Raw genomic sequence first — 72089 nt, 5'->3', positions numbered from 1 at the left:
CCCACTTTTCCTTCATTTAGTGTGATCCCCTTTCCATGAAATTGTCACTCTACCACTGTGGAGAGTGCCCATTCATTGTCTCATTAAAAATACCCAACCTTGTGAGAGATCCTTTGTCTGGAGAATTCTTCATAATCTTGCTACCCTCCCTTCAAGCTATGCATAAGAGAGAGTGTCCCTCTTATATGAGTAGAGGGAAAGGAACTGAATTACATACACATTGTCAAGGAGAAGTGTAAGATTCCTCCCCCAGCCCCTCATGATGTCCAAATTCTCCCCTGTAGTCAAATCCCTCTTCAAAAATATAAAAGATCTTGTTTCTACCAATTTTGGCCTAGAGAGAGAAAATCTTCTAGAGAGTGATAATTTAGTTTTTAAATATTTTTGGATGAAAAAATATTTCTTCTTATTAAAATAAGTTCCCCCCAAACAGAAGTTCAAAAAGATTTTCAGAAGGTGCATTAGAAATCAAGTATAATCTGTTCAAGAGGCCTTATCCTGAGGGTCAAGATTTTTTTGAAATTTTAAACTAAGGTTCCTATGGGCCAATACGATCCATGTGTGGGGAGGAGATAAATCCAATTTGTAAAAGAAAAATGCCCAAAAATGAGTAAATGCTCACATAAGATGAAGAGTTGACTATGTACAAGGGTTATTAGTAAAAAACTATGAGTATTACTAAAAAAATGAGATATTTTGGGTATAATGATTCCATTTTGACACATGTGTAAGGAAGGGGAGTCCCTTCAAGGAGGCACCTACTTCACATGCTTGAATGAGTTTTAAATGTGATATTTTTATCTCTCCTCTCTCTTGGATCAAACCGAATCAAAAAAGAACCAAACTAGGTCCAAATCTAGTCCAAATTCAACCAAACTGAATCTGGAAAATTCTAGAACCTCCCTCTCCTATAAATAGAACCTGAGTCCTTTGTAAAAAAATAGGAGAATTATACTATGCCAGAATTATGCTGAAATAGTGATAATTTTTACTATTCTCTAAAATTCTCTCCAAATTGAAAAAATTGGAGCTTCCCTCCTTCTTCAATCTCCATTGGCGGCTCCATCAACATACCAAACCAATTGATTGGTTGGGGGCCTCTACCGTGATCAAAGAATCAAGCAATTTGTAAGGTAAAGTGTGAATTTTGATTTTTTTTCATAATTTCTCAACGTTTCTCTCTTCTCAATCCCTCTCAAGCTTGAGAAGCTTAATTGGAATGGCTTTTTAATGCTATTGAAGTTAATTGATGAATGGTAGTAAGGAAATACATAAATTCCCATTTAAACTTAATTTTAATGGCTTTTATAAAGCACCGGCGATTCCACCAGGATAACTTTTTCCTAACGTAGTCAAAAGCCTTAACTAACTGAGCTCATCTGACCAAACCCGTAAGTCCCATAGTCAGATCAGGGAAAAGACTGTACTTCGATCATAGAGACCAACGCTTTTTTCCTCATTGAGAGGCACAGCCGTTGATTCTTTTCCATAGAACAATTTTTTGTCCGGGATTTACTTCATCTATCGAACTAAACAGAAATTGAGTCTCGTTTTACATATCCATCAGTCCAACCTAACCCCATCTAGTCCCATGGGTTAGCCAACCACCCAACCACTGTAGTGATGGGATCCAATTAGGAATTTGGTTAGGTTTTGTCTCGGGTACCAGGGAAAAGAGTTCCCAGGCCCCCTAGCTAGATTTTCAAGCAAATTTAACTCCAGTCACACCACTTACACACCCAATATGAAATTGCCTTTTTCCTAGATTCAAATGTATTTAATTTAGTCATTTAATGAAATCATAGTGTTACTGATCATAAATTTCCAAGTATCCGGTTGAATCTTAATTTCCAATCATTCCTTCATCGGAGTATCTATGGCATCATTGGCAACCAGAACGCTCACCACCTGTTCACTCAGGGGCCTTTTCTATAGTTCCTAGCTCATAGTACCTAGCAGATAATCATTTATAAAAATCAAGATGGAATCCTCGTTGAAGATCAACAAAATCAACCAACAGATCCATATAGGAGAGCTATGGACTCATCAGTTGAGGACCAGCAAGGTCAATCAACCAGATCCATACTCGGTTTCAGAAAACAACTCTTACTCCTTGTTCCAATATCTTCCACGACGCAAGTGTAGGTATCTTCGGTGACCCAAAGCCCGAGCACCGTATGGTAGCACCCTCTAGGATCCTTCGTCGCAGGTCACCTAGCGCTTCACTCATAGGCCGCTTCCTTGGTCCCTCATCCACCGTACCGGAAGCTCATCATTTAAATCGAACCGAGGCTGGTCAAGACCTCCGACCTTGCTACGCGAGACATCCTCCATTGACTCTCCATCAGCAGTTGCAACTTTATCAGTTAGGTCTCCACGACCTTAATCACAAGACGGTCAAAATGCTTCCCCAGCATTCTTGACATAAAACAGTCATTTACAAACAGGTCACAAATACAGTTTCTATATTGAACTCTCGTCTTTCAACATTATCCCTCATCAGTCCACATTACTTATTCCACATTCCATTCATATGTGTACTCATTCTCATCCAATCACATCATTTTCCATCTCATCACCTCAGATTCATTCACATCACATATCATATATTCACATCTCAATTCACATGTCATCACATCTCATCCATTCACTCATATCGACGACACATCATTTCACATACACATTCGCATTCATTATTCTACATACACATCCACATTCGTACATCCACACCATACATCCAATTCCACATCCGCATTCATATACACACATCCATACATCCACATCCATATCCACATCCATACATCCATTTCCACATCCACATCCACATGCATATTTCCATTTCCACATCCATATCCACATGCAGACATCCATTTTCACATCCACATCCACATCCACATTCCATATCTACATCTATACATCCACATCCATACATCCACATCCATACACACACATCCATACATCCACATCCACATCCATACATCCATTTCCACATCCACATCCACATGCATATTTCCATATCCACATGCAGACATCCATTTTCACATCCACATTCATACATCCACATCCACATCCACATTCCATATCTACATCTATACATCCACATCCATACCCACATCCATACATCCACATTCACATTCACATCCACACATCCATATCCACATTCCACATTCATACATCCACATCCACATTCACATTCATACATCCATTTTTACATCCTCATTCATACATCCACATCCACATACATACTTCCATACATCCACATCCACATCCACATCCACATCCACATCCACATCCACATCCATACATCCATTTTCACATCCACATTCATACATTCATTTTCACATCCTCATTCATACATCCATATCCACATACATACATCCATACATCCACATCCACATCCACATCCACATCCATACATCCACATCCACATCCACATCCACATCCACATCCATACATCCACATCTACGTCCATACATCCATTTTCACATCACATCCACATACATACATCCACATCCGCATCTACATCCATACATCCACATCCACATCCACATCCACATCCACATCCACATCCACATCCATCGTATATCCATATCCACATTCCACATTCATACATCCATACCCACATCCATTTACATCTATCTGATTCCTATCACATCTATTTATAGAATGTAGGAGAATTCTATTTTTTTTATATAAAGATTCTTTATGCATCTAATTAGGCATAAATTCAATTTTAAGAAAAATAACACTTTCGAATTAAAAATAAACCTTTTATGCATTTTACTATGCATAAATTCTATTTTAATGAGAATAACACTTTCAAAATAAAAATAAATCTTTTATGCATCTAACTATGCATAAATTCCATTTTAATGAGAATAACACTTTCAAAATAAAAATAAATCTTTTATACATCTAACTATGCATAAATTTAATTTCAATGAAAATAATACTTTCGAAATAAAAATAAATCTTTTATGCATCTTTCTATGCATAAAATCAATATTGATAAGAATAACTCTTTTGAATTAAAAATAAAATTATTTATGCATCTATTTATGCATAAAATCAAAATTGATGAGAATAACACTTTTGGATTAAAATAAATTCTTTATTCATCTTTCTATGCATAAATCCAATTTAGTAGGAATTACACTTTTAGAATAAAAGAATTTCTCTTATGCATCTAATTTATGCATAAATCCATTTATGATGAAAATCACACTTTTAATATATAAAAATATCTTTTATGCATATGTTTATGCATACAAATCATTTATGATGAAAATCACTCTTTTAATATAAAAGAATTTCTTTTATGCATCTATTTATGCATAAAAATCATTTATGATAAAAATCATACTTTTAATATAAAAAAATATCTTTTATGCATATGTTTATGCATACAAATCATTTATGATGAAAATCACTCTTTTAATATAAAATAATTTCTTTTATGCATCTATTTATGCATAAAAATCATTTATGATGAAAATCACACTTTTAATATAAAAAAATATCTTTTATGCATATGTTTATGCATACAAATCATTTATGATAAAAATCACTCTTTTAATCTAAAAGAATTTTTTTTATTCTATTTATGCATAAAAATAATTTATGATGAAAATCACACTTTTATAATCAAAATAACAATTTCAATATACTTCCTTCTATGCATGGAATTTAATTCTAAAGAAAGTAACACTTTTTTAATAAAATATTTTTAGTATGCATTTTCTTATACCTAGGATGAAAATTAACACTTTAAGAATACATATACGATGGGAATTACTCTTTTTGATTAAAAAAAACTTATTTTACACAATTTTAGAAAATTTTGCCATAACCTCCTTTGTATGGCTAACCATTTTTCAATTTTTAACTCTCTAAAATGAACTAGAATTTCACCAAGAGTATTTAAATCATTCTAATGTAAACAATTTCTACTTATTTAAGAAATACATTATGAAAAACTTGATTCTATCCACTAATCATTCATCTAGGATAAAGAATGGTTGGATTTAGTAAAGAAGAGAGGGGAATGCCTTTTTTCAATGAGGCATAACATCATAATCATTTTAGAGAAGATAAAAATCATAAAAGCCATTAAAATTAAGCATAAATGAAAATTTATGTATTTCCTTTACTACCATTCATCAATTAACTTCAATAGCAATAAAAAGCCATTTCTCAAGCTTGAGAGGGGTTGAGAAGAGAGAAACATTGAGAAATTATGGAAAAAGATCAGAATTCACACTTTACCTTACAAATTTATTGTTTCTTTGATCATGGTAGAGGCCCCCAACAAATCAATTGGTTTGGTATGTTGATGGAGCCACCAATGGAGATTGAAGAAGGAGGGTAGCTCCAATTTCTTCAATTTGGAGAGAATTTTAGAGAATAGTAAAAATTATCCTTCAACATAATTCTGGCATAGTATACTTCTCCTATTTTTTTACAAAGGACTCAGGTTCTATTTATATGAGAGGGAGGCTCTAACCAAGACCAACTAATTTCAAGAATTTTCCAAATTCAGTTTGGTTGAATTTGGACTAGATTTTGACCTAGTTTGGTTCCTTTTTTATTCGATTTGATCCAAGAGAGAGGAGAGATAAAAATATCACATTATTTTTTAGTTTAAAACTCATTCAAGCATGTGAAGTAGGTGCCTCCTTGAAGGGACTCCCCTTCCTTACACATGTGTTAAAATGGAATCATTATACCCAAAATATCTCTTTTTTTTAGTAATACTCATAGTATATAGTCAACTCTTCATCTTATGTGAGCATTTACTCGTTTTTGGGTATTTTTCTTTTACAAATTGGATTTATCTCCTCCCCACACATGGATTGATCTTATTGGCCCATAGGAACCTTAATTTAAAATTTTAAAAAAATCTTGACCCTCAGGATAAGGCCTCTTGAACAGATTATACTTGATTTCTAATGCATCTTCTGCTGAAAATCTTTTTGAACTTCTGTTTCGGGGGAACTTATTTTAATAAGAAGAAATATTGTTCCATCCAAAAATATTTAAAACATGAATTGCCACTCTCTAGAAAATTTTCTCTCTCTAGGCCAAAACTAGTAGAAACAAGATCTTTTATATTTCTGAAGAGGGATTTGACTACAGGGGAGAATTTGGACATCATGAGGGACTGGGGGAGGAATCTTACATTCTATCCCACTTTAAAAACGTGAGATGTCATCTCGCAGGTGGAGTATGATCTCTTTCGTCTTCTTCTTCTTCTTCTTCTTCAATCATTTCCAGCATTACTGCCTTGGAAGTGGACGGCCGATTTGGGAACAACTCTCTTTGACTTCCTCTATTCTGAGGTGGAGGTCTTGCATTACTTTGGATTGAAACTGCAGATTGGATAGAGGGTCTACCTCTGGGATTTCCCTGATTTTGGCGACGGCGGATAGAACCCTAATTGCCTTGGAAGGAAGGGGCTGGAGTCTGGAATCTTGATCCCTGATTTCCCTGCCCTGAAAACCTTGATCCAAAAGGAGTTGGGCAATCCATACTGCGATGTCCAAATCCTGATTGCTTTGGAAGGAAGGGGCTGGAGTCTGGAATCTTGATCCCTGATTTCCCTGCCCTGAAAACCTTGATCCAAAAGGAGTTGGGCAATCCATACTGCGATGTCCAAATCCTTGACAGTTATAGCATTTCACTCTCTTGTTCAAGGGTGGAACTTCTGAAGTTTAATTCCAGGGGATTGAGTTTCCGGAAAAGGACATTTCTTCCATTCTGGAACTTCCCATATCCTGGGTTTGACCCTGATATCTCTTAGGCGGAGGAAGGTTGGAATCACCTTCTGGGAATAAAAACCTTTTGAAAGGTGATGGTGCTGGTTTTGATGGGACTTTGACATCAAAGGTTTTGGCGAAATCCTTCGCCATTCTTACTGCTTCGGCCATTGAGATAGGTTTGGCATTCTTGACTAAAGTGTTCATTCCCCGAATGAACCTGGCCATCAGCTGCTCTTCATCCAATTGAGGGGAATATTTAAGGAGAAGGGCAAAAGCCTGATGGTACTCTTCAATTATCTGGTTTTCTTGCTTTAGTTCCAAGAACTCATTCATCTTAGTTTCAAGAAAGCCTGGGAGACAAAACCTCTTTCTGAGGTAAGCTTTGAGATCGGTCCAGGTTTGGGTATTTCGGTCAAGACGGTTTGTCTCGCAGTGGTTTCTCCATGCCACTCTAGCTGTCTCCACTATCTTTAGCCTTGCAAGAGCCATTTTGCTCCTCTCATTGTACCCGGTGACATCGAAGTATTCTTCCATTGATTCGATCCACTTCTCCACAGCCTCGCCCAAGTTTTCCCCTTCACCCTTGAAAGGTCCAGGCTGCGAACTATGAAGAGTTTTACGAACATCCAGGTCGAGCTCTTTTCATCGAGTTGGGGGTCAACATTTCTACCATGACGACCTCGATCCATGTTCTTATCAATACGAAAATTCTTGTTAAGTCTCTTTATTTATGATGCAATCCGATTTTTGATTCAACTGAATCCAGGGTTCTCTAAATAGGTTGGCTCCCCACAGAGTCAAGGGATAAAGATACTCATATAGAACGCATTATCAATTAACAATTCATTTAGAATTATCTCATTCATATCTTTAACACAATAATGGTCCATCAGACTGAATTTTTCTATCTAAACAATCCTCCATGGGAATTTCAAATTTTCAGATTTTTAATTTATCAACCCTTAACTTGATCCACTGATCAAAAGTTAACATTAGTAATCTGCCAGCACAATCCACTAATCTCATAGTGATTTGCTGAAGTCATTAACGTCATTCTAGCTACGAACATTCTCACAGGAACTCGTCCCATTCATCCTCATTGTGGTTTTGCTTGGCTTATTACATTTCAATCAAATTTAAGGAATCATCATTTTTGAATTAGAATCCAAATCAATTCATCAGTTCACAACCAGAATTTAAAAATCATATCAACCACATTCGAATTCATCATCTAGATAGCATTAATGCTTATAATTTTAAGTCTTAGATTTACTCGTATATATTGCCAGTAAAGAGCTGCAGATATATCCTCGGTATATACGGGTAGTCATGGATCTTGGAACTATAAGGTAAAGACCATCATGTCTAGGCCTCAAGCAAGTCAGGGATTCTATACAATTGCGGTACTTCCATCTGAAGACCCAATTACCAATTTACGAATTTCAGTTTGAATATAAAATTGTATAAATTTTATCACACAATTACAACCTTTTAGTGCTTCTTGATAAATTTTTGACATATTTGGTTTCTCGGTTGATCCTCATTAACCAAAGAGCTCTGATACCAACTGTAAGATCCCCGTCCCCACTGCGCAACAATTTCAGGGGTGCTAGCAATGGAAGTAGAACTTCTTGCTTGCGGGGCACGGTCCCACACTCGGGCCTCGCCACGACGGATATCCAGACAAGAGACTAATCCATCGGTTTTTCCAAAACCAAACCCGAAAAAACTTCCTTCGCCCAGGATAGCTTTTCCCTAACGTAGTCAAAAGCCTTAACTAACTGAGCTCATCTGACCAAACCCGTAAGTCCCATAGTCAGATCAGGGAAAAAGACTATACTTGGATCATAGAGACCAACGCTTTTTTCCTCATTGAGAGGCACAGCCGCGCCGTTGATTCTTTTCCATATAATAATTTTTGTCCGGGATTTACTTCATCTATCAAACTAAACATAAATTGAGTAAATTGAGTCTCGATTTACGGCAGATCCATCAATCCAGCCTCTAACCCCATCCAGTCCCATGGGTTAGCCAACCGCCAAACCACTGTAGTGATGGGATCCAATTAAGAATTTGGTTAGGTTTTGTCACGGGTACCAGGGAAAAGAGTTCCCAGGCCCCCTAGCCGGATTTTCAAGCAAATTTAACTCCAGTCACACCACTTACACACCCAATATGAAATTGCCTTTTTCCTAGATTCAAATGTATTTATTCGGTTATTTAATGAAATCATAGTGTTACTGATCATAAACTTCCCAAGTATCCGGTTGAATCTTAATTTCCAATCATTCCTTCATCGGAGTATCTATGGCATCATTGGCAACCAGAACGCTCACCACCTGTTCACTCAGGGGCCTTTTCTATAGTTCTTAGCTCATAATACCCGGCAGATAATCATTTATACAAATCAAGATGGAATCCTCGTTGAAGATCAGCAAGATCAACCAACAAATCCATATAGGAGAGCTATGGACTCATCAGTTGAGGACCAGCAAAGTCAATCAACCAGATCCATACTCAGTTTCAGAAAACAACTCTTACTCCTTGTTCCAATATCTTCCACGACGCATGTGTGGGTATCTTCGACGACCCAGAGCCCGAGCACTGTATGGTCACACCCTCTAGGATCCTTCGCAGGTCACCTAGCGCTTCACTCATAGGCCGCTTCCTTGGTCCCTCATCCACCGTACCGGAAGCTCACCATTTAAATCGAACCGAGGCTGGTCAAGACCTCGGCCGACCTTGCTACGTGAGACGTCCTCCATTGACTCTCCGTCAGTAGCAACTTTATCAGTTAGGTCTCCACGACCTTAATCACAAGACGGTCAAAATGCTTCCCCAGCATTCTTGACATAAGATAGTCATTTACAAACAGGTCACAAATACAGTTTCTATATTGAACTCTCGTCTTTCCATAGTATCCCTCTCATCAGTCCACATTACTTATTCCACATTCCATTCATATGTGTACTCATTCTCATCCAATCACATCATTTTTCATCTCATCACCTCAGATTCATTCACATCACATATCATATATTCACATCTTCACATGTCATCACATCTCATCCATTCACTCATATCGACGACACATCATTTCACATACACATTCGCATTCATTATTCTACATACACATCCACATTCGTACATCCACATCATACATCCAATTCCGCATCCGCATTCATACACACACATCCATATCCACATCCATACATCCACATCCACATCCACATCCATACATCCATTTCCACATCCACATCCACATGCATATTTCCATTTCCACATCCACATCCACATGCATACATCCATTTCCACATCCACATCCACATGCATATTTCCATTTCCACATCCACATCCACATCCACATGCATACATCCATTTCCACATCCACATCCACATCCACATTCCATATCTACATCTATACATCCACATCCATACCCACATCCATACATCCACATTCACATCCATACATCCATATCCACATTTCACATTCATACATCCATATCCACATTCCACATTCATACATCCACATCCACATTCACATTCATACATCCATTTTCACATCCTCATTCATACATCCACATCCACATACATACTTCCATACATCCACATCCACATCCATACATCCACATCCACATCTACATCCATACATCCATTTTCACATCCACATTCATACATCCATTTTCAAATCCTCATTCATACATCCAACACATCCACATACATACATCCATACATCCACATCCACATCCATACATCCACATCCACATCCACTTCCACATCCATAAATCCACATCTACGTCCATACATCCATTTTCACATCCACATTCATACATCCACATCCACATACATACATCCACATCCGCGTCTATATCCATACATCCACATCCACATCCACATTCACATCCATACATCCATATCCACATTCCACATTTATATATCCATTCATCCACATCCATACCCACATCCATTTACATCTATCTGATTCCTATCACATCTTCTCACAGCTATTTATAGAATGTAGGAGAATTCTAATTTTTTTGATATAAAGATTCTTTACGCATCTGATTAGGCATAAATTCAATTTTAAGGAAAATAACACTTTCGAATTAAAAATAAACCTTTTATGCATTTTACTATGCATAAATTCCATTTTAATGAGAATAACACTTTCAAAATAAAAATAAATCTTTTATGCATCTAACTATGCATAAATTCCATTTTAATGAGAATAACACTTTCAAAATAAAAATAAATCTTTTATGCATCTAACTATGCATAAATTTAATTTCAATGAAAATAATACTTTCAAAATAAAAATAAATCTTTTATGCATCTTTCTATGCATAAAATCAATATTGATAAGAATAACTCTTTTGAATTAAAAATAAAATTCTTTATGCATCTATTTATGCATAAAATCAAAATTGATGAGAATAACACTTTTGGATTAAAATAAATTCTTTATGCATCTTTCCATGCATAAATCCAATTTAGTAGGAATTACACTTTTAGAATAAAAGAATTTCTCTTATGCATCTAATTTATGCATAAAATTCATTTATGATGAAAATCACACTTTTAATATAAAAAAATATCTTTTATGCATATGTTTATGCATACAAATCATTTATGATGAAAATCACTCTTTTAATATAAAAGAATTTCTTTTATGCATCTATTTATGCATAAAAATCATTTATGATAAAAATCACACTTTTAATATTAAAAAAATACCTTTTATGCATATGTTTATGCATACAAATCATTTATGATGAAAATCACTCTTTTAATATAAAAGAATTTCTTTTATTCATCTATTTATGCATAAACATCATTTATGATAAAAATCACACTTTTAATATAAAAAAATATCTTTTATGCATATGTTTATGCATACAAATCATTTATGATGAAAATCACTCTTTTAATATAAAAGAATTTCTTTTATGCATCTATTTATGCATAAAAATCATTTATGCTGAAAATCACACTTTTATAATCAAAATAACAATTTCAATATACTTCCTTCTATGCATGGAATTTAATTCTAAAAAAAGTAACACTTTTTTAATAAAATATTTTTAGTATGCATTTTCTTATACCTAGGATGAAAATTAACACTTTTATAGTACATATACGATGGGAATTACTCTTTTTGATTAAAAAAAATAAAACGTATTTTACACAATTTTAGAAAATTTTGCCATAACCTCCTTTGTATGGCTGATCATTTTTTAATTTTTAACTCTCTAAAATCAACTAGAATTTCACCAAGAGTATTTAAATCATTCTAATGTAAACAATTTCTACTTATTTAAGAAAAACATTATGAAAAACTTGATTCTATCCATTAATCATTCATCTAGGATAAAGAATGGTTGGATTTACTAAAGAAGAGAGGGGAATGCCTTTTTTCAATGAGGCATAACATCATAATCATTTTAGAGAAGACAAAAATTCGGACAAAGGATGTGTTTCCGGGTTCGGTTTTGGAAAAACCGATAGTTTAGTCTCTTGTCCGGATATCCGTGGGCGAGGCCCCGAGTGTGGGACCCTGCCCCGCGCAAGAAGTGCTACTTCTGCTGCTAGCACCCCTGAAATTGTTGCGCGGTGGGGACGGGGATCTTACAAGAAGAGGACCTTCATGGTGCAATCATCCCCCAAAAATAAAAGCACACACAAAGCAAGGGGAGGAGTGTGAAGACAGTAAACATGTGAAGCATCTCCCCCTCCCCCCCTCCATTGTCAATGATTCTAAAGAAAAAGGTTGGTGGGATTTATTTTTAGAAAAATTATTATGGTTCTAGAACCGACTCTTCCCCCCTCCCAAGTTTTAGGGATCCTCAGTCTTTCATAAGGACTTATAGTTGGTAGGGAGGGACACTTTTTGAGCTTGGAAGGGAAGCTGTCATATAGGAAACACAAGTATTTTAGTGCAAACTAGGTTCGAGTCAATTATCATTGTGGGAAATACCCTTTCCAAAATGTATGCCAATTTTGGCAATATTATGGATCCATGCAAGGTGCTGAAAGAATGTCAAAACATGATGTGGTGTCATGGAATTCATTGACTTTTGGACTTACAAGGCATGGTCATGCCCAAAAGGCTTTCAACCACTTCCAAAGGATGGGATTGCCTAGCATAACCCCAGAAGTGTTTACCTTTGTTGCACGAGAAGAACACCATTCCAAAGGATGGGATTGCCTAGCATAACCCCAGAAGTGTTTACCTTTGTTGCACGAGAAGAACACCAAATGCCATTCCAAATACAATTGCAATGGGATTGCCTAGAATAACCCCACAAGTGTTTTCCTTTGCGAGAAGAACCCCAAATTCTATTGACAATCGCTTCTACCCAGAATTTGGACCAGAGAAGGATTCTTCATGGTAACTTCATTGAAACTAGATTTAAATTCAATACCATCATAGAGAGTACCTAGAATTTGGACTAGAGAAGAATACTTCATGGTAACTTCATTGAAACTAGACTTGAATTCAATACCATCATAGACAATACCCTCGTTGTTATGTACTATAAATGCAAGAGCACATCGGATGCATGGTAAGCATTCAGGAACATGCCAAATAGAGATGTCGTCTCATGGAATGCCATTTTTCTACCTTTATATGTAGTCAAGCCTCTTGAGGAGCTCATCAAACCTTTTTGGAAAATGCAGAATGAAGGCATGAAGATGGAAGGGGTAACCTATGTGTGTGCTCTGAATGTATGTGCTAGTAAATCTAGGTAATTTGACCCATGCACATGTTATTGAGGGGGGAATCGACTATGACATATTGTTGGGAATGGTCTTATTGATATGTATACCAGAGTTGGGAGTATAGAGTGTGCACAACAGGTTAGTGGTGTTAGTGGTGTTAGTCTCACGTCTGAAGAAGAGAAGCCCCAGGAAAATAGGAAGGTGAATGAGGTGCTGCTTAACTGATGTGAAATATGATGATATAGGGAGTTTTCGGGCTTCTGACTTGTTGCACTCGGTTTCTTTTCGTGGTATAAAGCTTTTCTACATGTTTGTCCCGGTTACCTTTTCTATCTATGGTATATCACTTCTGCTACATGCCAGTGCAAAGGGCACTGCGTTGTGTGTGTGTGTGTGTAAGGACAAAGAGAGCAAAGCCCCATGCTACATTTATTTTGGTCGTTCTTAACATAGAGTTTTGACTCTCACTCTTGTAAAGCTTGGTTCTTAAGATAGAGTTTTGACTCTCACCCTTGTGTAAAGCTTGGTTTAAGAGAGAGAGAGAGAGAGAGAGAGAGAGAGAGAGAGAGAGTGTTGTTTCAAGTTGGGCTTGTGCTTATGATGCCATCACAATCGAGAGAATTTATGCCTTTCTTGCTTGCAAAGCCCCCTTGCAGTGCCAAAAGCACAAAATACATGAGCACAAGCCCCTAGCATGTATTTTGTGTAGAAAGCACAAAATACCTGAGCACAAGCCTCTAGCATGTAGAAAAGCTAATTAAGTGCTCTAGAAGCTTCAAGTGCACTAATTCCTATGGTTTACGACATAATATATTATCTATAACTTAATCAATTAAAAGATTTTACCAATTGATATGCACATAATTACTATATTTTTGTAGGTCTAGTTTATAAAGGTCCTTTCTCCACATTCAACTGGCACAAACAGCAAGAAGCAATATATATATATATATATTTATATATATATATATATATATATATAGGAGGCATGACCAATCAAAAGATAAAATACACATTTTTAGATCACTTAACTAATACAAACAATGGACAATACTTGCAACATAAAAACTAAAAATGACATAGAACACTATCACTGGGGAGGGTGGTCTTCCTCTTTATTGTTGGTGAGGTCTTGGATCTCCATAATGGTTTGAGGGGATGGTCGACATGATGAGGCGATAGGAGTGTTGAGTGTTAGGGGTTACCTGAGATGATGGCTTATAAGTGGGGGATGAGGCTTGGGATGTTGATAAGTGTGGGGTCATGCACTAAGGGTACGGTAACCACTCTCTGGGAAAGCTTGAGTGTGTTACAATTATTTTCCACCAATTGACTACGCAATCAGTGAATTGCAATCCATCTCCTCCAAAGGATGATGCTCTCTTTCATCTCATAAAGCATTTGTGCATTGGCAGCTCATAATGGTTGGAATGTACATCAGTTGGACATAAAGACTGCGTTCTTGAATGGAGATTTGCATGAGGAGGTGTATGTATCGCAGCCTCATGGTTTTGTTCAAAGAGGGCAAGAAAACAAAGTGTGCAGGTTGAAAAAGGCTTTATATGGTTTAAAGCAAGCTCCACGAGCTTGGTATGAAAAGATACATGCATATTTGACTGCACATGGTTTTCAAAATAGTCCGACAGAAAGCACTTTGTATGTTTAAGCATCTTCTTGGTCTCATTTCTAGAGTAACCATTACTAGAATCCAAGGGCCCTACTAAACATCTTGTATGGTGATGAGCATCTTCTTGGTTTCATTTCTAAAGTTATTTTGTAAAGCACAATTGAGACGCAAGGGTCAACCCCATGGAAACCAAGGTATCAGGCCCAGGGTGCCGTCACTCATTAACCATTACTAGAATCCAAGGGTCCTACCAAACATCTTGTATGGTGATGAGCATCTTCTTGGTCTCATTTCTAAAGTTATTTTGTAAAGCACAATTGAGACGCAAGGGTCCACCTCATGGAAACCAAGGTATCAGGCCCAAGGTGCCGTCACTCACACGGGTATCCAAAGGTCCTACCAAAAATTACACATGGCAAGTCTAGTTTTGTTATATATTAAGTTTTTGATTGTATGATGAGATCTTTTTGCTGTTCTATCCTCTCACTTACCCCATACCTAAAAAGCTAGAATACAACGAGATGGCCTTTTACAATTATGTTTTAAGCACTTGGTATACTCCTTTGGCAAGTCTAAGTTGAGATGTGGTATAGATAGGCCTAATACTAGTCACTCAGAAAGAGCGTAGTGTTAAAGTTCATCTAAATAGCAAGTAAACAAAAATCAGCTTTTTGTGGTGTGATCATGTAATCAAAGTGAACATTCAAAATAAGCCACTAATGAAAAAAGCGTAGGAAGAATCGATTTTGGATACACCTGCTTAATGCTCGTGCTGTAGGTACACATTTGTGGTACTTTAAGTGGGATTCCGACCTCCTTTTTGGAAGATGCAGCTTTGTTGTTGTAAAACCACTCCATCGAGACTTCAAGTCTGAAAAATTGATGACTACTTGTGTGTGGAAGACTGTAAAACTGCGTGGTGAACTTACAAAATATTCTAGTAAAAGTGCCCACAATGGTTCCTAAGGTACATGTTGGGTACATGTTGGGGGATTTTTTATTGTTTTTTTTTAGATTTTTGTTTATATATGTGCTATTAAATGGTACATGTTGGGTTTTCCCAATCTTGCTCCCACTAAAAATGAACAAAAGATAATGTCAGGGAGCGAAATGCAACTCATGGGGGATAAAAATGTAGAGATGTCATGCACTCCCCCCTTATTTCTTCACATCATTTCATTGACTTCGTGAAGTGATCTATAAGCATGTTTTATCCACCCTTTTGACGTTGAAGATGGAGCACACTTAGCCATTTTGTGATGATTTGAATCTAATGGCAAAGGCAACAAATTGCAATCATGGGAGTGGCTAGTAAATAGTTCTTGGCAAGGACCCAATGATGAAGAGATAACTTTGGGAGCTTGATTGTTTGTTGATGATATGGCATAAGAAGTAGAGGCTTCCCATAATCTCTTTAGCTAGATAGGTGTACCAACTTTTAAATTTCCTTAGGAATCCAAACTTGACTAGAGATTCCACTTGGATTTGCTTTCCTTTATCAACTTTAGAGAATTAGAAGTGAGAACTTGATTGAAATGAATAAACTCTAACATATTTGGGCAAAGCACTTACCACACTCGCTTTTTTTCGGGACCCAAATGCACAAGTTACCCTCAACAAGAAGCCTTGTGCTTCTAGGAGCGTCTTTGGAATCCAATGTGGAGTAACTTGTGGATTGGCCTTGCCATGCTTGTTTGGCCTCTTTCTCATTGATTCTATTGGTCCTAGTTGCACAATAGAGGAAGCCATTTCCTCTTGATAGGAAGTACTTAATGGCCGCTTTTTTAATCTTGTAGTGGCGATTCTTCTTTTTTGAGGAGTTAGAGTTTTGTGAATCGCTAGATAAGGTTGGTGTAGAACGATTGGGGGTGTTACTAAGTGGATTTGAGCTTGAGATTTCCTCCTTTGGAATGAGCATCTATAATGACAGATGCATTGAGTGTGGGGCCTTCAAATCAATAGATTTTGTGGTACTATTGATGACCAATTGTGATCGAGGATGAATGGACCCATAGGCACAACAAGAAAATTACCAATGAAGTTCTCATTCCCACAAGTGATGTTACTTTTCAGAAAACCAAGCACCTTAGTGTTTTTCTTATTCTTTACCTTTACCCTCACGTCACTTGGTTCAAGTTTGGGTTTCCCTAGCTACTCCAAGCCACAAAAGAAACTAGATTATGTTGTACCTTGATGTCAATCTCTACATCGAAAAGCACTTTTCCAAATTTGCTAGACAATTCACGCCATGTCCTCTTGGAAATTGAAGTTATCTAGTTGAGAACATAGCTTGTTTAGCACAAGATGTAGCAACTTGTGTAGTGGCAGTTTGGTCCATGTAATTGAACTGATTTGATGCCGTTTCTGGGCTAGCCAAATCCTTTGTCTTGTAGACTCCAGTATTTTGTTGTGGAACTTTCTTCATTTTAGGACTTTAAAGTTGGTTGAACTTTTCTTACTCCTTTGGAGGGCTGGATGGCTTGCAAGGACATCCTGGGGATGACCTACAAGGAGATTTTAGGGGGGTGTCTAATGGTTGCTCCACTTCAAGTGTGGATGTATCTACCGTGGAAGCTTATAGGGATTGCTTTTTGTAGATGCTTCTCTCATGTCTTTCATAGAACAATTTAGAATAGTACGCATTGTTTGAATGGTCAGCTTGTCACCATTGAGATACTCCAAGTAAATTTACAATTTCTCACCAATGAATACAGTTGGATTTCTCCATAACAAGGTCCTTAAGTAGGCCCGACTCAATGTCATATTCCTAGTCTTGCCCTTTGATAATTCCAATAGTCCATGTGCTTAAAGATCCTTGTGTCGGCTCAATTGAATGTGTATCGCTAGTTATCATGCTAGTTATTTGTGCATCTTGTGAGACTAAGTGGACTCCATTCTTTCACCAATGGTGGCCATAGATGCTTGGTCCTAAGGGGACATGATGTCATTTGTGCATCTTTTGAGACTAAGCAAGTGGACTCCATTCTTTCGTTTAGTGGTGGCCATAGATGCTTGGCTTGAAAGGTCCTAAGGGGACATGATGGATGGGGCACTTAAGTGGCTCATTGAGATGGCATGCCCATGTGGCTAGACTCATGATAATTCCTTCTTCAATGTCTGGTAGCAGCACAAGGTCAAAAGGAGACCTAAGACTGCCTTGCCGTTAAGCGTTCAGTTCTTATTATATTCTTAAGGCACCAACAACATTGCTTATGTGATCTTTGCCCTTGTTGGCCCCGAAGATTGCTTGCAAAATATTCACCCAAAAAATGTAGTAAGATTGGTTAAGGACCTGATCTAGGAGAATCTTGGTTGCAATGTTGTATTCCCAATCCCTAGCAGTAAGTTTTCCTCTTTTCCAAGTACCTAGGGCACTTTTAGACACAGTTATTACACTTATGGATGTGCGTGGGTCATGTGGAGGGGGCAAGTTTGTTAACAATGATTGTATCAATGTTTCTTGTTCATCTTGAACAGATGGGATGGATTAAGTGGCCTTTAAGATGCCGTTTGGAAGATCTGATGAGAATTTGTATGACTTTTTTGCTATTGGGGGTACCGGATCCACTGGTGGGGATGAGAAAAAGGTGGACGATGTGTTAAAACCCTAAGATCTCTCTAGATAATTGTTATGAATAAACATGCATAAATCAGGCATAAACTCAACCACCCAACCACCCCTGAGACCAAGGAATGCACACATGAAATATAATGAAATATAATGAAATACATCATACCTCTACCTTGATGTTCTATACCATCAAGAGGTATAACTGCAATCCAATAGCATGTAGCTATAGTGTGAAATGGTAAGTGAGTAGATATGATCCTCTACACAAGAGAGCATAACATAGCCTTGGCCTCACAAGCCCAAGCCTCCAAGCCTCCTTAAGTGTGCCCCATGCCCCTATTATATAGGAGGCCCCTCAAGTGACTCTTAACTCTCCATTTTCCATGTGTGACCCTTGGATGCCTGACCCTAACCTTAACCCTTAAGGTTAGTCCTAACCCATGCTCCACTAGAGCTTGTTCCCATGCTCCCATGCTCACAAGCCTTAGCCTCCTAGTATATCCACACATAATGTGCATATAATATACTTCCCCTCTCTCAAAACATTGCACTCTTGCAATGAAAAGAAGAAGAACTGCACTGAACAATATCAACCAACTCCCAAGTCGAATCCTCTATCTCCCTATCTTTCCACCTTATTTTAACCTCAGGGATTAGTCAACTACAAAGTTTCCTTTCCCTGAATTCAAGTACCTTATCAGGTTCATGTGTGGAACATAGGATAAATCTTTGACTTCATCGAGTTCTTGAGGAGTAACTGTGTAATCCTCACCTCCTAGTTTCTCTTTCAATCTATCGATATGAAAGATTGGATGAACTCTGACAATTGGAGGTAGTTTAAGTTCATACACAACCGTGCCAATCCAATGTATAAATCGAAATGGACCACAATATCTAGGAGATAAATTCGAGCATTTTCTATTTGACAAAGTCTGAAAATCTTTAGGAACTTTTAAATAAACCAACGCTCCTGGTTTAAAAGACCAAATTGGGCGTCCTCTATCAACATAGAACTGTGCCATATTCTGAGCACTCCTGATAGAATCTCGAGCTTCGGTCAACATTTCTTGCATATCACGCAAGAAATCCCTCGATGCATCAAGCTCGATGTCCTTAACACCGACATCAATAGGTGCCCTGGGTTGATACCCATACATAAGCATGAATAGACTAAAACCAATAGTCGTATATTTAAAACTGTTATAGGCAAATTCCATCATTGGAATATTTTCCAATATGATGATTTTCTAGACATATGCACGAAGCATATACTCTACAATCTGATTCATACGCTCTGTTTGTCCATCAGACTGCGGATGATCAGAGCAATTCACATTCAAAGTAACTTCCTCATTGTAAACCATTCGGAATAAAGTAGGAAAACATGGCCACAAAAATATGTGGTATTTTTGTAAAAATTTCCATTAATGCTTATTTTATACCATAAAAAATAACGAAAAACAGCATTAAACTCACGGAATTCCCCCGCAACGTCGATTCATCCATTGAATAGTAGTAACACGCGTTCCAATCACCATATCAATGATACGCGTGCAAATCATCAACACAAATCAACAAAATAAAAATTTTATTAGTAAATATTAAAATTTACTTCAAAAAAGTTAACAACAATTAACTAGAGATTACTCTGATACCACTGTTAAAACCTTAACATCTCTCTAGATAATTGTTATGCATAAACATGCATAAATCAGGCATAAACTCAACCACCCAACCATCCCCAAGCCCAAGGGATGCACACATGAAATATAATGTTATATAGGAGGGCCCTCAAGTGACTCTTGACTCTTGACTCTCCATTTCCCATGTGTGACCCTTGGATGCCTGACCCTAACCTTAACCCTTAAGGTTAGTCCTAACCCATGCTCCACTAGAGCTTGTTTCCATGCTCCCATGCTCACAAGCCTAATGTGGGTTAGCCTCCTAGTATATGCACACATAATGTGCATATAACAACCTTACCCTTGACCGTACACATACCAGGTCTCCCTCACACGGACCAAAAATCGGTCGCCCTAGCGTATGGTCTCCACTGGCCTGCCACATAGATATTAAATTTTAACATTTACTAAGCAAAAAATGTGGCATATCTAGTTAACTAGGGATGCCTTCATATTATGTGTGCATATACTAGGAGGCTAACCCACATTAGGCTTGTGAGCATAACATAGCCTTGGCCTCACAAGCCCAAGCCTCCAAGCCTCCCTTGAGTATGCCCCATGCCCTTATTATATAGGAGGGCCCTCAAGTGACTCTTGACTCTCCATTTCCCATGTGTGACCCTTGGATGCCTGAGCCTAACCTTAACCCTTAAGGTTAGTCCTAACCCATGCTCCACTAGAGCTTGTTCCCATGCTCCCATGCTCACAAGCCTAATGTGGGTTAGCCTCCTAGTAAATGCACACATAATGTGCACATAATGTGAATATATGCACACATAATGTGCATATAACACGATGTCAGTTCCTGGGTAGGCACAAGGCTCGCTAGTGGTTTCCTTTCACCTTGTATTACATTTTGGAGGTAATCAGAAACCTTTGGTATGGATTCATCACCTTTTGTGGAGTCATCGAGAAACCATAAGATTTCCCACTTAATCAACACCATATGGTTGTTTAGTTACCCTATCCATGAGAACTTTTCTTGCAATATCATATTGCTACTCTGGAATGTTTATTGTGCCACCTTTCCATGTGCCTAAGGGCTCTCTAGATATTCCGACCACATTTGAGAGAGGTTTTTTGTGGTGTTGATTTGTGCTTGGCTAGCTTTAGAGATATGTGATCGGGGAGAGCTAGAAAATGATGTGGATGCCTGAGCTGTTAGCTGTTGCTGATCATTAAGATCATTTTGCACTATTATTACAGCAAAAGCTCCCATCATGGATGCTCCTTGCTCTACTTCTTCCTTGGTTTTGCCATCTAGCATTAATTATTGGTTTAGGATAGTATCGAGATGAGCACCATTGCTAACCAATAGACTAGTAGCAATGTACTATTGACCTAAGTTGGAGTCGACACCACGTGTTGTGGGGTCTTGCCATATCGCTCTTTGCGAGCACAGACAAGAATCACTATGGTGATAAACACACACACACACACACACACATGATCAAGGTCACGACTCACGTCACCAACCTTGTGAACTCCCAAACTTGTGGATGCTCCCTGTGGTCGCTTCGTTAAGTGAGCTCTCAAGAGCTCGAACCATCGTCGCTATTGCCACACACCAAAAGCTTGACCTCGCACTCAATCTCACACACATGCAATGAGCACAAAAATATCAAATCAAAATAGGCAAGCAAGACACAAGAGAGAAAGAGAGTAGAGAAGAAGAGCACTCTCTATTATGCATAAGGGAGAATAGCCTTTTTTGAGTTACACATGCCTTTATATAGGACTTTCTAGGTTTAGGGTTTAGGGTCACACCCTTTGGGCAACCAAATGCCAAAATAGGTCCTAGGGTTCCCAAACGCATCTAGAATGGTCTAAACACATAACCCAAGTGTACTAACTCAAAAGAGATGATCTCGTGTGGGTGCGACTTCAATAGACAATCGGTGCACCATGCAAAATATAACATTACATAGAAATAAACAGGTTTCTTGATGCCCATAGCCAAATATAATGGAAAATAACAAGGTGTCTGTCGTTGATGCCTAAGAGGCCTCCGATGAGGGTTAACAGCTCTTTACCTTCCTTGTATTCCTTATTTCTAGTCTGAAGAACGGTGGAGAAGAATTAGAACTTGGTTTTATGGTAAAGACGCTTCTATAATGAGCTCCTATGGAAAGTGGGACTCCTTCTTGCATTGTGTATTGTGTGTTTTTAAGGAAAACTCATCCCTAAATGGTACAACAAAAAGAGATGTATGCCGATTATTATAAACTATGATTGTGTTGGGTTGCTAGTTGATCATGGTCATCTTGGGATAAATCTAGCTCAAAATTGATACCAAATGTCTGAAACATTATGGTGGATGACATAGTTTGATCACTTCTTAAGGGAGCGAACCTTGAGGTTCTTGGTCCTATTATCGCTTCTTCAAAGGAGCTTTACCCAAAGATAGGGTAGTTTATTATCTTTTTCATAAATTTATCACCTGGGGTGGGTGGCTCTTATTCCCAAGTGTTACATTCTTCCTCTATTCACATTTATGTTTAGTTGGCTCATTTCATTCCAAAGCTCCTCACTGGAGGTGGACCTAAAGGAGTTTTACCTTCTTAACATGGACGTGCTCTATTGAGTCTTGGTCATTTGTTTGGGACCAAAGGTTGGGTGGGTTTGAGGAAGTGTGATTGGATACACTATTAGTCGATTGGATTATCATTTCCAACAAATAGCCCACATTGACGAGTTTGCATCAAGGGTTTCACTCTGGTGAAATGTTCTCTAGTGGTTCCTAAAGCAGGTCCAAATTTGATTTCAGACACACCTACTCAAGCTACCATTTAAAAAAAAATAGTTTGAAGATCTTTTGATTTTTTTTTTCTAGTTTCATGTATCTAGAGGTTCACACCGTGTCTAGGCTCATGCTGTGGATTTACATGTTCAGGCTCATGTTCATAGGCTTGCATCTCAAGGTTCATGTTTGTAGGCTCACATCTATTTTGTATAAACTAAGATCACATACTTTCTTTTTTTGAAATAGGCCTACTTGGAGTACAAAATTCTATACAATAGGCCTGTGACAAGGTTGGTATATAATTATTGGGTAATAATTATACTTTAATGATCCTTACAAGTCTTTAAGATAGTAATAATATTAGGTATACCTGATTAGTATAATATTAGGTATACCAACCTCTAGACTCGTGTCTAGTCAGGCTACTTGTATTGACTCATGTCTCTAGATGCATAGCTAACTTGTCTAGACTCAAGGCTCATGTCTAGTTAACTCATGTCTAACTTATGTCTCTAGACGCACAGCTCATGTGTCGAGACTCTAGGCTCACATGTGTTGACTCACGTCTTTAACTCACATCTTCTTTTACGAGAAGGTAAGCTCACCTGTGTTGATTCACGTGGTTAATTCATGTCTATTGACTCGTATCTCCAAACACATGGCTCACGTATCTAGACTCACGGCTCAGGGCTCCAAGCTCACGACTCACATCTTCAGGCTCATGTATATTGACTTATGTCTTTTTTACGAGACTATGGACTCACGTCTCCCACTCGAGAGCTTATTTAACTTGTTTTTTGAGATTTTTTAAAGTTGATGAGAGTGACAAAGAATTTTAATCTTAATTAATTATAGTTATACAAGTAATTAAATATTTTTTGTTAGTTTTGCATGCTACTAAGCTATTGATTGAAATAATGCATGAATAAAAATTAACTATCTCACTCTAATCCACACTTGGTGGAGCTTAGTGCTTATGTTTTTGGATCCTTATCACAATTGATAAGCTATTCCTTGCCTTAATGCAATAAGACCAAAGCCTTATGAGCTTAAAAATTATGTAAAACACTAAGAAACCAACGCTTTTCCCTTCCAAGATATGAAAATAGAATGCCATAAGACAAACTTTAAAATAAAATAAAAAACAATAAAACTAATATATCCAAGGCTCCAAAACCATATCATTTCTGAAGTGTGACCTCCTAATCAACATCGGATAATATTAGGTGATCTTAATAGCTTAGAATGGATAGATGAATAGAGTTAAGCCCTAGGCTAGTCCTGAACAGTGGTGTCAAATATGTTCAAGTCAAGAGCTTACCTTAGCTGTACCAAGGTATGTGTCGTTGAGCCTTACTTTCGAGCTGTAAATGTAACTTCTCGATGTGGGTGCACTAGCTTGTCCTTTGTGTCCTCGATGTGGGTGCACTAGCTTGTCCTTTGTGTCCTTACTTCATTGAGTCACACAGAAATGCTCCTTATCAATGGAAAGAAGGAAGAGCTATCTTCACCTAGATGGAGGTAAATAGAGATGGTCCTGAAGTCACGATGGTTCTCTGTCACAAAAGGTAGGGAAAGAAGAAGCTAATGAAAGAGAAAAAACTATAAGCAAACTGTATTCATCTAGCATACATGAATCCAATAGCATTCAAGAAAGCAAGAAAAGAGAAGATAAGAACTCATAAGTATATTCTATTACAAAGGAATGATTATATATTACGAATGACTTATATACAAGTGACTAATTTTCACACTAAGGTGGTGAAACTTAAAAATGGTCCAACCTCTATTATTAGTATTAAGCAAGTACGTAGACGAAGTTTGTAAGACTTTTCCTATTTAATATTAAGCACGATTTGCATGTTTCAACACCTTATATTTCTTTAAAGTATGTAAATCTATCTTGAGCCTTTTTTGTTTTACTGAAGCTAGTGCAATGGCTTAGAACTAGTGTTGAAAATAATTCTGATCCTCCTTGTTCTTATCTTCACGTTCCATTTCTGAAAATGATGCTCTCCTTCCTCTTTTGCAAGCCCTTTAGCTACCTCTAGTTTTGCATCCATGTACTTCCAATTGCCAAATGCCGATGTTAAAAAAAACTTTAGTACAAACATGATTTTTGTTGATCATATGACTTGAGGTAATTTAAATTGATCCGTTTCAAGTTGTTTGGAACAAATACTTAACTTTCTTAGCTCAAATTAAATCTCATTGTTACTCTTTTTTTTTCACCTTACATGTGTTTTTTAACTTTTTTTTTCTTTGGCCCCCTTTAAAGGGAGAGAAGAGACAAAGAGATTTTCATGGTTGGCCCCATGCTAGTAGCTACACTGAAACATGAAAAGAGCATTTGAATAGTTAGATGATAACCAACTTGATTCACTTGCATTCTTCATACAGTGTCATGTACATAGTGAGAATCTTCACATATGTTTCTTTTACAAGGGGAGAGGACGAGAGTGTGTACATGTGGAGTATCCTCCAACAAAAGGAGAGTGACCTTTTCACACTGTTTCATGGAAGATGTCCGGGCAATGTACATGATGAGGAGGAGGAGGCTCTTATAGCACACAGAAAAGGTGCTACTATACATTTAAGGACCGGGGAGGGGACAAAGAAGGAATGAAGATGAATATGTAATTTCTTCAACATAATAATAAGGTAGTAGTAGCCTTATCACTATATTTCCAAAGGTGGCGTGCTTCCTCTTCACTGTTAGCTAATGAGGAGCACTCGGCTTCGTTGCAATCCACGAAATACTTTCCAGATACTCCTTTCACATTAGGATGAGCAGCAACATAGCACACAGTGGCGGCACCCTACACAACAGCAATGCACACTATTAAAATTAAGTGATATTTCTAAGATTCTCTACCAATTCCAATTCCAAAAATCAATAATAATAATAATAATAATAATAATAATAATAATAATAGCAGCACCGCCACCTTTACGTGCTAACCTGAGGGATTGTCTTCATGAAGACGGATGCAACTCGCAGGATCACATCTGTACACACATGTTCAATATCCACCTGCTATTAGTGTGTGTGTGTGTGTGTGTGTGTGTGTGTGTCTCATTAACTTATAATAATGTATACTTGATCCATCCCTAATTACAAGACATATTTTTCCTCACTAATCTGCAACAAATGCTTGATTATTTGCATAATTCCATGCCATCATTATAATAATGTATAATTGATCCATCCCTAATTACAAGACATATTTTTCCTCACTAATCTGCATCAAATGCTTGATTATTTGCATAATTGCATGCCATCATTATAATAATGTATAATTGATCCATCCCTAATCACAAGACATATTTTTCCTCACTAATCTGCAACAAATGCTTGATTATTTGCATAATTGCATGCCATCATATAGAGATTATCTCTTGCCTGTCACTAATCCCCCACGATCACGAATAATGTTCGTCTTCACAATTCCTGGGTGGATCGAATTGGCCGTCACATACGCTCTAGCCTCCTGTGCAATTAATTATAATGTGGATTTTCATACACTTTTCTTTTTTATTCTTAAAAAAACTATTAATTTAGATCTTTCTAACATGTTTCTCTCCTAATAGAAATAATAAAAAACTTTTTCAGTCCACCTTTTAAAAAAGTAAAAAACTTCCTTCTTTTCTTTCTGTTTGTTTGCTAAATTCCCAATTACAAACCTTTAGCCTTCTTGCAAGCTCCTTGGAGTGAAGGATATTGGCAAGCTTTGATTGTGCATAATTGATGGACTCCACATAACTGCAATTAAAAAAAAAGCATATAACCACATCAACTTAGGGCATAGAATTTAACATTCCCTTTAACATACCAAAGATTTTTAAGTTGTTTGTGGGCACATAATCATGACGAGCATCACTTTGCTAGACAAGCCAACTTTTCCCTTGATGCACCTTCTTGGTGACCACCTTAACCCTACTTTTCATTGACAATTGATTTTCTAGGTGGGGGTTCCACTTTTGAAACATCTTTGATGGCCTTAAAGGGATGTTCTAACACACTCTTGAGACATTGTTTATAGAATTGACATTAAAGGAGACTATGATGAATGTAATGTACCCAACATTCTTGATTTCAATCTCATTATATATGAAGCTTCAATTGCATATATATTGAATAAAGTAAAACCATCATTTCAAGCAACATGATCATCATGCTCTTAATCACGAGGAGTTGCTAGTAAGGAGTTATCACGCTCTTAAAAGGTAAGATACACAAGTTGTACTTCAAGTCAAACATATGCATAAAAAGTTCCTTTAGATTCTAATAATGTGTATTAACTAATTCTCAAAGAAAATGAACGGTAAGGTCAAATTTTGAGGAGTTCCAAGGAGAAACGTGGTAATTTGTGTTACTAAACATTTGCTTTTAGCTTAGATAATTGTTGTAGACTTGATTGGACTAAATCTTGAAGTGACTACATAAAGACTATATGTGCATCATTAAGATCTAATCAAGAAGATATTTCTTAATAAAGATGACAAAGCTTGAATATTCTTTACTCAACACGTGGTACGCAGTTAATAGTGGGAGTGTTGACAAACCTAACAAGAGTCCAAGCTAATGATTGTTGAAGGCTCCTCATATGCATAGCTACAAGGCCCATTCTATCATGCCAACTTGATGAATGATAAGCTAGATTTGAATTTGAAATGTCTATAGGAGGTCAACATGTACATCATTAATCTCTAGCAAGAAGATATTTTTTTTAATAGAGATAAAAAGGAGTTTGATTCTTTACTTGATACATTCTACCAAATATACTGATTAGTGGAGATAACTTCAATAAGTGCCCAATCTAATAATTCAAGCTCCTCATAGGCTTAGCTATAGCTCATGCTAATGTGGCAACTAGATGGATGGCAAGCTAGGTTTGCAAGCAATGTCTATAAAGGCTCATGCTAGCCATTAATACATGTGGCAATGGTGGACTACGATATGAATATGCACATTAAAGCATAAAGTGTGCCTTTTCCCATGAAATCAAGCAAACTAAGTTCTTAGAGGCATGTCTCAATGTCAAAAGAGTGTGGATGCACTTTTAAAGCATAGAGGAGGGCATTCCCTTAGAGTGGCTATCTTTGGCACCATGTGAATTCCCCTTGGTCAAAAAGGGGTTGGAGCTATGTGAAGTGCCTATAAGAGCTTTTTGCTTAGAAGGGGACATATTACAAGCAAGTAGGATGCACCATTCCCAACTTAAACTCTTTTGTTGTTGTTTGAATAATCTAGTGTTATTACACACTATCAAATAAAAGGCTTTGTCTTTTTCCATGTCTACGGTCTATCAATATATTCAAATGCCTTTCTTATCAATCAATATTAATAACTAGTCTAGAAATGGTCTAAAGTTCATTAAAAATTATTGTGAGGTGGTCAAAACCATGTGTGACTACAGGGTGACTCCTATAGTACTATTGAATTGTCCCATCAAAACACATGCATGTGTGGCTAGCTACTAGAAACTGTTGTAGTACTATTGATTTGTCCCATCGGACACATGCATTCTTATAAAGAGAGATGCATTATGCACACGCGTGTGCCCGCATGCGCAAATGCGTGCGCACACACATAATTACATAGGTGCCACAATTCTAACTTTGGACTTGCATTAGATCCAAGGGGTGATACCACTAGGGCTAGGGACTAGGGGCCAAGGCCCATTGCCTATCAAACTGACATGCATGTAACATTGAGTCGATCAATGTTTTTTTCTAGTTCTCATATTAGAGAGAGCAAAAAGATGGTTGAGATTTGCTTTCTTGGATGATGTGAGATGACTTTTGTTTTGAAGTATATTGCACAAGTGCTTTTTGCTTTTGGATTTTTATACAAAATGTAAGTATACACGTGTCATTAAAAAAACAGTCCTTTAGTGTAATTCTAATGGCTCAAATTGAGAAAAAATGGTTATAATTTTACCTTAGCTTTCAATTTAAAGATTTAAAATTTTGAAAATTTAGTTATAAAACGGACTAATGTATGCATTTTGTTTTCAATAAAAACTGGTTGGGGTTGGAGGTGAACCTTTTTTTCCCACTGGTTAGGAAAAAAAAGTTTATTTGTGACACTAAACTACACCACCGAGAGATTCAAAAAAAAAATTAAAATATAATAAAATCCACTTACCTTTGCTTGTCGTTGAGTTTGTCGAAAGCTATGCCTTTGCTGCACACCCACGTGTGCAGACAAGATGCCACGTTGACAATCCTGCCCTGCACGCCGCCCTCCTTTGCACTCCTCACCATCCTCTCCAGCAATAGATTTGTGAGCAAAAAGTGCCCTGCACAATAATCACACTCATCATTACTCCTAATCTGGCCCCTTAATCGTGCCTAATTTGGATTAATTTATTGCCATTCGACTCACCCAGATGATTCGTGGCGAAGCTCATCTCGAACCCATCCTCCGATTTTCTGAATGTCTTGCAGAAAACGCCTGCATTATTGCTGCATTGGAGAGAATCATGCATGATGATGTGATTAGAAGAGGCTTAACCTTAATTGCAGCAGGAAGGTGATAATCAAAAACTAGTTTAAGGTGTTGATAACTCGATTAAGGTGCTGATTAATGCGAAATTAAGGGGATCATACCACCATAATTAACTCACATTAGTATGTTCAAGGGGAGATTGAGGCTTAAAAATTGTTGAACAAATGAGCGAACTGATGAGAGTGAGCTGAGATCCATCTTCAAAACAATGATTTTGGCATCCGGGGTTTCTTGTTGGATTGAGATTTTGAGGGCTTGAGCTGCTTTGAGGTTCCTTGCAGGGATTATAACACACGCTCCTCTCTTAGCAAGCACTCTTGCCGTCTCAGCTCCAATGCCAGAGGTAGCCCCTGCATTAATCAACCACTAAACCACCATTAATCTCATATCAACCAATTAGCCATGCACTAAACTACCATTAATCTCTACTCACAATCTATTAGCTTCAATCTACTATCCAGCAATGCCTCTAATTATCAAAGAACACTGATTACTAAGCTTGTTAAAAAGAAGATGAAAGTCTTTGCTAATTAGATTCTTGAGCTGGAAGCTGGCAAGCTTCTTCTTAAGGAAGATTAATAAGCTTATTAAACAAGGTTAAAATGCTAAAGCTTAGTGTAATTAAGCAACACCTGTGACAATGGCAGTGAGATTAGATAGAGAGAGGCCAAAGGTAACATCTTCTGCAGTAGAGCGTGAGCCAAAGCCACTCATGCCTGATGCACCGGTGAGGTAATCAATGAGCAAGCCCATGGTGATTAAGGCACTCCAGGTGTGGTAAGGCTAAGCTGCGACTGCTAATCAAAGGCTAAGACTAGATTAGATGCGATAAGCAAGGGGATTGGTGGAGTTATATAATATGATACAGGTGCGCTCTCTGAGAGTACTAGGCTTTTAACTGCAGTTTTACTTGTAGCGAGCTGCTTCTGTTCAGGCTCATGCCTTGTCTCAAGACAATACAAGGATTCCTTTGTTCCCTTGTCTGCCAATGCTTTACTCCTCTCCCACATGGACTGCCCTTTTTATGCCTGCTCGCACTCACAAATTAATCACAATGCTAATTCACCCAACAACCCTCTTTAATCGAAGTCAATTGGGTCATTAATTAATTAATTTGGTTATTAATTCAACACCCACCCGGCAAAGTGGACACCTAGTTTATGGTTAAACCATAATCAAAGTAATCAATCCTATTGGCTTTTTTTATTTAAAGAAAAGAGGGTGAAATAAGTAAGCGGTGTGGGTCTTTTCTAATTATATAATTACTCGAGCTTAATGCTAAGTCGGATGGTGGGCCTTCCCAACATGATTAATCAAGCTTATTGCTAAGCATGCTCAACCAAAAGTGCCAAGTGGTTATGGTGGACTATGTGTGGATTAAGCGAGGCATAAATGAGGAAACTCAAAATTAAATTAAAAAAGGTACACCATTTGATGCTAATGGGTCATGATGATCAAGCAAGATTGTCCTATTAATAATAATCATCGTAAGCAAGATTAGTGCTAAGCACGGTGATTTGACCATGATTATTTACAAGGAATTCACACGATTCCCAAAAGCCACGTTTGGACCCGTTGGGTGAGAAAAGGGTGAAGTTTTTTCCTCTGTTTTTTTTTAAATTAAAAAAAATTGCATGCCTAGGGAAATGGACCTTAGGAGATAGGTAGATTAGGGCCCTAATCAATCAATTATTATTGTGTGTGTCCGAATGCACATGTACCTACACGATGCAAGGAAATTGGAATCAAAAGATCACATAAAATCAAGAGTGTTTAAACTTTATAATAAAAACATCAAATCACATTAAATCAAAGGGGGGGTATATGATAAAAACCAAGTTTTGTGTTTTTTTAAGGGCAAAAGAATCAAAATGCACAAGTTATGCAATAAATCAAGGAGGCAAATTGTACATGAGACATCCTTTTTTGTTGGGGGGTGCTTCATTTAGGGGGGGTACACTAATCGAGAATAAAGCTTGGGAGTGTCGCCATTGTGGCTTATTGATTAAACCTTTCAATGGGAATCAAAACAATGGTCAAAACCATGGACGGCCATGGCTTCATATGTTGGCTCCATGTGTTTAATAAAATGCCCCCTTTCCCATGTGGCTTAGGTAGAGTGCCCATTCTCACCACCCCATATCTAGCACACCTTCTACCTTCAACATTTCGTAGTTCTCAAGGTCCCCATCTTTGCAGAACTATACATATACCCCTCCTTTGTGTTTTTCAAGGGAATCCCTTAGTAAATTTCAACACTCTGGCTTCCCTTTCAAGTCTAGATCTCACGATCTGGGTTCCTACGAGTTAAGAAGTCGACAATACTAGTGTTAGAAAAAAAAAATCCCACAACATCTTCCTAGTCCTAGAAAAACTCATCATTCCCAACCATTCAAAATAAGGAGAAGTCTTCACCTTGGGGTGGTTTTTCCTTCAAAAATATACACATCGGTAGGCTTCATCACTTAAAAAAAGAAAACCTTAACCGTATTTTTCAAGGCAAGTAAAGATTGCAAGCTGTTTTTTTTTTTCCAAATCGAGCCTTGAAAAATACACTAAATGATAGTTTTTTTTCCATGGTTGCATCTTCCATCTATCACTTGCCTTTACTAAGTGGACTTGAAGGCCTCCAAGATAACTTGGCACACCATTGTCAATTATATCACACAAAACCTTTCACTTTTCAAGTAAGCGTGTATTGGATTACATAAACAATCATTACTCCAACCTAACCCTTGCCAACGGATTCAAGGAAACCGCCAATCCAAAAAGGAACACGTGGTGGTGGTGAGATAATAATGGATTCAATTTAGAAGCAAAAATAAATTTAGTTGTAACTTTTTCATATTAAGACAAAATATGAGTTTATAACAAAAGAAAAAATGTGTATTAAACTTGGATCATGTTCCCATGGCATAAATAAAGGTTTACCTAAACTAGTTGTGTGTAAAATTCATGCACAAAATGTGTGCTAAACTTTTGTTAACCCATCATCCAAGCTTCTCTAAAACTAATGATATATATTATTGACAACCTCAAGTAGAATGAGGTGTCATTGAACCAAATGACCAAAAAAAAAGATTTTTGAACATTTTTTTTTTACAAATCCATTCAGTGAGGTCCTACTTACCAATCTAGCTTGGCTCTATTTTCCTATGATGTCGGTTCTTCTCGCCTCCCAACACGTGGACTTGAGGTTGCTCTCCCTAGGTATTGACTTCACACCCACCCTATCAACAAATCCTCTTATATTATTACCGAAAGTCACACCATAAACCATTTCTTCATTTTTGTTCTCTTTTCTTTACCCACCACCATAGCATTTCCAAAAGGGTTTGCAAATCAACCCAAAGTGCATGGCACATGGAGGAGCCAATACTATGCATCTTATGTTGTGTACTTTTGAAATGTTTGAAAGTTATAGCTTCATTTCAACATTACAAGAGCTTAATAACACATCTTCTTATTTTCTGAACCACCTAACAACCTCCATCATTGTCTTCTTCCACTTTCGAAGATTCACTTTTCCTTATTAAAGAGGCCCTTTTCATCAAGATCTCTTTAAAACAACTTCACTGTTTTCTAGTATCTTCTACCACACCACTGGACACCATCTCATGAGGATTTTTACATTGCTAGAAAATAGCATGGTGACTTTTCTAAGATGCTTAAAAGATCTTATGATCCATGGTGCTTTAAAAGATCAATTTCTAGTTTTAAAAATCAAAGGTTGCAAAGACTCAAAGATCCATAGTCCATCATTGTCAAAACATGGATCCAACTATAAAAGAACTATCATTTATAAATTAGTTAAATGTTTATAATTTTGATAACTTGTGATTCAGCACTCATTTTTTTTAAACACCAAAAGATCCCCTTACACTTTTCAAGCCTCCAACTAGACAGAAATCAATATCATTTATTACGTGTGAAAAGTTACAATTCCATAAACATCATCTGTTCTTTTAGTAAAAGAAGTGAAAAAATCAAATCTAGTTGAAATATTTTGGATTCTATGATTCTATATATACTAAGGAGATGCACCTAATTTAAAGATGATGTGCAACTGTAAGAAAAGATGGAAAATACCCCTTGATATAATGTGATGTAAATACAATCACTTTTTATGCTTGGACCTTCCAGGTTTGTCATATATTTTTGTTAAACATCAACATATTTAGAATAAATTCAACGGTAGTTTGAATAACATCAACATTTTCCATTTAATGACATAATATTAAGTTTGGTTTAGATTTATACCTTGTCTTTATTGAGACTAGTATGAACCCTGTGACTATGCCACGGAATCAATCCACATTTAAAAAGTGCACTCATAGATGACAAAGACAATTCATAGACCAAAAGCACCCAACATAAAGTTTGATATTTAGAAAAAATAGTACCTTTGTACGGATTGATAATGGGAGATCAAAAAATAATTTTGTAAAGAGAGGTTCAGTATTTCACGAGAAACTAGACTTGAACATCTTTCTTGTTACATTAAGAAAACCAATCTAAGAGTAAGGCTTTCCCTCTACGATACATGTATCTTATAGTCTCTAAGAGACTCTATGTTAGACAGTATAATAAACCCTTAAAGGGTCCTTAAAGGTGTATTACATACATGCCCTTTTGAGGGGCCTTAAAGGTGCATTACACATAGGTAACTTATGGAGGTTATGGGAATTATGTTTGGGAGCTCTCTCTCTCTCTCTCTCTCTCTCTCTCTCTCTCTCTCTCTCTCTCTCTCTCTCTCTCTCTCTCTCTCTCTCGGGATAGTTTCCTACGACGTTAAAAAGTTCTCTTCTCAATGTGTGTGTGGGTGTGTGTGTGAATAAGAAGAGGAAAATGGGCTAACCTTTCTATCACCCAAGTGTGGTAGATTGGTTAGCTCATTTCCCTCTTGAATCAAAGGTCTTGAGTTCAAATCTTGTCGGATAGATCAATTTGGTCTCTTGGGATAGTTTCCTACGACGTTAAAAAGTTCTCTTCTCTTCTCTTCTTCTTCTCTCTCTCTCTCTCTCTCTCACACACACACAAGGGAAACCCTAAAATTTGCAAGAGACTATGGCATGCTTTCTTGTCCCTACATGCATAAGAACATTTGAGAAGCACATGAGAGAGTAGGAACAAGGAAGCATGCCATAGTCTCTTACAAATTGTAGGGTTTCCCATATGTGTGTGTGTGTGTGTGTGTGTGTGAGAGAGAGAGAGAGAGAGAGAGAGAGAGAGTCTCTTACAAATTGTAGGGTCTCCCATGTGTCTGTGTGTGTGTGTGTGTGTGTGTGTGTGTGTGTGTGAGAGAGAGAGAGAGAGAGAGAGAGAGATTCTTCCTACTCTAGACTTCCTTTGGCCACCCCTCTAACTCCTCACCTATTCCTTTTCCATGTAAAGAAGTTAAATACATATCAATACACCTTTAAAAAATCCAATTAGTTTTTTACACCTACACCCCAACCTACAATTTTCTTTCATACTTTTAAAAAAAAACTTTAACATTAGTTTGGTAGCTCAACAAGACATAAATATGTCTTTTCATGGGTTTGCTAAAAATTTCATATCTTGTGAATGGGAACATTATTTTAGCATTTCTCTTCTAAGGCATGTCTTTATGAATGTGGAAACCTGAGAAACTTATTAAAATGATAAAAGTAAGTTACCTTAAATATAATTGATAAATCACTATAAGTAGAGGTATATCCAACATTATAATCCAAATAGGTTACAAATTTACAAAGTCAGTTCCTACATACAAGAAAAAAATGATCTCGACTCATTATAACATGCTAAATTCTTAAGATTCTATGATAACTCTTTTGAAAGTCTTTACTTACACTAAATCTCTAGTTAATTCAAACCATATTTCATAATCTAGTGCTAGGACTAGGTGTGAGGCAATGTTGATTAGTGGAAACACTAGTAAAAAACTATTCATGCCATAATACTTTGAGTAAATAAAGAATCTACCTTATATTTATGGGATGGAGTTTCAAAGTTGAAGAACCTAGGAAGCATAAAACCTCATACATCATTTATCAAATTTTGTATTGAAGATAATTGGTACATCGAAGAATACTTTGGCATACCTTGTGCTTAGATTCTTATGCTCATATTATACTTTGTAAGAGCCTTATAAGCTTAAGTGTTAAGTCTCTTAAGAGGCACTTCACATGTTAATGTGGGTGTGATCCCTCTACTATTGAAACAAAGCATGGTTGTAAGAATTAAGGGACTTTAGCTGTTTTGAAGAAATATTTTTATGTGGTCAAGTCACCTTTTGTGACAAGTTGAATTATGAATATAGAGCTTTAAATAGCCCAAGTGAGGTTGGTCCAAATCATTTCAAATACTTTTTATGTTTAAGTCCTCTAGGGGAGTCTAGAGAGCCTAATGAATATAGGGTCTAAATTGGCCCACAAGGCATATGTCTAGTTTTATAAAGAACCATAAGGCACTCATCATAAGAGTTTGTATATAAGTTCAAATGTTCACACAAATAAAGAGACTTGCTCATATAATGTTTTGTGTCTTATTAATTCTCTCTTTTTAACACTATCCTTTCTTGTCCTCTCTCTCTCTCTCTCTCTCTCTCTCTCTCTCTCTCTCTCTCTCCTTATGAATGCGTGCACACACACACATACATACATACATATATATGCACACACACACACACACACGTGTGTGTGTGCATATATATGTATGTATGTATGTCTATGTACACACACACACGCATATATATATATATATATATATATATATATACATACATACATATACGTATATATATGCATGCATATACATATATATATATATATATATATACATACATATGCATTTATACACACACACACACACACACACACACACACATATGCATACACACACCCACACACACACACACACACACGCTCTCTCTCTCTCTCTCTCTCTCTCTCTCTCTCTCTCTCTCTCTCTTAAAGATGCAGGGAGGAAGAGAGCTTGAGCTCAGGCAAGCACACACACTCACACAAACACTAGAAGAGAACACACAAGATGAGAGGCTGAAAATTTGTTCATCTTCTTCTCAACAAAAAATTTTTACCAAAAAAATAAGAGAAATACAACATAAGTACTAAAGTATTATATCCATGCGGTCCATAATGTGAACATGCGAAGTGAGTGAGCTGGCAAGATAAGTATGCCATAACTCAGTGGTGGACTAGTAGTTGTGTAGTCCAGCTGTAGAATCACTGGCGAAGATCTATTATGTCAGCATCTTACCAAACATGCTAGTGATATAAGTGGCGAAAACGGTTACCAGGCATATCATAAGTGTCAGCTCGTGTTGAGCTTGACATCTCAACACTCCCCCTCAAGCTCAACTCCATCTCTAGGACTCCAAGCATAGTCCAGAATCTGCAAAGCGTCTCTGCCCCCAAGGCTTTCGTGAAAATGCTAAGTACTTGCCTCTCCGTGCTAACATACATGAGATCAATGTCTCCTGCTAAGACCCTCTCACTAATGAAGTGATAATGGGCCTCTATATGTTTGGTCCGCATATGAAAAATTGGGTTCCTTGCCAATTGTATACTGCTAAGGTTGTCATAATAGATGACAACATGTATATTAACCTGCATCTCCAAATCACCAAAGTAGCTTCTTGTGCAACCAAGCTACCTCACATGCTACCATTGCAGCACCCCTATACTCTACCTCTGTACGTGACAAGGCAATGGATGGCTGCTTCTTGCTGCTCCATGTCACAGCACCACTCCCAAATCCACTAGTAGATCTTCTATCTGCTTCTATCTGTGATACTACCAGCCCAATTTGCATCGGTGTATCCAAACAACTATAACTTCGTACAAGCCTCATAAAAGAGACCATAATCTAATGTAGACTTCACATAGTGCAATGTGTGCCTCACACCATCCAAGTGCGGCTTCCGAGGAACTTGCATAAACTGACTCTCCAATCCAACTGTATAGTTTAAATCTGGCCTAGTGATCATCATGTAGATGAAGCTACCCACTATCTTCTTGTACATAGTGGGGTTCTCCAAAATCTCACCGGAGCTACTTGCCATTTGAATCTAATGGCATAGAAATTGACTTACAACAACTAGCCATACCATATTTGGACAGCATGTCCAATGCATACTGCCTTTGTGAGATAGTCATATGCCCTTGGGTGGCTGCCCTAATAAGCTCAATGCCAAGAAAGTATCTCAGCTCACCCAAATCCTTCATGTCAAATTTCTCCTTGAGGAGACATTTCACACTCTCAACTTCCTGTCCACTGTCACCCTCAACAATCAAGTCATCCACATAGATTGTGATGACCATAAGGCCCTTATCACTCTTTCGCACATAGAGTGAATGATCTCAGCATTTGCCACATGAAAGCCAATGGTGATAAGATATTATGCTATCTTATTATGCCATGTTCTCGGTGCCTAATTCAAGCCATATAAGGCTTTACACAACTTATATGCAAAATCAAGGTGACCCACATCTTCATAACTTGGTGGCTGATTCATATACACTTTTTCTTGCTTATATCCATGCAAGAACGCGTTCTTAACATCCATTTGATTTAAAACCCATTCTTTTGATGCAACCACCGCAATAACAGCTCTCATGGTTGTTATCTTGGCAATGGGACTGAACGTCTCCTCATAATTAATCCCATAAGTTTGAGCATAACCTTTGGCAATCAATCTTGCTTTATACTTGATAATACTTCCATTTGAGTTGTGCTTTATTTTGTACACCCACTTGCATCCAATAGCCTTCTTGTCCTCAAGCAATGGTACCAAGTCATTTTATTTGCATCCAATGTAGCCATTTCTTCATCCATGGCTTTCTCCCAATCTACATTCCCAATCTACATTCCCAATAGCTTCTTCAAGGCATGTGGGTTCAACATCTTGCAAAACTTTAGCCATATATGTATAATGATGAGCCACATAACCATTATATGTCAACATGCTATCAAATTTTCTAAATCTCCCTGACCTGCGTTGTCCATGATTACTACCTGGAATTTTTGCAGCTTCTCTTATCTTTCTTACACCAAGTGTTCTAATAGCTAGAATCCCAAGCAAGGCTCTGCTCCGAGCCACTATACTCTCCACCATTAACAAAAGAATTCCCTTTGTAGAAATGTCAGGCATACCAAGAAGCTCACTGACCTTCTCTTTGACGAACTACATTTTTAGGACTGGTATTCTTATGTAGCTTTCCACTCCATGGTCTATCAACAAGCCCAACACAAGAGGACTCTCTAGGTCCACTCAATATGTGACTGTGATTGTTTGCTGACTTGCATTCTGTGCAATCACATTTCCAGTTACATTAACCTTAATAGCATCTTTCTCAGCACAGCAGCATATTGGCTACTCATTTTATCAAACACAATATCTTTGCTTACCCTCAACTCACGTGTAGTAGGATTATAGCATCTATATCTCTTTTACTCAAGGGAATATCCAATAAACACACATTTTTCTACCTTTGGATCTAGCTTCATATGCAACTCATCTGACACATGCACACAGGCAATGCATCCAAAAACTTTCAAGTGAGACAAATCAAGTTTCTTACCACTGAATTTCTCCTCTAGCATTACATCATGTATGGATGTAGTGGGAGTCCTATTCATGAGATAAATTGCTGTAGAAACAACTTCAGCCTAATAGCTATGTAGCATATTCTTCTTTGTCACATTAATGCTCGTGCTATCTCTGCAATGTGCCTGTTTTTCCACTCAACAACTCCATTTTGCTGCGGAGTGTATCTACATGTAAACTGTCTCTAAATGCCATTCTTTTGCAAAAAAATCAGAGAACTCATTGGAGAAGTACTCTCCCCCTCCATTTGACCTTAGCCACTTCACATGTTTTCCTATTTGCTTTTCAGCCACCATCACTCTAAAATTCTGAAAATGAGTGAAAACTTCATTCTTTCCCTTGATGAAATACACCCACACTTTCCTCGCATGGTCATCAACAATGAATGTTACATAATACCTACAGCCACCCATAGATATAATTTTTAAAGGACCCCATACATTTGAATGCACAACATTTAGTACATTCCTGCTCACATTTCTATCATGTGGAAATACATGCTTTGCCTACTTTCCAACTTGACATGCTTCACATACTTTCTACATACCATCAACCTTAAAACTTAGGTAGCCCTATCACAATTTGTTTAGTCTACATAGACTTCAATCTTTGCACATTTACGTGCCCAATTCTCTTCTGCCAAATGTCTCTATTTGTAACAACTCCTAATCCTTGTGCAAACATTGCAGCTTTCACTTCAGACATACTTACATCTAGTGTAAACATTATGCCCACTCTATTGTCTTTTGCAACCAACCTGCACTTAGCTTTAAAGTCTTCAACATATAACAACCATCAGGGTTAAAGCGCACCTACAAACCGTGCTCAATCATCTAGCCAACAAAAACTAGATTCTTTGTTGTAATATTTAGAACGTTAAGTACATCTGCAAGATACTTTACACTGCTATCCTACATAAACAATGACACATTTCCAACATGGGCAATTGGATGAGTAGTATCATCCCCTATTTCAACAAAACCTAGCTTTTCAGGGGATTTTCGTATTCTTGAATCACTTGCCATGACTGGTCATATGGTTTGAACCACTCGCTATGACTGGTCATGTGGTTTGAAGCATATGAATCCACATACCATACATCATCATTGCATGCGGATACATCATTTTTCAACACAGCATTAAGCACATGCTGTATGACAAATAACCTTTCATTGTCCTCATTACTTCTGCTAGAGGACACATAGTTATTTTGCTGCACTTTTCCATTTCTCATGTCATTTTGCTTCTTATATCAATCCGCCTACACATGCCCAGGTTTTCCACAATAAAAATAACCTCATGTATCATTTTGCTGCCTTTGCTGATTTCCACGACCTCTTTGACTCCCCCTGCCTTTTTGAACTGACCTCTTCCACTTGTGTGTTACTGTTGTGATTCATGGGACTCTTACTGCTACTGCTGACCATAATTTTGATTACCTGTTCGGCCAACACCTTGGTCATGACCTCAACCTCTATCTTATCCTCTACTTGCACTTGTGTAGAAGGCATATTGCTCCAAACTGCCTTTTTTTTGTGAAGACTGGTCTTTACCCAAACTCTTTTCAATGATCAGCATTAACATCAAATCTGTAAAGTTGGGAATGTTCTCCCAAGTCTGAATGGACGTCTTAAATGCCTTGCATTGTGGCCTGAGACCACATAGACATACTTCCATCTTATCATCATCATCAACAGAAACACTAACAGATGCAAGGGATTCCACAATACCCTTGATCTTTAAGTCATAATTATTCACATACATGTTTTTCTTCTCCATAGTATGAAGCTCATTCTTTAACTGAATCTTTCGTGCCTTGGTGTTAGTTTGATTACCTGTTCGGCCAACACCTTGGCCACGACCTCAACCTCTATCTTATCCTCTACTTGCACTTGTGTAGAAGGCATATTGCTCCAAACTGCCTTTTTTTTGTGAAGACTGGTCTTTACCCAAACTCTTTTCAATGATCAGCATTAACATCAAATCTGTAAAGTTGGGAATGTTCTCCCAAGTCTGAATGGACGTCTTGAATGCCTTGCATTGTGGCCCGAGACCACATAGACATACTTCCATCTTATCATCATCATCAACAGAAACACTAACAGATGCAAGGGATTCCACAATACCCTTGATCTTTAAGTCATAATTATTCACATACATGTTTTTCTTCTCCATAGTATGAAGCTCATTCTTTAACTGAATCTTTCGTGCCTTGGTGTTAGTTTGATATAACTTCACCAAGGTGTCCCATGCCTCCTTGGGAGACTTGGCATATTGTATGTCCCCAATCATGGTATCCTGTATACTAATGGAAAGTAAATACATGACTTTCCTTGCTCCTTGATTCCAATCCTTGTATTCTTTTACATTTGCAACAATTGGATTAATTTAAGGTATCTCAAGTGCCTCCCCTCATGTTCACCTTCAATGTAGTTCAAGTAGACTTTTCCCATTAGAAAATTTGTCAATATAAACCTCCAAGCATGGAAGTTTTTCTTGTCAAGCTTCTCTACAACAATCTGGTTAATCCCATCATTTGACATCTTGTCTGTAACACAAACTCACAAAAAACAACACTCTTGTTTGACCTACACAAACTGTTTTATTCTCTGCAGTACTATACTGCACCCAAATTGTTACAATCAGTGATCTCAATTTGTATACATACACCCAATAGCACCTGTAGTAGTAAGACCTCTTTGCAGCAGTACACACAGTATTTGCACAACCAAATTCCCTTCCTATAGCTCTAAACCAGTGTACGTGAACACCTGTTAACTTAAAAATAGAGATTAAGACGTGCCCGAAACACATTTTTTGCCTCAAAAGTTTGTCCAAAGAATGTCTAAAGGATGAAATAGTTGCCCTGCAGCTTTGCTCCCATGAAGACAGCTCCTCAATCAAAGTTCATTACTGGTGCCTCCCGAAGAGCTCCCAACAAGGGTGTAGTAGCTAACATAAAGGGGGAAGAGTAGGTGAAGCTCTTACCCTTATACTGCTTCATATGCTTCTCTTGCTTGCTGCTTAGCTTCTAAGCATGAACTAGGCTCTGATACCATGAAAAGATGTAGGGAGGAAGAGATATTAAGCTCTTGCAAGCACACACTCATACAAACCCTAGAAGAGAACACATAAGATGAGAGGCTAAAAATATGTTCTTCTTCTTCTCAACAAAAGGGTTCTACCAAAAAGATAAGATAAATACAACATAAGTACTATATAAATGCGGTCCATAATGTGAACATGCTAAGTGAGTGAGCTAGCAAGATAATTATGCCATTACTCAGTGAGATAGTGTAGTCCAGCTGTTGAATCACTAACAAAGATCTATCGTCGTGTCATCAGTGAGATAGTGTAGTCCAGCTGTTGAATCACTAACAAAGATCTATCATCGTGTCAGCATCCTACCAAACACGCCAATGATATAAGTGGTGGTGAAAAATTAGGATCTATAACATATAAGTCACGCATATCATGCAAAGAATGAATGTCAAGCACTGAAATGTTAGAAATAGAAGATCGTCGACTAAGTGCATTCGCCACTACATTCTCTTTACTAGGTTGATATTGGATGAGGATGAAAGCTCTGTATAAAAGATGCCCATTTAATATGGCGGTCTAAGATAAGAGGTTGATTAAGAAGATATCTAATACTTTGTTGGTCGATCTTAATCAAAAACTCAGAATCCATAAGATAAGAGGTTGATTAAGAAGATATCTAATACTTTGTTGGTCGGTCTTAATCAAAAACTCAGAATCCATAAGATAATGTTTCCACATGCGTAAGGCATGGACAATGGCTAATAACTCCTGGTCATATGTACTATACAAAAGTTCAGAAGGTGTCAATTTCTACTCTCATAAGCCAAAGGATGTCCATCCTGCATCAAAATGTTACACACTAATGTGCACATAAAATATCAATGCCATTGCCGATCATAAATAATCGCCATGTGCCATGCGTTAATAAATTTCTGTCGAAGCAAACCTAGTGGATCCATGCATATCTTGCACACTAACGCTGCCACCACTGATCCGCACTAACATTCACAATATAAGCTAAAAATATGTGACAAGTTAGAGGTGATCAACCTTGCTTGCACATAAAATAAATATCAATCAAATAAATCCATAAATGCCAAATAATTCGAATAATTCCAACAATAACAAATGTACAAATATCATGGCTATGTATAGTGATGCTCAAAAGGATGCAATAGAATAAATGTGTACTATAGCTAGAACACGTCTTGCTTAATGTTGCGAGAGTATGGTGGAGGAAGCACAACATGCATTAGAGGAAGCTAACAACAATTTTCATAGGGATGAGGGAGCATTGGTATCTTTAGAATAAGTCATAGACATCCACCAAGAGAGAATGTCAGCCATATTCAAGCCACAACTATCCACAAAAGACACAATATCCTTGGAGGCTGGTAAGCTTATGGAAATGCTATAATTTCTTTGTCCACCAAACAACACTGAGGAGTTATCCAAGAAAGTATAGGCTGCAAAGGTAAACCCTACACCTTGTCATCACTATTAGCTACATTGCTAGAGTAGTAATTAATGCCACATCAACATTTGCTTGATTGTTCTCACCTAGCATTTGCTTGATTGTTCTCACCTAGCATATCATATGTGAAGCTCCTAGGTAGACTAGCAAAGTTCTATATATCACTTACCTCTTATTTATTACACACTTTCGATAGAGCTTTTATATAAGCTCTAATGATTAACTTTTCCCAAATGCAACCATGCTATTATAGATCTATGGTGCTGGATATATATAGCACATGTTATATTGCTCTTTAATTTTTTATTGTTATATGGAACATTTGAGGGCAATATAGCACCTGATATATAGTGCTATGTAGCAATGATGAGTACTATGTATATACTCTTGCTACAAGACCCTATACCAATAGTGATATGTAGTAGCAACAATGGTTAGTACTATATATATACTCTTATTATACAAGGCCCTATACCAGTAGCGATTGCTAATGCTATAGTGATTTATAATTTCAATGATTACTACATACAAATAGTGATCGCCATAGAGTACTTGCTATATTTGACTATATAGCAACAAGTGTCTCTCTATCTCGCACTTTATCTTGTGCTATGTAGATTTGGTAGTCATTTATATTCTTTATATCATAGTCTATTCTGCTCTACACCAACCATGTATGCTATATAGGACTTCCTATGGTGCTTCATATAAATAGTGTTTACTATATAGCAGTTGTTACAGTGGTATATAACATTTCCATAGAGCTATATTCTTTATAGTACTACTAGACAACTATGTACGACTCCCAGATGTAAAGCATGATATATCTAAGTGTTTAAAAGGCATACATGTATCAATGCCATGTAACATACAACATATAGATCCATAGCAGTGTGTCTGCTACTATATAGCACTTCCTATGGTGCTTCATATAAATAGTGTCTACTATATAGCGGTTGTTACAATGGTATATAGCATTTCCATAGAGATACATTCTTTACATCACTGCTAGATAGCTATGTAGGACTCCCAGTTATAAAGCATGGCATACCTAAGTGTTTAAAAGGTATACATAAAGAAATGCTATGTTACATATATAACATATAGCTCTAGCTCTGCTATATAGCACTGCTATATAGCTGTGCTAAATATCACAACTATATAGCAGTGCTGTATATCATTGTTATATAGTAGTGACATGATCCATGCTTTATCTACATTCTGGTGCATTTTTATGTTTTTTTATAGAGATATAAAGAGAATAAACATTTTTTAAGATTTTAAGAATGTGTTTAGATTTATTATTTTAGAGAATAGTGCATTACAAATTTTCCTTTTTTTGTGATAGAGCTTCTTCTTCTCTTTAGGTCATTTCTTCTTCTACTTTCAAATTTGCATCTCCAAACAGTTTGTATTTCCCTCCTGTTCTATTGCACTTGTTCACTACAAAGCTAGAGAATGAAGAGTGATTTAATTTTTTGGTGCCATTTTCTTGGAGCCAACAAACCATTTCCCTCTTCATTAATCTTGCTATCAGAAAGGAAAGAAGCAACAAAGAGCCAACACAGAGCCAACACAAAGAAGCAACAGAGAACAAAAATGGAGGTTAGCAATGTTTTGATGTTGGTTATGTTCAATTGTGTTCTATAAGCTACGTTTTCCTGTTGGTTATGTGTGTTACTATTCATAATAAATAATAAAGTTAATAGTAAGATATGTTTAATGTTGGTTAATAATAATAATATGTGCATTACTGTTGGTTAATAATAATAATTTGGTATTAAGTTACACATATGTGTTAATAATCATGAAATTTTGTGTAAGTTTTCTTATAGGCATTGATTGTACTCGTAACTCAATGGAGATAGTGATGTATCTACATAATTCTAGTTTTTTGATATTTTAGGAAGCAAGAATCTCTAAGAAGAGAAGTTTACGCTTCTAGCTAGATAAAGAGTATGCCCCATTGTATAAGAGAATCGAGGTTTCAATGATGAATCCATCGGTGATGCAATTACATAGAATAACAGGGAAAAAACATATAGATCTTTGGGTTGATGGGTCTATATATCCACTTGATCCTATTACACAACAATCTCCCCAATTCTCATGACTAACATCATTTTTAAAGTATGTTTGTAAGGGTAATGTAGGGTTATACTTGGAGACTTGCAACCTAAGCCCATGTTTCTACACAACAGATCATGAAACTTAATAGATCATTGTTGGCAAAACAAGAAGATAACAATGTTTTTAGCAATAAGAAGATGAAGACAATGCTAGAGAAGACTATCACTTATGGGCCCACAACGACACAGGAGGTACGTGAATGCCAAAGGTCTTATATACCTATACACATGTTGGCAAAGACTAGTGGACAATACAGGTGAAGGATCTATGCACAACGTAATAACATGCAAAAGATGTTTAGCAATCTAGAAAATGAAGTGAATCAAGAAATTGAAAAGGTACTCACTAAAGATATGGTGAAGTTCGCGCTTCAATGCCCAAAGTTTAAGTCAGTTTGGTGATGAAGTTATCATACAATGCTTACAAGAGATAAATGATTCCTTCACATCAAATGATATGCAGGGAATATGTGATAAGGTAGAAATAAGTTCTCAGTATTATGGCATGATATACAAACATTTAGATACAAGGTTTAAAAAAGGGTTGCAAAAGAAAAGGGTATTGCCTCTTCCTAAACCATTTCATGTGGTGCAAGAACGACAATCATCAAACAGTAAGGTGGAACAATTAATAGTGGTGATGAGCCAATGCACTTATGTCACAGACATGTATGCAAGTATGGGTCAAAGGAAGTGCCGTTTGTCTTGCACACAAATAACAATTTTGTATTAGATGTATGCGAGTTACAATCTCTAATGGTAAAATTTTACAGTATATCTGTTGTGTAGAATGTGGAGGCAAGCTAAAATTTGTTTTAAAGCTTGATGAAAGTGAGGTTATCAAAGGTCAGAAGTTAGAACGTGTTAGTCTAACTCTCATAAATAGAGCACTGGATCCTAACATCGTCTGTTACATCTTTGAGCTTGACCTTGAAACTCCCATGAGTACTTGGTCTCATTAAAATCCAATTTAACTTACTGACAAAACTTAAACCTATGATCATTACTCACAAGTATTTTATGCCACTTAAAATCAAGATAGTTATCTGTGGTGTCACGAGAAGATTATAAGCAACAAATAAAGATTAAAATAACACTAAATAAACAATAACTTACTGCTTTGATTTGCACAATCTTGTTGCTCACAACCTTGCTCCTGTGAAAATAAACAATAAGACAAAACAAGGACAAACCTATCTTACATCAAGATAAAACATAGACAAACCCTAAACATATGATCATTACTCATAAGAACTTGATGCCACTTCAGATCAGGATAGCTATTTGTGGCACAAATAAGAAGAGAAAGTTCATGTGAGAAAACGTACATAACTCATAGAGGTTTTGTCCAAATGAGATGAAATTTTATGAGGAGAGAGCTATGGTGGAGAACAACATACCTGTAAAATTTTGTGAAGAAAGAACTAGAGTTGCAAAAGATATGGCAAAATTGAATTTTGCTAAAAAATAAGTGGGGGAAATGAAAAGATAATGAAATGAAAAAGGAGGGAAAGTAAAAAGTTAAACATTAAAAAAGGAAAAAAATGAAATTTGGTTTTCAAACTACTTCTTAGTATCATCATTGCTAGAAATAAAAGAAATGCTACCTAATTCCATGGCTGGACATTTGGTATCATCGTTATCGACCTCTACCACTATGGACTCCCCCATAAGCTTGAGGGAGTTATACCAAGCCTTTTGATTGGTCATGTGGTGTCAAGATGCTCCATTGTCAATAAACCCCGGATACTAAGGAATGTTCTGTTTTTTCACATATCTCTTTTGCCATTAAAAACTCCAATTCTACTTCAATTTTAATCCCAGATGCCTTCTTTAAAGGCTTCAAAGTGCCATTCTTCTCATCTACTACTTCTTTCAATCGATATGATTTAACCACATGACCAAGCTTGTTAACAGTAGAAACACTTACCTTTGATTTTTTCTTCTTTTTAGAAGCATTGAGGTTATTGAATCCCTTCACCTTACCTTTTGTTACAATATGAGAATCTGTCTTTATGAAGGGTAAAATTTTGGCCAATGTAATTTGAGCACCTAGGTGTACACAAATTATTACCTTAGTCAATTAGACCTTTGTTTATATGGGGTTTACTTAAGGGTCCTTCTTGCCCATTATCAGCCATGTGTCCCTTACCTTATTTTAGAATTGTAAGGATTCTTCTCACTTCTTAATAGAATTATAAGTAATGATTAGATTAGAGAGCTCTTTCTCATGAAATAAATCAAGGGTAATTAGATTAGAATTATGTGTAACAATTAGGGTATTAAGAGAAATGTGAGATTGTGTGGATAACCTATGTCCTAATAAATTTCATGGTAATGCTAGCTTTGATAATTTCTCCCATAGAGATTCTCCCATTCCATTATGATTTCTTAGGTATTAAGTATGTTAAGCATCTCTTCATATATCTCTTTAATGATATGTAGGAAGATTAGAGATTAATCCATCTCTCTCTATTCCCTAAAAAGTGTAGATTACTTAATGATTTATGATGCTGATTTTATGAGTTAATATAGTTAATTAGGATTAGGGTTTTTATTCTTCTTAAATAGTTAAAAGATGAGAGTGTAGGAGATGCAAGAGAGTGTAGGAGATGCAAGAGAGCTTCTTAAATAGTTAAAAGATGAGAGTGTAGGAGATGCAAGAGAGCTTTTATTAGTGAAATACTTGGTGTCCATGAGTTGAAAAAAAAAATCTCTTAAATTCAAGTCTTGTTATTCCTTCTTAGAAATAAGCTATGATGTCAAGAATGTTCGTTTAATCTTAGAAGCTACTCTTTTAAAGTGGAATAGCTGTGTGGGTGAGTTAAAGAGAGATGAAAATGAATACGTCAAAGCATGATGGTTTTAAAATATTGCAATGATGTCTTTACACATGTTTATGCAAAGACATCATGTTTGCGCGTAATTATTATCTCAAACAATCTCTATTAAGTAAGACTAATAAAATAATGATTGGAGCCAAAGTCAGCCACCAATGACATTGACGAGTGTTAGCCACTCTGGTTAACATGACCTTTCGCGTGGCTACTATGCCCCTTTTGTAACTTATCTTTTTGTAACCGTGTAATACGTTGATTGTATATGAGACATGGGATGAATGAGCTTACGGCATGTGTAATGCCAGTCATGAGGAATTGATGTACATAGAGCTAGTAAAACTAGGAAGACTAGTTTTGGGGCCCCACTTGTAATTGGGCGGCCGAACATTGTAAATATAAGCTCATGTATATAAGATATTTTATGAAATATGAAAAGGGACAATACCATTTGTCTCACTGGAGTTTTCCTTCTCTCTCTCTTTCTCTCATTTGAGCTTATGGTTGCTTGCTTGCTTTGATTGTTGGTGTCTGTGATTAGGAATGGTAATGTCTCCTCTCTCTCCTTCTCTACCTTCTCTTTGCTATCTACCATGTCTTATTTGCATACTAGTGGCATGAGGTAGAGGTTGAGCTCTACATAGCTCCTTTCCTCTTGCTCTCTACCTAGCATTAGATCTCTTCTTGGGTGACACAAGGAGAGTGTGGAGTGAGCCCCTAGCGGCTTCACATCGAGGAGTTAACCCTCATAGGGTTGGCCAAGTGCTATTCATCGGATTCGACTCTTGCATGCATCTTTCTCTTCTCTACTCTCTTGTGTAAGAAAGGTAGTATGCTATTCCTTAACATCTTTGGTGCTACTACTGGGAAAGGCATTTGGCTTAGGGTCCTCCACTCAATTCATTTTCTAAAGTCTTTGATTTAGCCCGGTTGGAGTGCAAATACACCGGTGGGTTGATTAACCTTGTTTTGTGTTGTTTTTTGATGATGATTACCTGGAAATTTGGTTGTTAATCGAGAATTGGAGCATTCGAGTATTTACCGAGAGTAGGAGAAGCAAGTGAGTGCCCTTACCTTGCCCTTAACATTCAAGCAAATCTCAAATTTTTGTGTTTTTTCTTTATGTTTGCATTCTAGCTTAATCTTCAAATTAATTACAATTTGTTGCCTAAATCATCATTATAAGCATCAATAAGTAGCTAGAGACTAGCTCCAGCTCCTTATTAAAACAAAAACACACAAAAAAACTCAGAAGATACCTAAATTAGCAGGTGATTGAAGAAAATCCTAAGTGAAACTGCATTCTACCAAGCTGCTCTGAGAAGCAAACGTTCATTTGCTTATCATGCCACGATCGTTGGCAAATTTGCTACGTCTGTTCCTTTCATGTACAGTCCATATCTGGTAAGATCTCTTGCCGAAAAGTGGCAGAGGCATTAAAAATAGAATAAATGCTTCTAATTGGGCATAATTTGCATTGAAGTGCATTCAATCTAGGGGGATATTGTACTATCAAAGGATATTCAGGGAGGCTGTCAAACTTGCAGCCATAAAGTCCCAGTTAAATTCTAAAAATTCGCAGTTCTAACAGTGCCACGTCTGTTCCGAAAGTGCCATGCCCGTTTCGAAAGTGCCACATCCATTCCCTTCTCATTTGAAGCGAACGCACGTTCGTGCTCTCAATTGCAAACATTCAGAAGTTCCACATCTGTTCCCTTCTCATTTGAAGCGAATGCACGTTCGTGCTCTCAATTGCAACTGCCACGCCCACATCTTTTTCTTTAACCTTTGAATTTGCAAGCGAATGCTTGTTCCTTCTCACACCGGAAGTGAACATTTGTTCCACTCAATTTTTAGAAGCGAATGTCCGTGTCTTACTTGCCACGCCCGTTTCATTCTGGACCAAATTTCAAACACCCGCTCCCTTCACATTCCGAATCAAATGCCCGTTCCATCCTTTAACTCTAAAGCGCACGTCCATGCCAATCCTAAAGCGAGCATCCGTTCCTTCTCTGTTGTGAGAAGAAAACGCCCATTCCCTTCACATTCTAAAGCAAACGTATGTTCCTTCTCCCTTGAGAAGCAAACACCTGTTCCCTTCACATTCTGAAAGCATATGTCTGTTCGCTCCCAAGAGTACGACCGTTCCATTAAAAAAATATATAATCATTTTTTTCAGAGGGGTTCGGTGTACTACAGCTCCATATTTCCATGCACCTACAATCGGGTAGACTGGTGCGAAATAACCCTCTCTTTATTATCCTCCTAGCCCCGCTCCTCCACTAACCCTTCCTCAAACCGCACATGTGCCAGCCCCATGGCAAGGTTGACGCCAGAAATACTAAGATTGGCTATGGAAATAGGGAGGGGGTTGCAAGTATCACACCTCGAGCACCAGTACAACCTGCACACCTGAACCAAGGTTAGAGCGGAATAAATCCGCAAACATCTTGAAACTTATCACAAAATTTGATGGGATTGGAGATTCGATCCCACATTTAGAGATGTTTAATCAAATTTGCAATGCCTTCAGCCATGTAGAAGATCAAGTCAAGGTGATGGTTCCGGTCTTTGAAGATCGAGGATAAGCTTTGAAGCTTTGAAAGAGGCTTTCAAGGTACGAAATTCTCGCCAAGGTACCAGGTGGAGCCCAGTTGAGTAGCTACATAATGTAAGGCAAAAGGAAGGGGAGACTATCAGAGACTATATCAACAGAATTAGATATCTCCACTCGTGATGTAGTGCCAGAGACAAGTTCTCTGATGAAAGGCTAATAGGGAGATTTCTAGAGGGTCTTGATGACGTGCCCTTACCTAACTCATCATTGTATACCTTGGGCCATACCTCCTTTGAGCAATGCTGCAAGAGTGCTATGTATTTTGAGGATAATTTCAAGGGGACTCGTTCTCGAGAACTCCACAAAGGCACATTAAAATCTTCTTTCAAGACCATCAGTACTGAAAGATCCCTGTCCCCTCCATGCAACGAATTCCGAAGTGCTAGCAGCGGAAGTAGCACTTCTTGTGCAAGGCAGAACCTCTCACTGGGGCCTCGCCCCACGGATATCCGGACTAGAGACTAATCCCTCGGTTCTTCCAAAGCCGAACCCAAAAAAACTTCCCTCGCCCAGCAGACATAGGCGATTCCTGCAGGATATTTTTATTCTAACGTAGTCAAGAGCCTGAACTAACCAAACTAATTCGACCGAACCCGTAAGTCACATGGTCAGATCAAGGAAGAGACTTGCACTTGGATCATAGAGACTAACACTTTTTTCCTCATTAAGAGGCACAGCCATTAATTCTTTTCCATAGAATAAAGACTATCCGGGATTTACTTCATCTATCGTAACATAACAGAATTGAGTCTCATTTTAGGGATCCATCAGTCCAGCCTAACCCCATCCAATCAGCCCAGCCTAACCAATCCCATGGGCTAGCCAACCGCCCAACCACTGTAGTGATAGGATCCATTTAGAAAATTGGTTATGTTTTTTCCCTGGGTACCAGGGAAAAGAGTTCCCAGGCCCCCTAGCCGGTGCCTCAAGCAAACTTCAAGATAGTCACACCACTTACACACCCAATATGAAATGGCCTGTTTCACAGATTCAGCTATCTTTAAAACAATCTTTTAATGAAACCATAGTATCACTAATCATAATCCTCCAAAAATATACATCTTGAATTCTAATTTCCAATCATTCGAATCTTCATGGGTGTACCTATGGCATCATTGGCAACCAAAACGCTCACCAGCTGTTCACTCAGGGGCCTTTTCAATAGTTCCTAGCTCATAGTACCTGGGTAATATAATCACATAAGAAAATCCAGATGGATTCTCCATTGAAGATCAGCAAGATCAACCAACAGATCTATATAAAAGAGTCATGGACTCATCCGTTGAGGACCAGCAAGGACAATCAACCAGATCCATGCTCGAGTTCAGAAAACAACTCTAACACCTTGTTCCATTTTCTTCCTTGACGCACGCATGGGTATCTTCGACGACCCAGAGCCCGAGCACCATATGGTCAGCACCCTCTAGGCTCCTTTGCAGGTCACCTAGTGCTTCACTCATAGGCTGCTTCCTTGGTCCCTCATCCACCGTACTACCGGAAGCTCACCATTTAAATCAAACCGAGGTTGGTCAAGACCTCGGCCGACCTTGCTACGTGAGACATTCTCTGTTGACTCTCCGTCTCAGCTGTTGCAACTTTATCACTTAGGTCTCCACGATCTCATTCAAACAAGATGGTCAAAATGCATCCCCAACATTCTTGACATAAAATAGTCATTTAAAAACAGGTCATAAATACAGTTTCTAACGAACTCTCATCTTTCCACATTGTTCCATATCATTTCTCGTTATTCCACATTCTTCCAAATCAATTCACTTTGCTTATTCCACATCCAGTCATTTCCCATCATCCTTCATCCATTCACATCCAATCACATTATATTACATCTCATCCAATCACATCCAATCACATTATATTACATCTCATCCAATCTCATCCAATCACATTATATTACATCTCATCACATCTATCCACATCCATCCTAATCACATCACATCACAACATCTCCACATTGCATCTCATCCATTCATATCACATCACATCCATCTACATTCATTCAGATCCACATCACATCCACATATCATCACATCACCTTCACATCTATTTACACTACTTCACATCCATTCACATCTACCCAAGTCCACATCACATCACATCTCATCTATCCACACCATATCTCATCCCTTCATATCTAACCAGATCCACATCACATCACATCCATTCGCTTCTCATTACATCACATTCACATCTCACCACATCCGCTCACATCTCATCACATCCATTCACATCCATCAGACCCATTCACATCCCACATTCATTCACATGCATATCTATCACATCACATCTCATTCTCATCCATCTACATCACATCACATCCACATCCATTTACATCACATCCACATCCATTTACATCACATCACATCTCATCACATCCACATCCACATCCACATCCATTTACATCACATCACATCTTATCACATCTCATCCTTTCACATATCATCACATCTCATTCTCATCCATTTACATCACATCACATCTCATTCTCATCCATTTACATCACATCACATCCTTTCACATATCATTACATCTTATTCACATCTTATCACATCCACATCCATATCCATTTACATTTAGTACCGTTTTCTACTTTCGATACATACCGATAGGACTTTTCTAAGTTTCTGTCAATTGCTTAGCCTAGTTAAAGGTACTTTTTCTCGATGGATATTTTCATATTCTTTCTCAAATTTCTCAAGTGAAATATATTCAATATTCTTCTTTTTGAGTAAAAGATTCATGGGATTTACAAAAATCAATTCTACCCATATTTCCCAATAAAATTAATAATGCTCAAAATTTCACTTTTGATAAATAATCATAATTTGAATTATGCCAAAAATTCCTCTTTTACCATTTAATTACTTGGATCTCAATATCATGGGAATTCCTCTTTTTGTATAAAAATAAATTTACCAAAATTTACTCTTTTCTCATAATCAATTAATTATGCATAATTACAAAAAAAATTATTTCTCATGAATATGATGAAAATTATTCTTTTTGCATAGGATGTCCAATCCTAGAATATGGTAGGAAGTCCTCTTTTAGCAATATGCATAAAATAAGATATGTATTATTTTCTGAAAATTTTGCCATAACTTCGCTGCTATTACTGATAATTCTTAATTTTTTTCTAAAGAACAAAAATCTTGTAATGAAAATATGATAGTAGTTTCTCTTTTATGCTTAAAATCAAATTGTGAATTTAAATCATAATTTTAACCATAATCATAAAATTAATTATGATTATCTCACTAGATTAAGGTAATTCCATTATTTCTCTTTTCCCAAATTAATAGGATAATCTATTTCTCATTTAGAATCAAAGTAGTTTTTAACTACTTATAAATAATCTAAAAGAATTAACCATTATTTTGTTAACACAAACTCATAAAAATATCATTTTCTTAATCTCTAGCTTATCAAGCCTAGAGTTTAGCTTTGAATTAAGAGACTATCATTGAGAAGCATCCTTTTTCAAAGGATTTAGCCATAAAGATGGCTATTCTTTTAGAGAGAGAGATTTACTTAAAGAAAGCATTATAAATAAGCATAAAGATTAACTTTCTCTTAATTAAGTATTAAGACTTTAAGGGAAAGCTTGATTTGAATTAAAACATTCATTTAGAAAGCTTCTCAAGCTTGAGAGGGGTTGAGAAGAAGAAAGTCATTGAGATAAATTAGAAAAAATCATAAAATTTGATTTTACCTCCAAGTTTAGCTTGATTCTCTATTATTAGCAATGAAGCCACCGACCAATCAATTGGTCCACAAGAGGAGAAGAGCAACTCCAAGAGTTATTGTAGAGAGGGAGAGCTCCAAGCTCCCAAGAGAGAGAAAAAATTAAGGGATAATAGAAAATATGATTATTTTAATATAATACTGGCATGGTATAGCTCTAATTATTTTTTACAAATGACTGAGGGTCTATTTATAGGTGAGGGAGGCCACTAACCAAGTCCAAATGGGTTCTAGAATTTTCCAGGTTCAGTTTGACTCAATTTGGACAAGATTTGGACCAGTTTGGCTCCCTTTTTTATTTGGTTTGATCCAAGAGAGAGGAGAGATAAAAATATCATAATTTTTTTGAATTAAGAACCCTTCCACACATGTGAAATAGGCACCTACCTCAAGAGTCCCCCTTTCCTTACAAGGTGTCAAAAATATATCATTATTCTAAAATATCTCATAATTTTTAACTAATAAACCTTGCACTCAGTCAACTCTTCATCTTATGTGAGAATTGTATTTTCTTTTATTCTTTTGGATTTATCTCATCCCAACACTTGGATTAATCCAATTGGACTATAATCCAAAAATTTCTGAAAATGTAGACCCTTAGGCTAAGGTCCCTTATACCATTTTCAATTAATTCCTAATGCATATTAGAAAGTTCATTTTGAACTTCTGTTTTAGGGGAATCCATTTTAGACACTAGGAGGATTTTTATATCCAAAGATATCTCAATTTTGGATTATATCTCTCTAGACATTTTCTCTCTCCAGGCCAAAATAGGGTAAAACAAGATCTTTCTTCTATTTTAGAGAGGGGAATAATTACAAGAACAAAAGGGGAGGTTCTTACACCTTTGCACCTCAAAAGCTGGAGGGAGGAATCTTACAAGTACAAAGCCTGATGTCAAAAGTAAGGAGTCCACATTGGGACGTAATGTTAAGCAATTAGCGGCGGCTACTTTAATGCAGCAAATGACCCAACAATGGAGAACTATCCAAGGTCGGAACCAAGGAGGCCAACCTCATCTTTATCCTAGGAGGGAACTTGTATGGTGCCTTACATGTCAAGCTAACCATACGGGAACGGATTGTCCATACCTGAGACCCCATCTAAGCCTCTACTGTACATATTGTGTCAAATGGGGCAATCATGAGGTCTCCAGCTGCTACCATCAGAAAGCTGCCTTAGCAAGAGCCCTACCTCAGGCGTTTCCTGCTAGCCCTAGGCAACCACGCCTTGCCAATACCTACGCATCATAATGCACCTCAACCTGGCCAAGAAGTGGCCCAAAGAGGAATCTTAAGGGTACTTGAAATGCCCTTATAACCTTCAGTTCTTCCACCCCAGACCCCATTGCCAAGAGTCACAAAAATCGTCAGAATCGTAATGGAAATCTTTGAAGATGGGAATGAGGGGAAAATTTCAGAAGTTCCTATCTATGATACCCAAGAGCCTACAATCCCACCCTCACAAACCTCCAATCATTATGTTATGGAGGGAGATCAAATGCACCCTATGTACTTAGCAACCCCCCAGCACCACAGGCCAGAAACATGAATCAGATGACAAAATGACCACCCATGCAGTGCTATGATTGTGCAGGACCTCACCGAGTGGCTGATTGTCGCAACAAGAAGGGGATGGCGAGTACCTCTGCAAGTGCTCCTTCTGCTCAACGATGACCCCATTGTGTGTTGGGTGCGGTATTGATGTATAAGGATTGTCTGCTAAGACTAGGAATGACTGGAAAGTCTCACGAAGCTAATCCCAGCACTGGCCTTAACCTGTTGAGTATTAGAGATGGCTTCATCTGAGCAGTCCCGCTCAACGCTATCACAAGACTACAAAACCGATAGAGGGCTGTGGCACATGCTGCTCTACAAAGGCATCAACTGCACAAGCCCAAGGCCAAGCAAGAGCCCCCGAACAAGCACGAGTGACTCGACATTCATGAAAGAAAGCCACAAAGATTGGCAAGGGTGAAAGAAAGCCACAAAGATTGGCAAGGGTGAAAGCTGAGTAGTTATCAAAAGTGGTTCACAATATGGCATAACAACTCACCCTTTGACCTCTTCATTTTAAGAAGAAGATTTGCTACATGCTGCAACCCGAGCCAGAGAACCCATTGACACCTACCAACTGCCTAAAAAGCTCACAGAGTATCCTAACCTCATGAAGGAAAAGGAGAGGCTCCTGGCAGGCTGAAGAGTTGGTTAGAGAATGTCAAGTGCATTTGGAAAATGACCCTCCTACTGCATACCTTGAGCCATAAACCTGACACCTGCTAAGGAAGCTCAGGTGTATCCAAGAGAGATTCCAGACCAACCACTCTCACAAAGGCAAACATAAGTAACATCTCCTACTTTAGCAGCTACACCATAGGAGGGAGACAGGGTGGGGGAATATCTAAGGAACCTGGGAAATGACCATTTTAGGGAAACAAGTGTAGAAATCCTTGTTCCTATCCCTTATTCTCACAAAAGAGCTTAAGACTAATCCAAACCAACCTTCCTCATGAAACAGACCTCTTTCTAAGAGACATTGCAGGTCTCTCTTCTTTCCTCTCTTCTCAGGTCTAAATCTCTATCGGCACTTTGCTTCAAAGTAGCCCAAGCCTATGGAATGACCTGAAGAATTGGATGGAAGGACGCCTAAGGGTAGGCATGCATGAAACCATGGAGCCTAACAACTCTAATGAATCTGAGGGAGAAGAATTTCACATACCCCTTAAGGTAACTAGAACCCCTACGATTCAAGTGAACAAGCTTGGACAGTACTTTAAAGGTGATGAACTCAATGGTGCTTTGCCGATAACCTTCAATGGCCACCAAGTTATAGCAATCATGGATGGTGGAGCAGGTGTAAGCATTGTTACAAAGTAATGCTAGGAAAAATGGGGAGCACCCGCCTTGGATGACACTACTTTGTTGGTTAAACTTGCTGATGGAGCCACAACTAGACCCATTGGTCTACTGGATCTTAAGATTAAGATCTTGGGAACCATTTTTACTGCCACACCTTTGTGGTGATGAATTTTGGATGTCAGCGAGTCTCATACAATTGCATCCTTGGTAGACCATTTATGAGAGAATCTAAAATGATTCATGATTGAGATACTGACCACATATACATTCGAAGAAAAGATCTTACATTCAAGATCAATCTATGCACATGGAAAGTACACCCCATGAGCGGTAAACCATTTGTAGAGGACTCAGTCATAACTACGCAACCCACAACAGTCCACATGTTCCACAAGACACTTGAGGATGAAAAGGAGAGTGAGGGTTGTGCACCTCTTCCAGAGCCAGAAGAATCTGAGAACTGGATGCATATCCTTGCTACCCTGGACATCCTACCAAGACGTACTGGTACAAGGTTTGCCATGGTAGACGGATAAGAGATTACATTGCTATACATGCTCAGTTCAGCATACCTACTCGATGTTGCCACCCAAGAACTTGAACGGGCTATTAGAGCAAAGTTATCAGGGAGTATATGCTCCGATAGAACACATAGGCATGAGGGATTCCCTAGGCCAGAACAATACATCTTTCCAAACGATTCAAAAACCCATTGGTTGAAATATGTGGGTTCTATGGAAGCTCATGATCATTTCAATGAAATGTAGCAAAAGGAGTTTGCAAACAACTCTGTTTTGGTCCACACTACCATCCCACAACCAGCAAAACCCACTAAACCCAAACCAGCCCCCGAAAAGCTTTATCGCTCCACGCACAAAGAACGTAACAAGAAGCTAGCACTTGTAGAAAAGGAAGCTAAAAGGCTAGTTAACGAAGAAAGTGCTAAAGATGAAGAAACTAGACAGGTGGGTAAACATTTAAAGACCTTCCAGATGGCCAACCGATTTGTCCAATATGATTTAGCTCAAAGGTCTGACAATGGGCACCCTAGCACCTCATATGATGGTCCATCCAAGGTCAAGGAAATAAACATGGCAAGCTCGGGTGAAGACCCGAGGCCGGTATTTATTGTAGAAGACCTTTCAAAAGAAGAAGAGACTGAGCTCATCGTGCTATTGAATGAGTTCCAAGATTTCTTCACTTGGAAGTACCAACACACCATTCCCATGGTTGATGGAGCCAGGCCGGTCAAACAACAAGCTTACCCAATGAACCCTAAGTACTCCAAAATGGTCTTTGAAGAGATCAAAAGACTCATTGATGCCAGATTTATCTATGAAATCGAGCATACGGAGTGGGTATCACCTATCGTGTGATAGTGCCCAAAAAGAATGGTAAAGTTAGAGTGTGTCAACCTCAAAAAGGTTAATTCTGCCACCATCATCAGGGACCACTATCCCCTACTCTTCACAGAACATGTGCTGAAGCAAGTAGCAAGAAAGGAAGCCTACAGCTTCCTCAATGGATTATCTAGTTATAATCAGGTGTTGATAGATCCAAAAGATCAGCACAAAATAGCCTTTGCCACACCGAGTGGGGCACCTATGCATACTAAGTCATGCCCTTCGGACTGACCAATGCCCCCAGAACCTTCAAACGTCTTATGTGCATGGCTTACAAGGAATATCTTTGAAAATTCCTTGAGTTCTTCATGGATGACCTTTGTGTCAATTCCTCCTGGAAGGAACACCTTGCATGCTTGCGCAAAGTGCTAGAAAGGTGAGTGTTGTGCTGATTGTAGCCAACACTCTTGCTATTGTACGCATTGATATATTAGAGCTTATTGAGCCTCTTGGTATTAGTTTTGGGTTTAGGGATTAGCCCATGATTTGTACGTAGTAGTCTCACTGCTACTCTACTCCATTGAATAAAAGTGCAGTATTGTTTCTTCCATATTGGAATTGTCTTGTTGATTGAGAACGTGTCTCATTTCCTCTCCATCTCCAATTCTTTTCATGGTATGAGAGCAGGCATCTTAGATTCTTGCCTTACATGATCTTGGTGTGAGTGAAAATCCCCATTCATTGCTTTGTTTGCTTGAAGCAGAGAATGGCACCTAGTCTGCACAGTCTACACTTGGAGGAAGCTGAGAAGCTCAATGGAACCAACTATGCCACTTGGAAAGTGAAGATGGAATCACTCCTATTCTTTCAAGATTGTTGGGAGATAGTTTCTATGGATAGACCGGATGAAGCTGATGATGATGAAGAAGCTGATGAGGAAGCATTGGCAAAATGGGACAAGAAGGCCATGTTTGCAGTCCATATGATGAAGCTGAGTGTCAAGGATGATATTCTCATCCATCTAATGGATGTGAAGACTCCTAAGAAAGCTTGGGAGACCTTGAAGAACATCTAAGAGTCAAAGAGTATGTCAAGTCAAATTGCTTTGAGATCGGAGCTTACCAATACAAAGAGGAATAAAGGAGAGACTGCTACAGACTTCATCAAAAGAGTGAAAGATCTACATCAACAATTGGTTGCTGTTGGAGACAAAATGACAGATAATGAGCTATCTACAATCATCATTCATGGCTTGAAGGAAGGATATGAGGGCCTTGTTCAAGGTCTCATCATTCTAAGGCAAAAACTATCACTAGATGAGATGGAGCAGATTCTTCGGGGGATGAGGATCAAAGACAAGCAGCTATGAAGAACATTCATGATGGTGATGGCTCTACAAGTGCTTCTACAAGCACAAACGATAAATCCCTTCTTTCAACAAGACAAAGAGGAAGATTCAACACTCAAAGAGGAAGAGGAAGACATCAGCCCAACCAACTCAACAACATGGATCAACAATCTCATGAATGTAACCATTCTTCTTATGGAAGAGGAGGCCATTCCTCTAGAGATAGAGGTAGAGGCTATCAAAGTTCAATTCAATGTTACTATTGTTCAAAATATGGACACTATGAAAAAGATTGCAGGAAGAAGCAAGTTGATTTGAAAGGAAGATGAGCCAGTTTTGCTCATATGAAGGAAGCTCTCGGATTCTCTAATGACAATTCTCTACTCTCCATTGAGGAGATTACTCAAGCCAATAGTGTGGATATTGGAATGGAAGAAGAACCATGGTGGATTGATAGTGGGGCAAGCTCCCACATGACTTCTCATGCTGAATATTTCTCTAAGCTAGATTCTACTCATGATGGTAATATTTACACTGCAGATAGTACTCCTAATGCTATCACAGGTAAAGGAGATATACATGTTCAGCTCAACATGGGGCTAAAAAGGAAACTTAGAGATGTTCTCTTGGTACCCTCACTTACTAAGAACCTACTCTCAGTTGGAGCTATGACAGAAAAAGGATTCAAAGTGGAGTTTGAAGGCCAGCAATGTCTTATTAAAGATGCAAAAGATCACTACAAGGTAGTAGCCAAAGGAAATAAGCATGGAAAACTCTTCAAACTTGATGGATCACCTTCAGCATTTGCAGCCATACAAGATGAAAGATTAGCCTCTCTCCTACCGAACTATGGCATAAAAGGTATGGACACTTGAATTTCAATAGCATGTGTATGTTGAAGAATCACAGCATGGTTTTGGGCATACCATCTCTACAAAGGATTGGCAAAGTGTGTGAGGCATGTTGCATTGGAAAGCAATCAAGAACTAGATTCTCAAGAAGTACAACTAAATCAAGAGGGATCCTTGATCTCATTCATGCAGATGTATGTGGATCAGGCCATACACCTTCAATAGATGGACATACATACTATGTTAGTTTCATTGATGATTTTTCCAGATATACTTGGGTATTCTTCATGAAATCAAAAAATGAAGTATTTGATATTTTCAAGCATTTTCATATCATGGTTGAGACTATGACAGGTAGAAGAATCAAGCTTCTAAGATCTGATAATGGAGGGGAGTTCTTATCAAATGAATTCAGTAAGTACCTTCTACAACATGGGATACAAAGGTAGCTTTCTTACAGCCACACACTTCAGCAAAATGGTGTGGCAGAGAGGAAGAATCGGACACTGTTTGAGGCAGCAAGATGTATGCTAAAGGATAAGCAACTTGCTAACTACTATTGGGCTGAAGCAGTCAATACTGCTTCTACTTGATGAACCGGTCACCTACATAAGTGTTAAAAGGCATTACACCATATGAAGCATTCTCTGGAACCAAGCCTCAGGTATATCATTTAAGAGTGTTTGGATGTTTAGCTTTTGCTCATATTCCTGATGCGAAAAGGAAGAAACTTGATGATAAATCAAGAAAATGTGTATTTGTTGTGGATATAGTAGTGTGAGTAAAGCCTACAAGCTTTATGATCCAATCAAGAGAGAAACTTTTATCTCAAGAGATGTCATATTTGATGAGAATGCAAGCTGGAAATTAGCTCAGTTTTTAGATTTGGATGCATCTTCTTCCACATCTATCAAAGCACAAGTGCCACGATCTATAGAAGATGTTACTATTGAAGAATTGGAGGAAGAAGCTGAAGAGCATCAAGCAGCTTTAAGGAGGTCTACAAGGGATAGAAGGCAACCCCAAATATTGACCTATCATAGAGGTAATAAATCAAATTTTGAGCAATGCAATTTTGATTTTCTTACATCAGTTTTGCAACATGATGAACCTACAACATATAAGGACGCATGTGGTAGAAAGGAATGGACGGATGCTATGGATAAGGAGATGAATGCCTTACATAATAATGACACTTGGGATTTGTGTCAACTCCCACCCAACAAACAAGCAATTGGTTGTAAATGGATCTACAAGCAATTGGTTGTAAATGGATCTACAAGCTGAAATTTAATAAGGAAGGTCACATTGATAGGCATAAAGCAAGGTTGGTTGCTAACGGTTTTGCTCAAGAATATGGTATTGATTATGAAGAGACATATGCTCCTGTAGCCAAGATGAGCTCCATTAGGTTGTTGCTCTCTTTGGCTGCTCTTCACAAATGGAAATTGTGGCAAATGGATGTCAACAATGCCTTTCTCAATGGGCAGCTTGAAGAAGAAGTCTATATGAAGCAACCGGAGGGATATGTTGCTGCAGGTCAAGAGCATTTGGTATGCAAGCTGAAAAAGAGCTTGTATGGACTGAAGCAAGCTCCACGAGCTTGGTATGGAAGAATAGATAACCACCTCAAATCTCAAGGATTTTCCAAGAGTAATGCTGACCATACTCTCTACTACAAGATTAGAGGGAATGATATTGTTGTTGTTTTACTTTATGTGGATGATTTGATTTTAACAGGAAGCAATGATGTTTGGTGGTGGATGTGAAGTCCAAAATCTCTCATGAGTTTGAAATGAAAGACCTTGGATACTTGCATTATATTCTTGGTCGTGAAATCAATCGAATGAAGTCAGGTGACATATTCATTTCACAACAAAAACATCTTAAATCCATCCTTGACAGATATGGTATGACTAACTCCAAAGCTATTTCTACACCCATGGAATCATCCCTCAAGCTTATGAAGGATGAAAATGGTGTCCTTTGTGATGCTACAGTGTATAGACAACTCATTGGTTCTCTCATTTACTCGACTATCACATGACCTGATATTTGTTTTGCTGCTATAAGCTCCCCCCTTAGCCTTAGTAATAAAATTATAGGACCCAAGTGGAGGAAACCCATGCATGCCAAGTGGTTGTGGAGTCAAGGGCATGTGGGTCGGGGCCTCACTAGTATGGTATCAAAGCTCTCACTTAGATATGAGTATAACCTATGATCCAGAGATGGATGGATAGACCAAGAGGGTAAACCAAGTTATTAAAGATATGCTTAGAGATTAATGCAATCAAGAATCTAAGAAATGATTTAAACTTTTGCATTCGATAGATTTTTCTTATTATAATGATTCTTTTCATAGAAGTTTGGGAATGACTCCTTTCAAGGCCTTGTATGAGCAAGAATACATTACATCTTTGACTTGGCAGAGTCGAGGCTACTACGTAGATGTTGGATACACCTTTGACTTGGTCAAATCCTCTAATTAGAGTTGAGGCCATAAAAAATTTGTTGTGGGGCAAAATGGATCATCAAGCTAAGTTAATCCATAAAAATCTCAAAGCTACTCAAGATTCATTTTAAGAGACATTTGAGTATAAAAAGGGCCTTGTAAAGGATCCCTAATTTTAAGAAATTAAGAATAATTTTATTGAGGCTTAAGGATAAATCTCATATAATGAAGCCTGCTTTTGGGCCTAAAAGTAGGGGATCTCTCTAATTTTTGAACTAGGATTCTCTCTAGGATTCTCTTTCTAGCTATTAAAACCCCTACTAGCATGATCATTGATATCTACGCTTTCAATCTTATTTACTCCACTGTAATAGTCGTATTTGAAATTCCCCCCACATTTCGTTTCTTTCAGTCATTACTATTATTCATCATGTTTCCTATCGACCTGTGCAATAAGATTCTCTCTCTCTCTCTCTCTCTCTCTCTCTCTCTCTCTCTGCCTCTTCCCCAAGATCCCATTGTCATACAATAGGATAACCCTATTGTGAATACAATAGGACAGTCCTAAGTCACTTCAGAATAGTCTCTTCCATTTCTCGAATGGCACACAGAGAAATTTTAGATTCAACAAGAGTACAGAAGGTGGACTTGCATGTTCGTATATTGAATAAATATGCACTAATCAAGAAAGAACATATGAATGCACATGAGAAGCATGCAAGAAGACAACAGGGTCAGACTAATGTGGATCTTTGGGTTGATGGATATTTATATCCTAATGAACCTTCTTCACATTGTCCTTCACCCTTCACTGATCTCCCTTCATTTATTCAATTTGTTGGAGAAGTTTAGGCATGAGTGATGCATGGAGAGTCCAATTCCTCCACTCACAAACATAAAGCTTACAAAGCACTTTGAGTAGTGTGCAACATGCACTACAAGATCCAAAAAATAATATTGTAGAGCTGGAGAAAAGAGACAAAGAGAAAGAGGCTCGCGTTATGAAGCTACAAGACACAATCTCTCAAAAATGAAGAGCACCCCCATAGGAGAAAGAGAGCGAAAGAGGACAATCAATAAGATTCAAAAACTCGTAGTTGGTGGTGGTGCTCGCAAGCAAAGAATCCATGCAACAAGGTTTAATTTTTGTTCTTTGTCTATTATTGTGCAAGTAATTTTGATTAAGGTATTTTTGGTTTGTGTGGTTGTTATAAGCAATAGATTAAGGTGTTTTTGGTAGTCTTCATTGGTTTTTTATAGGAACTTTTTGAAAGAAGCATGTGGTGATAATGGTCCTCAAGATTTTGGGGAAATATTATGTAGTTGTGAGAGGAGGCATGACATTCTGTTCATCATTCGAGACCCGCACCACAAGAAGATACATCAGGTACTCGTCGCGCAAATGAGATAATGGATGACATTACCAATCTTCTAAGCATTGAGTAGGTTCATAATGCATGCGATGAGGTGGGAATTAGAACAAAAGGATATCAAGTCCTCCATCAATTGTTAAAAGATACACTCCACAAACAAGGTATCACCAGGAATATTTTTCCTATCCCCCAAAAAGATAAGATTAGAAAAGAGGACATGCAATGATGATGTGCAATGCAAAATTAGAGAATACTATTGCATCAATGATACATTAACCATTGGAGCTTGGGGAAAAAATCAAGGCACAAATGGTAAGATGATGTATCCGTACAATGAGTTCAACAAATATTTGTTGATCTATAGCGTCTTCAGAGAGCTATGATCTTATTCTATGGACTGCTTAAACAATGTAAGTATTTTTTTACATTCCTTGTTGCAAGCTAAAAGAAAAATATTTTAAGTACCAAAACTTATCTACATTTGTTTGTCATGGAAGGTGACAAGATAAGTTTTGTATTGAAAGTGGATGAGTGTCAGATTGTGAAAGGTAAGAGGTTAAAACGAATGAGTATCACACTTATAAATCAGGCAATGGCATATGCAAAGAGTGAGATCAACATGATTGAGGAGACTGAGTTTCCTTTGGAAGGTTCTAATGAAACCCAGACAATCAGATGAGCGATAGGGAGAGGGTTTGCAAGTCAAATTCTCCCTCTTTTAGTGTCCAATCTGAGAGGGAGATATGGTGGCTTGGGGCGTTTAAAGTACCAAAGAGGAGACACATGAAGTGCTGGCTTGGATGTTTGATAGGATACCATGAATTACCAATGTCATCAAAGCACAGATTTAGGGGGAAAAATTATAAGTGGAGGGTAAGGGAACTTATACAGTAGACTGGCATGTAGGAGGTGACTTGAAGACAATAAAGTACCTTCTCTTGGATGTCCACAAGGTGCTAACACCCCAAATCCTTGTCCATGGTGCATGAGAATGTTGAGAGAAAAGAAACAAAAGAAGTCAGGAAGGAAGCGAAAGCTGGAGAATCAAGATGATGAGAACGACACAGTGGATGATGATGCTAGCAATTAGGTTGGTGGTGTCTTTTCTACTAACATGCTAGCTGAGACAAACAAGCATTTGAGAGACTCCGAATGGAATCCTATTATTCCCTTCAAGCTCAAGAATGCCCACTTTTGTACTTTGCATGCATTCATACGTGTGTTTGATCGTCTGCTCAAGTGTCACATTGATTATTATGCATTTACCATGTAAGGAAAGAAAAGACAACATGAAGCTCTTCAAAAAGTAGAGGAGCTACTCAACTCAATTGGGTGCCATGGTGACAATATGCATATTACTGTTAACAAGAAGACCTCTGGTATGAATCATGAAGTGGCACAACAGGTGTCTATGAGTGGATATAAGGCAAGACATTTTCTAGAGAGGTCAGAAAAAGTAAAGAACTCAAAGTCCTTGGACTTGTGGAAGGATTTGTGTAAATGTACGACGTTCGACAGCACCAATCCAAGCCTTGTAGTTCTACGTGAGAAGGTTTGGTCAGACTTCAATAAGATGGTTAAATTAATGACCAAAAGCAGGAGGACTGTAGAGGAGCGCCAAAAATTTCTAGAAGAGCTTCAAAATTTACAAAGGCCATGGTTGATACATGAGGTGATACCAACATTACACATTACATAGTAAACATGTAGAGTTTCTTTCTACTCCATCAATTTGAAATGATTATGAATAATAGCTTCTCGATTGGTCTTGTTTTCTTTCGCAGCACATTTTGTATGCTCATGGTGCATACTTCATGAATGAATATGGTTCTCTTGACATATGGAGCACCCAAGGAATGGAAAAATCTCATTATCGAGCTAGAGGAGTATATGTCAAAAACACCCAACATGGACGAGAGAAGACTTGTACAAATTACCTTAAGGAAATGTTCAATTGGTTTTACATATATACTTCATGAATGAATATGGTTCTCTTGATATATGAAGCACCCAAGGAATGGAAAAATCTCAATATCGAGCTAGAGGAGTATATTTCAAAAACACCCAACATGGAGGAGAGAAGACTCGTGCACAAATTACCTCAAGGAAATGTTCAATTGGTTTTACAAATATACTTTTGGGTGAAAACTATCCATGGAAAAGGCCCGTACGAGTGATTTAGCAAAGGAAGCACGAAATCAAGATAAAATGAGGAGATCACTGAAGTAGAAAGCTGACACAGGACGACCAACACGTCATGTGGCATGAAGATCATCAAGAAGACGAGAAGGAAGAATTTGTATTTAGTGTAATGAAATTTTGTATACCAAATAAATAAGAACATGCCATAACAAAAGTAGATAACATTTTAAAGAGTGTTGTAAACATTTTTTGCTTAATACAGACTTGCAATTAAAACTTAATCACATCATTTCATCACATAAAAGATATAACAAAATAATTACAATGATAAGATAATTAATTGTTCTCGAGTCTCTTCTTTAGGAATTTTTCCTCTATAGCGCAAAAAAGCTTCTTGTAATTATAACCCTTGAGTGCATTTACATCTTCTAGTCTGGCACCTAGAGAATATCTAGCATAGTAGAGGAAGTATCCAGTTCTGGAAGGCCAAAATCATGTACCGTATCCAAAGATATGAATGGCAGTGCACTTCTCTATAAGCATGACCTTATGTGTATTGTAAGGGATAAAAGAATAGCCCGTATATCTAGATAGTGCCTTGAGTGTGAGAAGTGGAATTTCAGCATCACTAGAATATTTTTTTGTGGTAGACAATAAATATTTCTTTATCAATAGATGGGATGTAGTGTGCAAGAGCATCATCTTGCCCAACTCTTACACGGGCAGCACCTCCACGTCCAAGGAAACCATTGGCATCATCAAGCTCTATTTGCATTAACAAAGAACCTGACTTTCACATAAATTCAGTCAATAACATAAACTCATTCAAGAAAAAATAAATTACCTTATGATTTTCATCCTCTTCCAACTTGGATGCATCCCAAAGGTTTATGAAGCCTTCTTCATTTCCTTGATCAAGCTCAGGCAAGGGATCTCTTCCCATTTCAGTAATTCCCAACTCCTCTTAAAGACTTTGAAATTATAGCTCTGTGGGAAGAGAAGATTTAGTCTCCTTGGCTTTGTCAAAGCATAAAGACATGGCTCTAGGAGCTTCAATGAATTTCTCTGTCACCTTGGTGTCCAACTTTAGAAACTCCTCTTTATGTTCATTCTCCACATCGAGTATACCTCTGACAGCATCGCAACCATCTTCTATAATTGAAAGGCAATAATCCTCCCTTAAATTATGAAGCTTTTGTATGTGGGAGAGAAGGATAAAATTCTTGCCATTTATAAGAAAGGAGGCAGCCTAGGGATGACGAAGTTTGATTTTAAGCACTCTCCATGCACAGATGATTCCTCATCAATAACAATGGATGCCTTAAACTCTGCCACATCAAACCCTGTGCTTAGAAGGCACTCCTCATCACCAGAAACTAGGTCCAAAACTTTATCTTCAGATTCAATCTATGTGACAAATGATGCTCGTGAAACCCTTTGACCCTTTTGAACTTCTAGTTCATCCTTTATGTAGTCCTTTTTGTCTACATAAGAAATAGATAAGCAATAAACCCAAAGTAGTACTCAAGAACCTTGCACTTTTTCTTGTGTAGAGGGTAGTTGTCAAGACAAGTCTTTATCCTCTTATCTTCTGAATAGGCATCCCACCTTCCTGACATGCTTTTCTTTTCAGATGACGAGAGGGAAAAGCTGGACACGTGAACATATTGTGATGATCCCTCATTTATAATTTATGTACTTACCAATTTAATATATGCCTCCCACTCTTCCCCTAAAATAGAGCTTGCCATGTCCTTAACAATATGTTCCAAACTGACATTAGAACATTTTGGAGGTCATTTGTAGGGCCTTGTAAGAAACTCATGAATTTCTAATTTCTCTCTCTAGAAAATGTGTATAAAATAAATAAAAACTAAATTTCAAGATGTAAAAGTTCTATTCTTTCATTTAAGAACATTTGGAAGCTTATCATAAAGTCCCTGTACCTCATGTCTATACCCCACATTGCATTTTTGATGTGAGAGATGTGGAATTGATGGCACGGAACATGGACACACATCACTAGAAGAATGCAGGTATTTGATATTGGCAGCATTGAACTCGGGCACGCTTAGTAAACTCCAGCTGAGGGAATGGGGCCAAGTTAAAAAATATAATAAACATGGCCACCAGCTGCATCAATAAATCCCTCACATGCACATGGATAGGTCATGAGCTCCTTAAGCTAGGGGTCTAGGGTTCAAATCCCAGCTGGGCCAAGAGTTGTAGGGTAGCCCAAGTTTCATATATCTTTTTCCATTTCAACACACACACACACACACACATGTATACATACATGCATCTAAACAAATGTGAACTTTGAAACGAAATAAATCACTTTCAAAACTTAAGTTTTGGAATGTAAGGGAAGAGTAAAAAGGAAGTAAATGTTACAAACAAAACCATTTCCTCTTGATAGCCATTTGGTGCACATAGGGGTGCATAAGTTGCTTTAGAATATTCTTATAGCTTTGAATGGCTAGCTTTTACACACACACACACACCCACCCATACACAAACTTATAGTGATGTAGGGGTGTGTGTGTGTGTGTGGGTGTGTGTGTGTGTGTGTGTGTGTGTGTGAGAAAGATAGCGATGTCTACTAAAAAGGCTAAGTGGATAGAGAAGAAGAATGATGAAGATGATGAGAGGGAAAGTTTATTTTATGTGCTAAATGTTCTAGCAAAGAAGAAAACTTGAAAGAAAGTATGATGAATTTTGGTACTCTTTTGTATCACACACACACACACACACACATACTTTGTGTGTGTGTGTGTGTGTGTGTGTGTGTGCATGTACACACACGCACACACATGCACATGTACATGTACATGCACACACACACACACACACACACACACACTCTGAATTCTGGTGCCGTTTGGCACGATATTTAGACCTTAACAATGTTGGAACGTAGTATGCACGCTAAATGGCTATGGACCATTGGCTTTGTATCTTGTGCTCCTGTAGAGTTGCTTTAGAATATTCTTATAGCTCCAAATGGCTATCTTATACACGCATACACACACACACACACACACACACCAACTTATAGTGATGTAGGTGTGTCTGTGTGTGATTGTGCGTGTGTGTGTGAAAGATAACCATGTGTGTGCTAAAATGGCTAAGGGGATAGAGAAGAATACTTTATGCGCTCCATAGGGGTGCATGAGTTGCTTTATAATACTTTATGCACTCCAAATGGCACTCTTTCACATAAACACAAAAACACACACATTTTTATGTGCTATAAAAGGTTTTATGTGTGGATATTTGTGTGTGTGTGTGTGTGTGTGTGAGAGAGAGAGAGAGAGAGAGAGAGAGAGAGAGAGAGAGAGAGAGAGAGAGAGAGAGAGAGAGAGAGAGAGAGAGAGAGTGTGTAGAGCCTTTTGGCGCACATAGGAGATCACAAATTCTACATAACCTCCTTATCACGCCAAATGGCCATCTAAGTCTTGCCTTGTGTATATGTGCATATATGTATCTGTGAGGTGAATTTGTGTGTGTGTGTGTGTGTGTGTGTGTGTGTGTGAGAGAGAGAGAGAGAGAGAGAGAGAGATCAAGAGAGAGAGAGAGAGAAAGGGAGATCGAGAGAGGCTATCATAGCCATTTCAAGCGCATTTGTGCTTTGATTCTCCTTACTCTCCCTTGTATGGCTCCAAATGGCTATCATAGCCATTTCAAGCACATTGGTGCTTTGATTCTCCTTGCTCTCCCTTGTATGGCTCCATATGGCTATCATAGCCATTTGGCACGTATTAGTGCTTTGATTTTCCTTGCTCTCCCTTGTATAGATTTAAATGGCTATTTGATGTAATCACATAGCTGATTGCCACATAATTTTGGCTTGATTGTTTTTGCTCTCTCTTTTATAGCTCAAACCAATTTTGTGAACGAAAACTAACCCATTTGTCGGTATTTATAACTAAAATTAGCAAATTCAGCATTTTTCTTAAGTGGACAAGTTGGCACCAAGAGTACTCGGATGGGTGACCTCCCAGGAAGTTTTCCCCCCCCATTACATTTTAACATCATAGCCATTTAGCACGCATATGTGTTTTCATTCTCCTTTCTCTCCCTTATATCACTCCAAATGGCTATCATAGCCATTTCAAGCGCATTGGCTTTGATTCTCCTTACTCTCCCATGTATGGCTCCAAATGGCTATTATAGCCATTTCAAGCACATCAGTGCTTTGATTCTCCTTGCTCTCCCTTGTATGGTTCCAAATGGCTATCATAGCCATTTGGCACATATTAGTGCTTTGATTTTCCTTGCTCTCCCTTGTATAGATTTAAATGGCTATTTGATGTAATCACATAGCTGATTGCCACATAATTTTGGCTTGATTATTTTTGCTCTCTCTTTTATAGCTCAAAATGGCTATATAATGTATTGGTGTGTTGGGAAACAACTTTTTTCGAGCATTGGTGTGTTGTAGCTTTTTTTGGAAAAAAGGAACAGAAAGAGAAGAAGAAGACACGACGATGAGAAGAGCAAGACACGACGATGAGAAGAGCAAGACAAAAAGAAGAAGATCGAGGAATGAAGAGAACATTCAAAGTTTTCCCTCTCTTGTGTCAAAAGAAAATATATGCTTTGTACTTGGTCAAAGCCTCTTTTTTGGTATTGT

At 37.7% G+C, this 72089-nt stretch overlaps 2 protein-coding genes across 2 annotated transcripts; one reads left to right on the top strand and one right to left on the bottom strand.

Moving 5' to 3' along the window:
* Positions 1-25464: 25464 nt before the first annotated feature.
* Positions 25465-30739, bottom strand: LOC147627042 (short-chain dehydrogenase TIC 32 B, chloroplastic-like). Its single transcript, XM_086815625.1, has 8 exons — positions 30248-30739; positions 29734-29965; positions 29493-29572; positions 29253-29406; positions 26786-26864; positions 26505-26592; positions 26064-26110; positions 25465-25920 (listed from the first exon to the last, which is right to left on the bottom strand). Exons 1-8 carry the CDS (start codon positions 30366-30368, stop codon positions 25747-25749), a joined length of 975 nt encoding a protein of 324 aa, XP_086671751.1. The 5' UTR covers positions 30369-30739; the 3' UTR covers positions 25465-25746.
* A 30240-nt stretch (positions 30740-60979) lies between these two features.
* On the top strand, positions 60980-61510 carry LOC147627041 (uncharacterized). Its single transcript, XM_086815226.1, has one exon. It carries the CDS (start codon positions 60980-60982, stop codon positions 61508-61510), a length of 531 nt encoding a protein of 176 aa, XP_086671352.1.
* The last annotated feature ends 10579 nt before the right edge of the window (positions 61511-72089 follow it).

This window comes from Cibotium barometz, chromosome 21 (genome assembly GCF_041138505.1).
Source record: "Cibotium barometz isolate CiBa-2024 chromosome 21, ASM4113850v1, whole genome shotgun sequence".
Classification (NCBI taxonomy): domain Eukaryota; kingdom Viridiplantae; phylum Streptophyta; class Polypodiopsida; order Cyatheales; family Cibotiaceae; genus Cibotium; species Cibotium barometz.
Note: the sequence above shows the minus strand (reverse complement) of the source record. Positions and strands in the feature narration are given on the sequence as shown.

Excerpts from the sequence above, each read along its gene's own strand:
- LOC147627042 (XM_086815625.1), bottom strand. The coding sequence starts at position 30,368 with ATGGGCTTGCTCATTGATTACCTCACCGGTGCATCAGGCATGAGTGGC. Across the intron at positions 29,407-29,492 it reads CTTCGCCACGAATCATCTGG|GGCACTTTTTGCTCACAAAT; the intron begins GTGAGTCGAATG and ends ATTATTGTGCAG. Across the intron at positions 26,111-26,504 it reads TCGTGGGGGATTAGTGACAG|ATGTGATCCTGCGAGTTGCA; the intron begins GCAAGAGATAAT and ends ATGTGTGTACAG.
- LOC147627041 (XM_086815226.1), top strand. The coding sequence starts at position 60,980 with ATGAAGGAAGCTCTCGGATTCTCTAATGACAATTCTCTACTCTCCATT.